This window comes from Cryptomeria japonica, chromosome 11 (genome assembly GCF_030272615.1).
Source record: "Cryptomeria japonica chromosome 11, Sugi_1.0, whole genome shotgun sequence".
NCBI lineage: Eukaryota > Viridiplantae > Streptophyta > Pinopsida > Cupressales > Cupressaceae > Cryptomeria > Cryptomeria japonica.
The window spans coordinates 407,054,100-407,126,188 of NC_081415.1; the positions used below are offsets into that span (position 1 = coordinate 407,054,100).

A 72,089-nucleotide genomic window follows, 5' to 3' on the forward strand; every position below is an offset into this window, starting at 1 on the left:
CGAACACACGAAAAGGTCAAAAACCCAAAAGACAAATTAGAACAGCCAATTGTAAAATTCTGGAAGAAAATGCAAATTCCAAATGGAAAATAGGAAATTAAATTAAAAAATGTTAAATTTACTAGAAAATGTGAAATCCTACATGAAAATGTGAAATTATATTGAAAGATGCGAAAATCTGCAAGAAGGTGCAGAATTATGCTTCGACAAGCTACCTAGGACATCAAGTTCGACCAAAATAAAGTATGAGAGGCCAAATTGGGGACCAAAATTTTTTAGAACTCTTTTAGGGCATCCCAAAAAAAAAAACACATCAACCAAAAAGATACCTAAGAGAATTTGGGTAAAATTTACCCAAGAACACTCCCAAATTGCATCAATTTCCTAACACACAAGCAAATACACCAATCAAACACTCATAGAAATAAAACATGATCACATCATGATAAAAAAAAAATTCCCTAATGCATCATACACGTCCATAGAATATGAAAATTGAAGAGAAAATATGAATGGAGGGAGAGCCTACCTCTAAATGGAGGAATCACTCAAATTCAAACTGCAATTCCTGCACTCCAATGCTCACAAGATTCTAACAAAAACAAAGCCTTCACAATCCAATTCAAAAAATTCCACACCCACAAAACCTCCCTAAAATCATTCAATCTCCACAATCACCATAAAGCCATGAAGAGGATTTTTTAGACCAAAATAAGAAAAATACATTGTACGAAAAATGGGCTCGATTTTCAAATTATAAGCTCTCTTTTGGAAAGGGGAATACTAAAGAAATCTAAATACCAAATTAAAATTTAAAACCAAAAATATCCTAAAAGCCACACATATAAAATCGTTCATCAAAATTAATTTAAATTTATATATAACATTTTACACATTATGATATTATATTGCAACTATAATGCTAAATATCATTGTATGAATATTTAAGTGACAACATCATGCAACTGACAACTAATGCACATACAATATTTACTCTCACATTATGCAGGGGTAATGGGTCATTACCTCAATGGTAACCCAAAGGTACAATTGCATGAGTTACAAGATCTAACCGAATGGTGTAATTACTTGAGTTAGGGGATGAATTATTCTAATTAGGAATGATGGCTTAAGCTAGGAAACATGTTTGACCTTATGAAATTTCTTGTAACCACTATCAAGGAATGTGGGCACACTCAGACCTATGAAGCCAGGTGGAGTCAATGCCATATAACTGCATCAACCAACACATACAAACACTTGTGCATATATATACATATAATATAATATAATTGAAACATCATAAATCATTCGCTAATTAGGGCCACATAGAAACCATGGTTAGTAGCATCAAATCTCATCTAAACATTACATGATCAAAGAATCATCAAGTAATCACATAACACTAATAAAACCAAAATAACCTCATATGATAATCTAGACATCATCATATAACATCATGTCACATCATCAAAGAGTCATCATGCATATATGATCATCACTGAAACTACAAGTATAACCTACTATCCACATCAACAATGAAATCATTGAACAAAGAATATAACTGTAAGCAAGATGCACCTCATGGGTGCCAATATAAAAAAATAACATACACACAGTCATGGGATAAAGCATAAACAAAGTCTAGCTCATATCAAAATAATCAAATACCATAATACAAATGTGAGAGGCGTCACACAAGAAGATTCAACTTTTGCAGTTTTTCTTCCAGATAAAATCGTATTATAAGTAAAAAATATCACACTTGAGCAATAACAAGTTTAATCCCTTTGAGTCCATGGATTCATTGAAGAATGTTGAAGAATGTTTCAACTTAAATAAATGAATATTTCAACCAAAATAGTCTCAATTTTGATGGAAAAACAAGTGATTACAGATGTCTAGATTTATTTTCAACTAGCAAACAAGCTGATTTGTTACCTATCTTGGAAGGAATAGTCTACAACATCATTGAAGATCATCTTGCAAAGCTATGTGTCATGGATTTTGGGACAACAGATTTAAATACAATTGTGATTATCGTGCAAGGGTTCTAATATTGAAAGCAAAGAATAATTGAACAAGCTTCCTAGATTTTATTATAGTGGTGCAACAAGGACATGGTAGAGAAAGCAATTTTCTAGAGAGTTTATTGCATTCTTGCAGAAGATTGTCATGATTTTAGCAAGAATAGTAAAGGAGGTTAATTTTGAAGATGTAATGCAACATAGTACATCGAACGAGACTCACAAACCTCCTAGATTCATTTGGGATCCTGGAGCCACATTGATCAATCAAGGAATGAACAATTGGTTGAGATTGAATTGCCTAAGTAATTTTGGGAAGGGGACTTGTACTAGCCCTTTTTTGGTCAATTCCAACATTCTTTAAAAGTTCCAATGATTCTTGGAGAGAGTCAATTTTATCAAAACAGTTTTCTAACAATAACAGAGCGTCCAAGAGTTAAGATATATATAACAATTTCTTTCAAGTGTAGATCCCACTTTCAAGTAGCATTCCATACTTCTTGGAGATTTCTAACATCCTTGGAGAGCACCAACTTTCCTAATACCTTGGGATATGTGGATAAAAGTAATTAATAAATTGTTTAAAATGTCTTAAGATGAATTTATATTATAAAGACAACTCATGTTTGTTTATTTATTTATTTTAAAGAAGAGAATCTTGTGCCATAAAGTGTTTTTAGAAGAGGACCAAAAATGTTAGCACTATGCATAGGATACTGTGTGAGCTTGAATTTCATCCTTAGAATGTTACCTGCAATAAGTTAGTTTCACAAAATACAATGGAAATGCACACAGGAAATCCAAAATCCACCAATGAAACTACATGAAATACATATTAAAATAAAATATTATTTTACCTTCATGACTTATGTCTCATTGTGTCCTAACTCCATTGTTCCTGGTTGCAGATGTTGTGCTGTCAGACAATGCACTGCTGGCTTCCAAGATGGCATACGAAGAATGGACTGATAACTTGTAGTTAATTGATAGTACTTGTTGAAATCGAGCTGGAGTAAATTGTTCCTCTGGAACCCCTTGATTTAATGCCAGAGAATTTCCTGTAGCTATCCAATAGTATTCATCTTCTCCCGGTAATAGATAAACCATTTGTTCTTCGTTCGATCCCTTAGATAGCCTATAGAATGGACTTTGTAAAGAGTCGTAATGACCAAGTGTTGCATAAATAGATAATGATCCAATAAGCCCAACATTTATTCCTTCGGATGTCATAATCGGACAAATACGTCCATAATGACTAGGATGAATATCCCGTGTACGAAAAGTAGACGTTTGACTTGTCAATCTTCTAGGGCCCAAAGAGCTCACTTTTTGACTATGAACTATTTTTGCCAATGGATTAGTTTGATCCAAAAATTGTGATAAAGGGTGTAAACCAAAAAAATCTTGAAAAGTTTCCGGTAATGGAATTAACGTTTCCAATTTATTAGTTATTCTCTTTTTAGGATTGGTTGATGCAGATAATATAGTTTTTTCAATTGCTTCTCTAAAATCAATTAGGGCGAATCGTAACTGCTCTTGTAATAAATCTTCTACAGAATGAATATATCGATTTTGTAGGTGATCTATATCATCGGGTGTACCCGTTCCAAATCGCACTTTGATGAGGTAATCCACAACAACCAATACATCATGCGGTAATGAAAAAATTTCATTCTTGGGTATATCAAGACTTAGTTTTTTATTCAGATTTCATCGACCATTCTTTCCTAATGCACATTTCATTCGAAAAAATGCTCTTACTTTTTCATAAGTAAGCTCATTTTCCCAGGTCGAGACAAGTTGATAGGCTCCTATTTTCTGCGTTTGTTTTAGTTTAATATTGAATTTGAAATAGAGAAATTATTTCAATAATTTCTCTATTTCTCTTTTTTTAAGAGGTAAAAATCATACTTAATCATACTTATAAAAACATTGTTAAGTTAAGTTTCACTATTTATTATTCTTTTTTTTAGTTTTTATTAATGAATGAAAACTTCACATAATAAACAAGTTTTCATTCATTAATAAAGAAGGAAGAAAAAAACACACACAAATAAGGTCTCAAAAAAGGCAAGCGAGCAAGAGGATTTCTTTTGCTTTTGGCAGGCATCCCCTACTACTAGGGAGGCCTACTGGGCTATTAGCTCAGTGGTAGAGCGTGCCTTTGATAATTACGTCATTGTGCCTGGGCTGTGAAGGCTATCAGCCACATGGATAGTTCAATGTGCTCATCAACGCTTGACCCGGAGATGTGGATCATCCAAGGCACATTAGCATGCCGTAGTCCTTCTGTTCGAACCAGGGTTTGAAACTGACTTTCTTATCAGAAGGATAGATGGGGTGATTAAGGTGAGATCGAATGTAGATTTAATACAATCATTATTTTCATATCCAGATTTATTTATCCATATCTTTGGACCCATATGTTATAGATCACTTTTATAATTGAAAAGAACTTTGAATTGATAAATTATTAATGAATCTTTAATAAATTATATCTCTAGATGAGATTTGCCCATAGAGAAAAGATTTTTTTTCATTAACAATCCATAGAAAGTATTCTTTGTTTTATTTTAAACATATTTTTTTATAATGACAATGCAATAAGAGAAGCTAATTCGCTCGAATAGTATGAAAAATGGATTTATCCTGTCTGGATAAATTTCATATTCTTGACGATTTCACAGTATAGTAATCGAGACATTTTCATTCTCCAAAACATCCTGTAATCTTTAACCGATTTTGTGCTTCGATATAATTGCTTGGAGCAAGCGCTATAGCTTATTTCCAATACTCAGCAGCTTGATCAAACCAAGCTTTTGCAATTTCAGGATCTCCCTGTTGAATGGCTTGTTCTCCTCAGTTGGGATAGATCAACTTCTAAAAGTTTTCTTCCCTTAGAATTGTACTTGAGAGTTTCCTACCTCATACGGCTCAATCAACTATTCTTTAGTCCTTTACCCAAACTTCCAAAATAGAAGAAATACGTTCAGGTTAACCGAAAGAACATAATGGGTCAATGACATGAGTTTCAAACTTCACTTTTGATAAATGATCAGGTTTTCTCCTTTCTCCCACCCTAAAAAAGATGAAGTATTAGAAATAAAGAGATCTACTTCAGATTAGATCAGATAAAAATCTTTTTAAGAGGTAACTATCTATGTTCTGTATAGAAATTTTGAAGAATACTTTCCTACCAGGAAAGTACTTCACGTCTTTAGGATCCGATGCTACACCGCTGCTCAATAGCCTAGTAAATCAACCCTATTACATAAATTGAATCCTTTTTTTGGCCCATGAGCAGATTTGATCGTATCAGCCTGAACTTTCAATAATTGATCTTTATGGTGCTTTTTCCATCAATTGAATTGATTTTATTTTATCCATGGACTATCCAGGCTATATTTACTGATTCATATTTGGGCTCTTATGAGGGATATTCTTTTGACTATAGTTGATAAAAAACCGTTGTTTTGGAAAATGCTTATGTAGAAAGCCTCTTTTTTTTTGTTTTCCATAGTTCTAAACGAATTCATTCTATAGTACAGATAGCTGCACGTAATGACAGATCAAGGCCATATTATTAAGAGCTTGTGGTAAAGACGGGTTTCGTTCTAATGCCTAGAAATAATATTCCAAAGCCTTAGTATGTTCCCCATTACTCGTGTGGATAAGACCTATATTATATAATATATAACTTCGGTCATAGGGGTCAATTTTCGATCACATGGCTTCATAATAATTTTGTAAAGCTTCTGCATATTCCCCTTCGGATTGAGCTGGGTAAGCTACTTATGCTGCTGTTGCAATCCAAAAAAAAATGCCTATACTAAGATCCATTAAAATAATATGGCGACCAAAGGGAATTACTAAATAGCCTAAAAAAATAGGTATGACCACTACCACTGGTCCAATACTAAATAACCAAATATCCCCCCTAGATGGAATAATATCCTCTTTTAGCAGTTGTTTTATTCCATCCGTCAAGGCTTGAATAATTCCCAAAGGACCGACATATTCAGGTCCAATGTGTTGTTGTATTCCTGCAGATATTTTTCTTTCGAGCCATACAATAACTAATAATCCTATTGTAATTCCCAATAGAAGGATAATTATGTCGATTAGAATCCATATAAGACTAGAAATTTCTCTTGAAAATCCCAATCGAGAAAATAAATTGATAGCTTGTTCTTCGAGATTTGCTATATTAATAACCATTTTAATGATCAACCTCTCCCATAATGATATCGGCTAATTTCATCCTTTTAACCAGTTGAGGAGGGATTTGCAAATTAATAAAACCAGGTGGTCGAATTTTCCATCTCCAAGGAAAAATATTATCATCTCCTATAAAAAAAATTCCTAGTTCCCCCTTGGGAGCTTCTACTCTCACGTAATGTTCTTGTTTTGATAACTCAAAAATAGGGGAAGGTTTTTTACTGATAAATCGAGATTTGAAATCGTTCCATTGTGAATCTTTTCCCTTATTTAAATGTCAAACCTCTAAATTCTCATAGGGACCTCCTGGAATTACTTCTAGGGCCTGTCTAATTATTTTTATTATCGTTAATAGAACTCAACCAACTGGGTAACCATAAGCTTTTGCCAGCATTGAATGCTGGATCATTTGCTGAAGATAAGACTACATCAAAACCATATAAGGTCTTACCATGAGAAGATTGTATCCATTGAGCAAATATGGGTTCAATCAAGATTTGCTTTTATGGAGTACCAAAAGCGAGCATAACATCGTTATGAACATAAAGTCCCAAGGTGTGAAAACCTAGGAATAAACTAACCCAACTCAAATGAGAGATTATGGCTTCCTTATGCTCCAACATTCTTGCCTATACATTATCCTTATTCTGTTCTGGATTATAATCTCTAATGAGAAATATAGCTCCATGAGCAAATGCCCCTGTCATAATGAATCCGGCAATGTATTGATGATGAGTATACAATGCAGCTTGGGTAGTAAAATCTTGTGCTATGAATGCATAGGCAGGTAAAAAATACACGTGTTGAGCTACCAAGGAAGTAACAACTCCCAAAGAAGCTAGAGAAAGACCTAATTGAAAGTGAAGAGAATTATTGATTGTGTTGTAAAGACCCTTATGCCCGCGTCCTAATAAGCCTTTTGGAGGAGCATGTGCTTCTAAAATATCTCTTATACTGTGTCCAATCCCAAAGTTGGTTTGATACATATGACCAACAATGAAAAACACAAATGCAATAGCTAAATGATGATGCGCAATATCAGTTAGCCACAAACTTTGTGTTTGTGGGTGAAATCCCTCGAGAAGAGTTAGAATAGCAATTCCCGCCCCTTTAGTAGTACCAAATAAATGACTACTGGAATCAGGATTTTGAGCATAAAGATTCCACTGACCTGTAAAAAGTGGTTCCAACCCTTTGGGATGCGGTAATACATCTAAAAAATTATCCCATCTTATGTGTTCGCCTCTTGATTCAAGAATAGCGACATGAACTAAATGCCCCGTCCAAGCCAAAGAACTGACTCCGAAAAGCCTTGACAAATGATGATTGAGATGAGATTCAACATTTTTAAACCATGAAACACTTGGTTTCCATTGAGGTTGTAGATGCAACCAACCCGCTATTAAAAAGAGAGCAGAAAGAAATAGCAAGAAAAGAGCTCTAGTATAAAGATCTTCATTAGTGCGTAAGCCAATTGTATACCACCACTGATAAACACCGGAATAAGCAATATTGATTGGATCGGGGGCACCTCCTTGGGTAAAGGCTTCTACAGCCGGTTGACCAAAATGAGGATCCCAAATTGCATGAGCAATAGGTCTTACATGTAAGGGGTCATGGACCCATGCTTCGAAATTGCCTTGCCAAGCTACGTGGAACAAATTACCAGAGGTCCACAGAAAGATTATAGCTAACTGACCAAAGTGAGAAGCAAAAATCTTTTGATAAAGACGCTCTTCGGTAATATCATCATGACTCTGAGCAATACCCAAAGGCTCCCCTGGAGCATAATTCTTAAGAGATGGGGGAGACAATGATAGAGAGAATAGCAGCTTCCCCGCAGTTGCAGGGGGGTGATAATGAAGCACCTGCGGGATTACCGTCGATCGATATGGAGGTTCCTTCCCTGTCCCCGTCTACAGTAGACTTTGTCAGAGTGATGGTTGGAGCAATAGTGAGCTTAGAGATATTCTAGAGCTCTTTAAGGCTCTCGAGAGACATTGGGCTGACCTTTATGGGTCGAGTACAACTACCTCTTCTCACTGTCCACTACATCTCGTCTCATCGCTAACCACACTTACAAATGGTACTCGATCAAATGGTCTCAACCAATTCGATAGACTCTCTAGACTAAAGCTAACCTACAAGGAAGTTACATCAACTTTCTCACCTACTGATTGAATGGATATCCATCCATGCTTGTTCAATTGGTAGAACCCCTATTCCCATCCAATGGTTCTCCACCCTCCTCTGCCGATTGAAACAAAACTTTCTTCTTTATTTAATAGATTATATACTTGTTACTCGACTCACCCCTCGGTGGAAACTTTGGAAGATGAATGGGATAGGAGAGGCCATATGCAAAGCTAAATGATTATGCTAAAATGATAATACTATATGATTATATTGCTAAAATGATATTTGCTATTTGCTTCAAAAACTCACGGATGCATAAGATTGGCTTGAAGACTATTTTTTTGAAGACTAACTTCCTCAACTGAAGCTCTTGATTTTATAGACCTTGAGAGGATTAGATGATGTGGCTTAGATCAATGGTCTTGATTAGATCTGCAATTTTGAATGGTTATGAGCAAAGGTGAAGGTTGAGAGAAAGGGGGAAGGAGAAGACAAGTGTCACTCATCTCACCTTGACTGGGTTGCTGACTGAAGGAATCTAGGGATGGTTGGAGGAAATTTAGGCATGGTAGGACAATTGGACTCAAGTCCTTCCCAAGATGTAGGGGGTGTTGGAGAGAATATAGGAAATGGTTATGAAACGTGTGTACGTACGCAATTTCATTAATTTTGGAGGTTGAAGATAAATCATGAATTAATATTTAAGGAATATTAATTTCTTTAGCCACATGTTTGATGAGTTGGCAAAGGGAAGATGAAGTGGAGATGGAGGGTGAGTTGGAAAAGGGATTAAATAATTTTGAGAATTATTTAATATTTGAGACTATAGGATAGGAGAATAATATTAAATATTGGATATTTAATTGTTTGGAGAAGATAATTAAATATTAGATATTTAATTAACTTGGTTAGATGAATTATTAAATATTAGATATTTAATTAATTCGAAAGAATAGGATAACGAATTAATTAATAAAATATTAATTAATAGAAAGATATGAAAATGAATTAAATTAATTAAGCTTTTTGAATTAACTATTTAATAGAAGAATAAATATTAAATAAATATAAAATATTTATTTAATTGCTCATAGCCAATTTTTAGGTGTATACATTTTTCCCCTCTTTGAAATAATGTCGAGACAACATTGTTTCAAAGATTAAATCAAGTCTTGATAATGCGCCTGATAGAGATTGAAAATCCCGTTTGTGTGCCCCCTCAGGAGATTGATCATGAAATTGTCAAAAATTTTAGTTTGAATGATTAATCTTGTGATAATGTGATAAAAAATTTAGTCAATTAAATTCATTTGTAAAAAACAAATTAAATTGCCCCATTGTTGAAATTAATTACTCTTGAAATAGTAAATATAAAATTAACCAAGGCTAATTTTAACTTCATTGTTATCCTTGTCAGCTTTTGGTACAATACTTGAAACCCATTCTGGATAAGCAACTGGTCTTATGAATCCCACTTCCAATAGTTTCTTGAGCTTAATTTTTACAAGGAGAGCAATATGTGGGTGCATCTTTCTTAGCTTCTGCTTAATAGGTTTTGCTTTTAAATCCACATTAAGATGATGCATGATAAGATCTGGGTTAAGCCCTGACATATCTGCATAAGACCAAGCAAAATTTATTTGTCGTTGCTTAAATAATTCCATGTATTCTTTCCTCTCTTTTTCTGATAATGAGGCAGAAAAATGAAGTATTTTAGGATCCTTTGATGTATCAATGTTTACTGCTTCTGTTGGTTCTATCAGGATAACAGATCTTTCTTGAAAATATGCAGGAAAAATGTCAAAACTTTCCATCTTCTGACGCCTCAAGGAGGTTTTCATCATCAGATACGCCCTTTATTTTCTCTTTTGATTGATCTAATGTTGCCATGAAATGGTTTTCAATAATAGGTCTCTTTCCTTGTTTTATTTCACTTTTGCGACTGAAAAGTTTGGCATTCTCCTGACTATGAAAAACATTACTTGATTCTGTAGTAGAAGATATCTTAGGTGGGATGGGTTCAATAGCGTTAAGGTACACAACTAAGTCATGATCATTGGAAAAGACATTTAGTTTGGGGTTGTCTAAATTATCCCAATCAATTAGTTCAGGATGAAGAAGGGGTAAATCATAATCACTATCATCATTAGGTGTTTCAATATTCATGACATAATGATCATAATTTAGCATAGATTAGATGTTTTTGATGATTGTCTTTCTCAAGCGTTTCTGAATTAGTCTCAACAAGATTAATATTAGCATTTTGTAGTTCACACTCAAGTGGTTCTTCAATTGACGTTTGTCTCTTAAATGAATGGATTATACCAACACACACGTCTTTGGTACTACAATTTTCTTCTTGATTGACTTCATTTGCATTTTGGAGTTGATAGACTTGTGTACATGATAAAGAGGATTCTTTTAATAGATTTTGTCTCCTTTCAAACTTAGCTTCTTCTGGACTAATAGTTAATCCAACTTGACTATCTCTTATTTCTTCTATGGTTCTTGCATATCTAATCCTTGTTTGCGCTTCTTGTGGCATTATGTCGCTATTTTTGTCATTTGCTTTTCTTTTTGTCCATACACCTCTTTTCTCTGAATTCTGAGTTTCTCTTGTCTTCTTTCTAATTTTATCTTTTGTTCTGCAATAAACAAGTCTTCTTTTGTGATAGCTGCTTGATCTTCATTGTGTTCTTTGCTTGATGTAGTGGATAAGGTATCTGGACTCCATTCATATTCATTGGAATCTATTTCTAAATCCTCATCTAAGATTACTCCACTATACCATACTGGAATGTCATGTGGTGCAAAAAGTTCCTTGATTTCTGTCATTTCTATTTTTATTGCCTCTGGAATATCTTGTTCAGATTTTGCCTTTGTTTGTATTTTCAGAACTTGTTGACAAGATTTTTCTTCACCTTTGATAGTAGTCTCTTCTTCTTTCTTTTCATGATCTTCTTTCTTCTTTTGCTTATTGGCTACTATTTTGGCCGCTTGATGTAGCTTTTCTTGCCAATTGTCTCCTTTAGAAACTGATTTCTTTCTCCATTTTTGTTGTTGAGTATTGTGTTTCTTTTGATTAGACTTCAGGTATCCCAAACTAGATTTATCTTCTGTGGATTGTGAGTGTGGACAAATAGGTTTTGAAATACCTTGATGTTGCTTACCAATTGGTCCTTTTCCTTCATATCCCATCTTTTGCATGATTTCATATCCTTTGCCATATTGTTTTATGGGAATATTGACTTCTGCTACTGTTGCTATAGTTTTATCTTCATCTTTGTATAACCAACCAAGAATGTCCTTGTCTTCATTTTCTTCTTCAAGGGTTCTATCACTAACAAAGGTTCCTTTAAATATATGTTTTGATTTGCTTGATGTCTGTGACTAAATATCTGCAGGTTTTCTATATGACTTAGGGGAAAGTGGAAATTTATTCAAAGAATACTTTCCCATTCCTTCATCATTTAACTTGAGCTTTTCTTCAAAAGTTTCCCATAACTTTGCTTGAATTTCTTTAGTAGGATATACTAATTCTCTATTATGTGGAACTCTTGTATCTTGTGTTGGCTTCAAATTATTGCAATATTGACTAGAATCTGCAATTATAGTGATCTCTTGCCCTTCGTGAGGAAATTTCACACATTGATGATATGTAGAAGGAACTACTTGTATCTTGTGAATCCAGGGTCTTCCCAAAAGAATGTTGTAGGAGAGATTAAAGTCTAAAAATTGACACAATTTATCCTTTACCATGGGTCCTGTGTTTATTGGTAGCACAACAGTTCCTTTAGAAGAACGTTCTGCTTCATCGTAAGCCTTGATGGTTATTTTCTTTTTTGAGTCCACTGCATTCTCTGAATATCCCAAAGCTTTTATCAAACTTAATGCACAAATATTTAAGCCAACTCCTCCATCTATGAGTACACGTTTGACACGAGTTTTATTAATGGAGACTTCAACATACAAAGGAGCATTGTGAGGATGTTGTAAAGATGCGTCATCATTTTCAGAAAATGATAAGCAATGAGGGGCTATACGATGTCCTACCATGTTTTGGAACTGATCTATATCCAAATCTTTTGAAACCATTGTTTCCACTAAAGCTTTCTCCAAAATCTCCTTATGCATAGGTAAAATCTTGAGAAGTTCCAAAATTGATATTTGAGCGGGTATTCGTTGTAATTGCTCTACTAAATTGTATTGTTGTGATGTGGATGTTGAGTCTTTTGCTATACCTAGAAAGGTAACCTTTGCTTTGCTTCTTGTGATAATGTTGATTGGTTCTGAAGATTGATTTTCGTTAATAATGATCACATTTACTACATCATCGTATGTATAAGTGTAATTTACTTTGGTTTTTCCTTTGTCATTTTCCAATTGGGATGATTCACCTTTATCATAGTTTGGAAGTGGAGTTTTAAAAGCCAAGTGTGAATCATTCATCTTATGGCTATCCACCGTGATGGTTCCATTATCAATTAGATCTTGGATAATGTGTTTCAATCTTTGGCAATCATTTGTTAGGTGTCCTTTATTCTGATGATAATTGCAAAAATGATTGTCATTCCACCAATTTGGCTTGACTGGTGGTTCATAAATTCTTGCTTCGGGTAAAACAATCAATTTATTAGCAAGCAAAGTTTTTAGAGCTGATTCTAAAGATTCTCCAATATTTGTGAATTTTCTCTGAGGATTAGAGAAAAAGGATTTGTCTTTATTGTTTTCTAGATTGTTATTTCTTGGGATTTGACTTGATAGATTGAAAATTGGTTGTTGTTGTTTCACAGTATTGTTATCATCATTTCCTTCATTGCTGACATTCCTATTCTTTGACCAAAAATTGGGTTTGTCATTGTTGTTGTTGTTGTTGTTATTGCTGTATGAATTATTGTAAAGATTTAGTTCTCCTTTCTTTACCATTGCATTCTCTATTTTCAGACCATTTTCAATCATTTTGGCAAAAGAGGGAGGACATTGCATCCTTAGTCGATAACTCATTTCACTAATAAGATTATCAATGAATATGTCCATTTTTTCTTGATCAGGTACATCCCAAGGATACCTATTAAACATGCATTTCCATCTTTGTAAAAAGATCATAAAGGATTCTCCATTCTTTTGTTTAACATTGCAAAGATCTAGCATTGTTATTTCATTCCTTATATTGTAGGAATATTGTGAAATAAACCTATTCAAAAGTTCTTCAAAGGATTTGATTCCAGGTGGTAATCTTGAAAACCACTCCATTTATTGTCCATTTAAACTCCTAGGAAAAAGATGCATAAGGTAAGTTTCCACGTGAGCAAATTCCATGCTCATAGTACAAAACTCCCTAATGTGATCTTGAGGATCAGATTTTCCATCGTATTTGTCATATTTAGGGATCTCACAATGTTGTGGAAATGGCATCATATTCAAATTTTTATCAAAAGGATATGGGCATATATCTTGTAATGAATATTTCTTGGAGCTTGTCCCATTTTGCATGTCTTGTATTTGTTGAGTAAGGTTTGATAAGGGATTATCTGCATAGTCTCTCCTTATTTCGTCATGAGTCTTTTTGTCACTACACTCTTTTCTTTTATCATACCTTTCTTTCCTTGTTTCTTTGTTGTTCATATCTTTGTTATTTTTCTCATCTATGTTTTGGGTGTTACTTGTCTCCACGTCTTGTTTTAAGCTTTCTATGTTAAAGTCTTGTGGTAGTTTAGCTCCAGATTTTTTCAACATCAAGAGATATTTTTCTTTTTGTTTTGCCAACAATTTTTCCATTAGCCTATCAAATTTGAAATCTTGTTCAAGGTCTCTAGTAGTGCTATTGACTACTTCTTCTTCAACAGTGGTAAATCCAAAGGTGGCATCTTCTTCCTCCATTTGTTGTTGTTTTCTAAGCTATTCGTATTGGGCTCTAGTCCAAACTGGCATGTGATTATTTCAAAGTTGTCAAAAGTTCCCAAGGACAAGGTCAATAGGTGATTATTGGTTTAGGAAGATATGCTTTATTGATCTTACCACTATTGTTTGTTCATTGGGATAAAGCATCTCTTTATTGAAAAGCATGTCTTTGTAGAGTTGCACTGTCAAATTTTGTACTGCAGCCACATAAGTAGTGATGAAAAATGGTGTAGGAATGTCCTATGTTTCAACAAGATCTTGCGATTGATATACAAGAATCTTATTCTCTTCTGAGTAGCTTTGTAACTGGGCTTTCTTTTCTTAAGGTGATACTTAAAAGTCATATAAGCATTTGACAGTTTACAAGTTTGATTCCAATGTTGGTGCAATTTTGGTTTTGATGTAACCTAAGTTCAAAATAGGAAAGATATATCCAAGATTAGGAACCTAGTGTAGATTGATCAAGCTTCGTGATAGAGGATTTGATTATCCCGATGAGAGACTTGACAAGGATGTTGATTTTTGAACTTAAGATGTTTGAATCAATAGCTTGTTGAATGTTGATGTTTATAGAACCTTTTGGGAATAACCTATAGGATTAGCAACCTAGTTGTTTGAGCTATTTTGAAAATACGTGATGGTTTAGAGACAAACCTACTTCAAGAATTATTTTGATATTTTGATGTTTTGATACTTTGATTTTGAGTTGGTGTTTCAAGTGTTGGAATGCTTTTTGTTTTATCCTTTTGATCACACTTTTCAGAAATTTGTTGATTTTTGATCTCTTGTAGATGATAATTTTCTTCAATTTTTGACCATTTGGAATATGTTACAGACATAGAAGACACAATTTTTTATAAATGAAAAGAACAAGCAAGTACAAATCCTTATGGCAGGCTGAGACAATAGTTGTTGAATCTCACATGGTGTTTCCCCTGAGGCTACGCTATTCAAAGTGGATATTTAGATGTTTAACCCCACTGGCTCCACCCTCGACACTCACTTCTTCGGGGTAGCCAAGCACCAGTTTCCATGAAATCTCCTCATGGCAAACTTTATATCTCTACTAGGAACCGTATGTGTGTGAGTCGCTTCAGAGGTCCGACCTCCTATGCCAACAACTAGAAGGTTTTTTGGCAACTAGTACAAATAGTTTTTAGTAAAGGCTTCTGGTCATGTGGCCATACATGCAACACTTTCAGCTTTGTAAATACAGAAGGTTCCCAGCCTATAGAGGTTACGCTCCATAAGGTTTATGGGGAAACATAGTGTCGGTATGAACTTATGAGCACATGTTGTTTGAACTTTCGTCACAAACACTATTTATTTATAGTGGATTGGAAGGACTCAGTATTAGCCCATTTCCACTTTAGGTCGTTCCCCTCTCACTGCCCCCCTCATGGCAGCTCGGGAAGGTGGGCCCTTTAAAGGATTTAATTGCTTGAAAGTAAAGAAAGCGTAAAAGAGTGGGTTTGGCTTTTTGATCACCCAATTAAGGGGAGAGCATATACCTACCACTTTCGAGACACAGAATACAAGTGTTCTTTTTAACTTTCCATAGTAATGTGATCTATCCTCTACTTGGAGATGTTGCTCCAACAAGCATGGTGTTTATTTTAGCCCCATATAGAAAATGATTTTCTAAACTAGGAATTGGAAATCCTAGTCAACAAAATGAAAATTGTTGCAAAAAGTAACTTGCTTTGTAAGAATAGACAAGTTGATTGTTCTTTTTAACTTGCAAAATATAAGATTGATTGTGCTTTTTACCTTTGCAAGAAAATAAAAGATTGTTGTTCTTTTTAGAGCCCAAAATTTGAGGTGTGAATCCTAACTTTGCAAGAAAGTAAATGTTTGATTTGTTGTTCTTTTTACCTTGCAAATGTGATTATTTTTAGAGCCCAAAAACAAGTGAGGTACTTTTTAGAACACCAAATTTGAAAAATGAAGTTCTTTTTACCCAAAAGGAAATATGAATTCTTTTTAACCAACTTTGAAAAGCTAGAAAAGAAATCACTAAATCCTAAGTTAACTCCTCCAAATCTGCAAGAAACTGTTAGAAACCTGCAAAAAAAAAAAAGAAGTTAGTGAAAATCCAAAACCTTAGGTGGGCTTCTACAAGCCTAAAGCTATCTGTCAAAAGCGCTAACCTGCGTTACAAAAGCGCTACCCTATGATGCAAAAGTGCTGATTTTCAAACAAAAGCGCTAACCTACATGACATATGCGCTAACCTATGATGCAAAAGCATTGATTTTCAGACAAAAGCGCTAACCTACATGACATATGCGCTAACCTATGATGTAAAGGTGCTGATTTTTAGACAAAAGCGCTAACCTACATGACATATGTGCTAACCAATGATGCAAAAGTGCTAACCTATGATGCAAAAGCACTGTCAAAATTCACACATGTGTGAATCTGCATTACAAAATATGTTAATTTAATTTTTGCAAGATTTTTAAAGATATATGCGAGGTCCAGCCCCACGGTGGGCGCCAAAATGTGTGAGCTTGAATTTCATCCTTAGAATGTTACCTGCAATAAGTTAGTTTCACAAAATACAATGGAAATGCATACAGGAAATCCAAAATCCACCAATGAAACTACATGAAATACATATAAAAATAAAATATTATTTTACCTTCATGACTTATGTCTCATTGTGTCCCAACTCCACTGTTCCTGGTTGCAGATGGTGTGCTCTCAGACAATGAACTGTTGGCTTCCAAGATGGCATATGAAGAATGGATTGATAACTTGTAGTTAACTAATAGTATGATATGCAAAGCTACATGATTATGCTAAAATGATAATACTATATGATTATATTTCTAAAATGATATTTTCTATTTGCTTCAAAAACTCACGGATGCATAAGATTGGCTTGAAGACTATTTTTTTGAAGACTAACTTCCTCAACTGAAGCTCTTGATTTTATAGACCTTGAGAGGATTAGATGATGTGGCTTAGATCAACAATCTTGATTAGATCTACAATTTTGAATGGCTATGAGAAAAGGTGAAGGTTGAGAGAAAGGGGGAAGGAGAAGACAAGTGTCACTCATCTCACCTTGACTGGGTTGCTGACTGAAGGAATCTAGGAATGGTTGGAGGAAATTTAAGCATGGTAGGACAAGTGGACTCAAGTCCTTCCCAAGATGTAGGGGGTGTTGGAGAGAATATAGGAAATGGTTATGAAATGTGTGTACGTACACAATTTCATTAATTTTGGAGGTTGAAGATAAATCATGAATTAATATTTAAGGAATATTAATTTCTTTAGCCACATGTTTGATGAGTTGGCAAAGGGAAGATGAAGTGGAGATGGAGAGTGAGTTGGAAAAGGGATTAAATAATTTTGAGAATTATTTAATATTTGAGACTATAGGATAGGAGAATAATATTAAATATTGGATATTTAATTGTTTGGAGAAGATAATTAAATATTAGATATTTAATTAACTTGGATAGAGGAATAATTAAATATTAGATATTTAATTAATTTAGAGGAATAAGATAATTAAATATTAGATATTTAATTAATTTGGAAGAATAGGATAATGAATTAATTAATAAAATATTAATTAATAGAAAGATATGAAAATGAATTAAATTAATTAATCTTTTCAAATTAACTATTTAATAGAAGAATAAATATTAAATAAATATAAAATATTTATTTAATTGCTCATAGCCAATTTTTAGGTGTATACAGATACAAGTAACTTAAAAATGTTATTATTTAAAAGTAAAATTGAAATAAAGGATTAAAAAGATATATTTAATTAAAAGTGCTCGAAAAATCATTTTATTTTTTTAGAAAAGAAGGATTAGATTGGATATTATTTTGTTATTTCCTCTAAATGAAAACATGAATTCTTCTCATTTAACAAAATCCCTCTTAGAATAACAATTTCAAGGACAAAAACCCTCCTAGTTAGAAAGAGTGTTTTTATCCATAAGTCACCTATATGCTATAAAGATTTCAAGTTTTGTAGACAGAAACCCTCAACATCAATTGAAGAAATTTTTGTTTAGAGATTATCTTTGAGTTGAAAGTGAATTTTTTTTACTTTGTGTTGCAAGTGAAGATTTTATAGTTTGTTGCTAAAGATGAATAGTTTTGATGTTAATATTATAGATTTGTTTGTTTGAAATTCCAATGGATTCTAGGGAGATTGTGAAGTGATTGGAGGAGATTATGCAATAGGTTGAAAAATACAAGTTAATCAGGCCTTTCCTACAAGCCCTAACATTTGAGAGTCATTTTAATTGAGGGTTTAACATATTATATTTGTTCTTCCTTGTCTCACTTTCATTGATTGCCTGAGGTTTTAGACGATTGTGTGGCTTCTATTTGAGCCATACCACATGCTAGAAGGGTTGTACCATTGAGAGGGGTGTGGTAGATAGGAAATGAAGGGTTCCATTTTTTGAGCTTATTCATTTTTATTTGAAGGCCCATGGGGCATGTTTCATGAAATCAAGCATTAGCAAGGTGAAATTTTGATATATTTTATAAGGGGGAGGTGGGAGTGGGGGTACCGATAGTCAAATAACCTTGCTTCAAAACTGCAACAATATATTTAGTCTTGTTTAGTCTGATTTATATATCGTCTAAGTGTTTGGGGTTGATTTTGGAGTGTTTCTTGGTGTATTTTTTTATCATAATGCATTGTGGTAGATTATGTCTTGCATGTAGGGTTGTTATTTCTGTGATGTAAGAAATTAGGTAAAACATCAAAGCAATAGATTAGCCAACCATGAAGACTAAAATGCAATGAAAATACTCCTAACACATTCAACGAAGGCATGAAGACAAGATTCTAAAACTGAAATGCAAACCATTTGAAATTATGGAATCTCCTTCATTGTTCCTCCCTTGTTCTTCTTTCTCCTTGAAATCGTTATTTATGGATATCACCTACAAGTGCAAATATAATTGAAAGCAAATTGGATGACAAGATGATAGCAATTTGGATAGCGTAAGGATACTAGAAGCGTGGTTGTTAAAAATGAGCAATGAGAGCTCAATTTATAGAAAAATTGGGATTGATTGGATGGCTAAGATTGACAAGATTTTTGGTTAGAAGGATGAACCTAATTGAGTGCACGACAGAGCTGCCATTCAGGGAAGGATGAAAATAGAAGAAATAAATTAGGAAGATATTATGAGAATAAATAATAAATCTTTAATGACCTCATAAATACCAAATTAGCAATTTGAAAATATCAGGAAGATTTTAATAATTAAAAATTATTAAAAATCTTCATTTGAAAAGATAAATAGAAGAATTAAAAAATAAATAAAATATCCTCTTATGAGAGGATAAATAGAGATAATTAATAAATGAGATTTATTAATTATCTCCTCACAAAAAACAAATTTTTGAAGATGCATACTTCATTTTTTAATTTAAAAATTAAAATCAATGAGATTTCTAAAAAGATTGATTTCTGAAAATCAAGGAAAGATATTAGTTTCCAAATTCAAAATTTAGGAAGATTTAATAATTAAAAATGATTAAATATCTCCATATAAGAGGATAAAACTGAACAATAATTTTTTTTAAAAGAAAAGCAGGAAATATCCTCACATGAGAAGATAAATAGAGATAATTCACAAAAATCAGATAAAGATGAATCAATAGATAAAATATATTAATTATTTTTATTTTGGAGGAAGATAAATATGATAATTAATAAAAATGATTTATTAATTTATTGCTTATATTGATGATTTAGTTAATTAAATAAAATGAAATTATTTAATTAATGGACAAAGGAGACAAATAAAAAAATTATTTAATTAATTTATTTAGGATTGAGAAGAATTGTTAGTGAAAGGGAATTTAATTAATTAATTAAACCTAAGAGGCCAAATTAGTCAGAATAACATTGAGAAACCTTAATTTGGTCAAATTAAGTCAAATTAGGTCAAATTGGATCAAATTGGATCAAATTGGACAAAAATGGGAAGAATTGGGAGAATTAGGTCAGTAAAGATACGTTAAAAATAAGACACAGGTGTTGACCATTTTTTAGTGTGTACATTTTCCCCCTCTTTGAGACAATGCGATTTTGAGCATTGTTTCAAAGAGAAATTGGGAAAAAAAAATCATGCCCTAGCAAACCGGGATGGAGGTAGGATGCCCCCTCAAGAGATTGTTTTTGTATGAAAGAAATGAATGATCTCTTGAAAGAAGAGAAGAATGTTAGGTGAAAGAGAAAAATTAAGGAAATAGAAAAATGGGTAGTAAGAAGTGAAGATTGTTAATTGATTGTAGAAAAGGGGTGATTGATATCAAATGAATAAATTATCGATTGATCAAATAGCATAGATAGCATGATAATGATTGATTTGATGAATAGATAAAATGATTGATGGTATAGAAGAAATGTTAGCCAAAAGAAATGCAAGTGAGAAGTAAAGAATAATTAGTGTGATGAAATCTTGTTGTCAGAAATGCAAAATGTAGGTGAGAGCCTTTATTTGATATGGTAAAATGGATGCGGTGCACCATGGCATTGAAAGCCAGGGCGATAATGAAGTCCCTTTTGCATAAAACAAACATGTTGCAGACAAGGAATGGTTCAACCATCCTAAGACATTGTGTGTGTCAAAGGTCGAGGTATGTATAACAACTACAATATGAACGTGCCAACATAGACACCCAAGACATAGTTGCTCTAGAATGTTATGAAACACCCCACAAACAAAAAGACAAAAACAAAAAGGACCATGAGCCATCCCAACCACTCTAAATCACTCAGTGACATCATCGAGCAACATAGGAACATGATTGAAGATAAATCAGTGGAAAATAAGATTCACAAATCCAAACAAGTCAAACATCATTCTAATCTTGTTGCCAAAATTGATAATGTTGTGCTTGGATGATAGGACGATAATAATGTTTGGTTTCAGGGAATGTAGTACCCTGTTTAAGATAGGAACAGTCTGGTTTCAAGTACACCACACCTTGTATAAGACCCATGATAATGTTGACAAGGACCAATGATATTGATGTTGATTGATTGATAAGACACATTGACCAGTTTGAATGCTTGGTTGATTGAAAAATTCATCTATTAATGCGTGATTTTGTTAAGCACAATGTTGTAATGTGTAATCTATCTAATGTCTGCTCAATTGTCTTTCTATGTACAAAAAGAGCCAATTTATTGGTGGAATGAAAATGATTGTTTTTTGGATTTTAATGTTTTTAAATTTTTAGGGTTTTTGAACTTTTTTATTTTTTTGTGCTTATTTTAGGACATTTTACGATGTTTTTGGATTATTTCGGGATGTTTTATGAATTTTTTTGGATTATTTCATAACATTTTATGAATGTTTTTGGATTATTTCAGGACATTTTTTGAATATTTTTGGATTATTTCAAGATATTTTTTGAATGTTTTTGGAATATTTCAGGACATTTTATGAATGTTTTTTTTATTTTTTTAGGACATTTTTTAATTTTTAGTGGTTTTTTCAGGATTTTATTTTATTTTTATGATTTTCCCTTGGTGTCTAGCAAGGAAAGGAATATGACTAATGGATAAATAAGATTGCTGAAATTTTGGTGGATAGAGGAAGACAAAGGCCATTTATTATGGAGATAGAGTGGATTCAATTTCCAAGGGCTATCACACGATGGGATAAGGGTCTAGATATGACAATGTAAAGCAATGGGATGGAATGAGGGACATGTCAAGAGGTTTTGGAAACCATATTTTGCATTTTACATCCTCAAGTTGAATCAAGATCAAGGGACATAAAAGAGTATGGATTGTGACAAGATATGGATAGGATAAGCAAGATAAAAAAATGGATAAGGGATAGGCTAAGGGATAGTGACAAAATATTGCAATAAGCCAAGGAATATGGATGAAAGGTTGTAGTAAGCTAATAGATAAAGACCAAAAAATGTGATAGACTGAAAGCTGCAAATAGGATGCATGACGATCATGAGGATCCTCAGCCTTGTCAAGATCAAAGGTGGAAAAGAGAATATGGACATGAGGGATAATGGATACAAGGGTAATATAGTAATGAAGGGAAATAGGATATGATAGGATAACATAACTGAAACCTGTCCCCAAGTGTGAAATGCAAGAAGATAAATGATTACATTGTTAGGAACCGAGAAGGACAACTGAGAGGGGGGTGAATCAATTGTGAACCAGTTGTAAATAAATTATAACCCAAAAAAAATTATTCCAACTTGAAACTAAGTGCCGATAAAACAGATTAATAGTTATAGCAATACCGATATAACTTAATGCATGAAAAAGAAAGAGAAACGACATCCACATCACATGACACAAAGATTTTGATGTGGAAACCCTATAAGGAGAAAAACCACAGTGGGATTCCTTACCCACAATCAAATGATACTATTGCAGATAGTAAGTGTATACGAATGGGGTCTGCACATGTAGAAAGGCCAATCCCCTAGAGCTCACTACTCAATCACAAAATAGGAGTCACACTGACTATAGTTGGATGGTTAAATCCAATAACAATGTACTGCTTCAATATAGCATCTGCAATGTTGGATTCAGTACTGGTTTAAGCTCTGACTATGAGTGCCAAACACCTTCATAACCTTTTCTTCAACCTTCAGATAATATCTGTGTGATTCGCACAATTATCTGCTTATTTTTTGCTCTTCAATATTCGCACACACTCATAATATCTGATCTACAATAAGATTTTACAATCATTTATAAAAAACCTAAGACCAAATGTTAAGGTCGACTCACTAAAAATATTACAGTTCAATAAATTACAAATAAGTCTTGATGTGATACAATATGTCGGCTCAGTAAATCTACACATTATCCAATTAATAAACCATTTCCAAAATGTGTTGTGCTAATCTAGAATAGATATCATGTACCGGTCCATAACCTAGACTTATCCGTCGGTAAAGGCAAATATGTGAACTCGATTAGACCAATAAGAAAAACACCAAATCCAAACATCCAATCCATGTCTTTGACATAAACAAATGATCTCCAGGTGATAACAAGTCATCATCAACTTCTAGTGAACAATATAACCTGTCGGTGAACATATACCGATGACTGTGCATAAGCCAATATCCATGCCAAGACCACAATGTACCGGTTCAACAATAAACCAATATAACCAGAGTGCCAAATCAACAATGTAGACCTCTAGAAAGATAAGTGTTGACATCAATGACAAAACCAATGCAACACATGACAAAGTCATCCATAATACCAACAATCTCCCCCTTTGGCATTGATGGCAACACTAGATGGAAAAACATCTAAGTGCCAAAAGCAGAATGCAAAAAACCAACAATCTCCCAAAATATATCAATACAAAGTTCTGTGCCAAAACATAAACCATATAACCAAAAATACATCTCTCCTCAAAGTACAAAGTTTTTCCATAGATATCTCTCCCCCTTTGACATCAAATGCCAATGCATTTAAGAATCAAAACATAACATACAACTAACTACTCCCCTTGAGCAGTAGCTCTCCTTCATCAAAGCCGGAAAAAGATTTCTCTATTAGTCCCTACTGGTTTGATGCCATTCTTCATCATTCAAGTCTCTGCTGATGGGGAAATTACCCCAAGCCGCTCTCTGAGATATTCAAATGTTTCTTTAGGCAAAGACTTTGTAAAAATATCTGTAATTTGCTCTTTAGTATTCACATAAACCAATCTTACTTCATTTGCTTCAACATTCTCTTTCAGAAAAGTGTACTTAATAGAAACATGCTTTGTTTTGGAGTGAAATACTGGATTCTTTGATATATCAATTGCTGCTAAATTATCACAATAAATAATTATCGGTTCTTTGCATTTTACCTTTATATCCTTCAACATTTGCTTGATCCATAATACCTGAGTACAATTAGTTGCTGCTGCAACATATTCTGATTCTGCTGTAGATAATGATGTTCAATTTTTCTTCTTACTAATCCATGAAATTAATCTTCTACCAAGAAAGAATGCACCGCCAGTGGTACTCTTTCTATCATCTACATCTCTTGCCCAATTTGCATCTGTATTTGCACATAACTCAAAATTGTTATTCTTAGGATACCATAAACCAAGATTTGTTGTGCCTTGTAGGTACTGGAAAATCCTTTTAACTATTGATTCATGATTTTATTTAGGAATGCTTTGAAATCTAGAAACAATACACAATGCATTCATTATATCAGGTCTGGTTTGTGTCAAATACAACAATCCTCCAATCATAGATTTGTACCTTGTCAGATTTATAGGAGCTGAATCATCTTTTAATGTCAATATATCTGTTGTAGTCATAGGAGTGCTTACTGGTTTGGAGTTTTCCATACCAAATTTCTTCAAGAGTTCCTTCAAGTATTTTGTTTGACATATGAATATACGTTTATCTGTTTGTGAAATCTGCAAACCTATAAATTTTTTTATCTCTCCAATCATAGACATTTCAAATTCTTCCTACATCTTGTTAGCAAAGTCTTTACATAACTCTTCTTCACCTCCAAAAATGATATCATCCACAAATACTTCAATAACTAAAATATCATCATTGGTAACTTTGTAATACAAATTGTTGTCAGCATTACCTTTTGTGTATCCAAGTTTTAAAAGATATTTATCCAATCTAGCATACCAAGCTCTAGGAGCTTGCTTCAATCCACATAAAGCTTTCCTTAACCTGCAAACCATATCCTTATCATCTGTTAAAGAAAATCCATCAGGCTGTTCAATGTAAATTTTCTCTTCAAGACCTCCATTCAAAAATGCATATTTTACATCCATCTGATAAACTTTATAGTTCTTATGAGCTGCAAATGCGAGAAATAGTCTAACTACTTCAATTTTGGCTATCGGTGCAAAGGTTTCATTATAATCAATTCCTTCTTTTCGTGAATAACCTTTACAAACTAATCTTTCTTTTTTTATGATTACCTCACCATCTTCATTAAGTTTATTTCTAAATACCCATTTAGTTCCAATTACATTTTTGTCTTTAGGCCAGGGAACTAATGTCCAAGTATTATTCTTTTCAATCTGTTCTAATTCATCTTCCATTGCTTTTATCCAATGTTTATCTTGACATGCTTCAACAATTGATGCTGGTTCAACTTGAGAAAGTAAACACACCTCTTCATTTGCCAATCTTCCTCTAGTCATAACACCTTGATTCTTATTTCCAATTATCTGATTCTTTGAATGATTCAATCTTACATACCTGGGTTTATTCTAATTTATATTTATAGGCTGCTATTCTTCAGTCATAGTTGAGTTTTCTAATGATGTCGGTGTGACTGGATCTTCATTTTGTACCAGTGCAATCTGTGCTAGTTCATTTATAATCATTTCTACTGCTGGTTCTATAGATCCTGAATCTCCTCTAAAATGTTCATCTATCTTCACATTAGTACTCTTAATGATTTTCTGCAATCTTTTATTATAACATCTATATGACTTGCTTCTAGTTGAATAACCAAGAAATATTCCTTCATCACTTCTAGGATCAAATTTGCCAATATACTCATCTCTCCTAATATAACATTTGCTTCCAAATATTCTGAAATATTTAAGAGTAGGAGCATGACCAAACCATAGTTCATAAGGGGTCTTACCAGTTTCACTTTTGATGCGAACTCTGTTGAAAGTATAAACTGATGTATTCACTGCTTCTCTCCAATACACATGAGGTAGATTTGCTTCCATCATCATGGTTCTTGCTGCATCCAGAATAGTTCTATTCTTCCTTTCCACAACTCTATTCTGCTAGGGTGTCTGGGATGCTGATAGTTGTCTTTTGATTCCATTCTCCTCACAGAATGCATTAAATTCCCTAGATGTAAATTCTCCTCCTTGATCTGATCTTAAACATTTTATTTTCTTGTTGGTTTCATTCTCTACCATTGCCATGTATATCTTTAATCTTCCAAAAGCTTCTGATTTCTCCCTGAGAAAAGTAACCCAGCACATTCTAGAATAATCATCAATTATTAGCATAAAGGATCTATCACCCTGAAGACTTCTTGTTCCTGCTGGACCACATAAATTAGTATGAATTAAATCAATAATATTATTGGATTTCTTAGAAATGCTCTTAAATGTTGTTCTAACTTTCTTTCCCATTTGAAATTCCTTACATACTAGATTATGAGGTTTCACAATCTTAGGTAAATCCCTTACTCCCTTAGTTGAATTGATCTTTACAATGCAATCAAAATTCACATGATAGAGTCTTTTATGCCATAACCAACTTTCATCAATGTGAGCAATCAAACATGTCTTATCACTGGTATTCAAGTGAAAGATGTTACCTTTAGTCTTATTACCGGTTGCAATCTCCAATCCAATTTTGTTCATGATTTTTTATTTTTCATTCTTGAATTGTAACTGAAATCCTTTTTCCACTAACTGACCAACACTCAAAGTATTATGCTTTAAACCTTCAAAATAATAGACATTGTCAATATTGTTCTTACTGTCCAAAGATATAGTGCCTCTTCCTTTGATTAAACAAGCTTTGTCATCTCCAAATATTTTTAGACCTCCATGAATTTCCTATAATGATAAGAATTTGCTTTTATCACTAGTCATATGATGCAAGCATCCACTATCTATAATCCATTCATCATTTTCTTCAATTTTTGCTACTAATGCCTGCTCTACTGGTTTGACAATAGGTGTTGGTTGATCTTCTTTTATTGCAACAAAAGCCCATCCACTATCTACTGGATCTTCATCTGAATCATCTGTGACACCTTCATCTGCATAGTAACATGACTTATCTCTATTTTTTTGAAATCTGTATCTCTGATATTCAGGGTTAGGCTTATATGTTTTTTTTGCTTCCTCCCCTAGTCTTGCATGTCTATCAAGACACATAGAAGCCATATGACCAACTTTATTGCAATTAAAACATTTGAAAGGTGCTTTACCTTCATACTTACTTCCAGCTGGACCTTTAGGCATCTTCCTTGCGATTAGTGCTTCAAGTTCTTAATTTTCTCTTCTCATATCTTCAAGTTCTTTTGCATAAAGTTCTTTCCAATTAGTTTTGTCAAATGATGATGATGATGATGCTGATGATGATGCTTTGAAAGCTATATCAGTTTTGACTGTAGCAACATGACCAAACTCTTCAAGCTCAAATGCAGAAAGTTTTCCAACCAAAGTATCTCTAGAAACTGATGTATTAGGCATTGTTCTCAACTCATTAATAATAGTCACTTTCATTTTGTAAGCTGGTGGCAAATCTCTTAAAACTTTAGAAACAATTTCATCTTAACTTAAAGATCCTCCACAACATTGTATTCCTAAAACAATTTCATTAACTCTTTCCATAAATGCAGAAATTCTTTCATCTTCTTCCATTTTTAAATTTTCATACCTGACTCGGCAACATTCCAATTTTGCAATTTTGATAGTGGTATCGCCTTCATTCAATGTTTCTAGTTTATCCTAAATAGCTTTAGCAGTAGATCGGTCTGATAAACCCATGATTTGTTGATCTGATAATGAGCTCAGAAGTGCTTCTCATGCTTTGCAATCATTCTCTGAGTCTTTAGCCAATGTCAGAGGACGAGGGATATTCAAAGTAGGACCAACATAACCATTCTTTGTAACATCCCATGTATCTCTTCCAATGTAGTTTAGATGTGTTTCCATTCTGTTCTTCCATATACCATAGTTAGTTCCATCAAGTTTAGGATTGTCCTTCCTGAAAATATTTGCTTCCATAGGATCTCCTCAAGCTGTTAGGCTTCTGCAAAAAGAGGACTTAGCTCTGATACCAATTGTTAGGAACCAGGAAGGACAAATGAGAGGAGGGGGTGAATCAGTTGTGAACCAGTTGTCAATAAATTATAACCCAAAACAAATTATTCCAACTTGAAACTAAGTGTCGGTAAAACAAATTAATAGTTATAGCAGTACCGGTATAACTTAATGCATGAAACAGAAAGAGAAACAACATCCACAACACATGACACATATATTTTGATGTGGAAAACCTATAAGGGGAAAAATCATGATGGGAAACCTTACCCACAATCAGATGATACTACTGTAGATAGTAAGTGTATAAAAATGGGGTCTGCACATGCAGAAAGGCCAACTGCCTAGAGCTCACTGCTCAATCACAAAATAGGAGTCACACTGACTATAGTTGGATGGTTAAATCCAATAACAATGTACTGCTTAAATATAGCATCTGCAATGCTGGATTTAGTACTGGTTTAAGCTCTGACTATGAGTGCCAAACACCTTCATAACCTTTCTTTCAACCTTCAGATAATATCTGCATGATTTGCACAAGGATCTGTTTATTTTCGCTCTTCACTATTCACACACACTCATAATATATGATCTTTAATAAGATCTTACAATCATTTATACAAAACCTAATACCAAATGTTAAGGTCTACTCACTAAAGATATTATTGTTAAATTAATTACAAATAAGTCTTGATGCGATACAATATGTCGGCTCAATAAATTTACACATTATCTAATTAATAAACCATTTCCAAAACGTGTCGTGCTGATCTGGAATAGATATCATGTACCGGTCCATAACCTAGACTTATCTGCCAGTAAAGGAAAATATGTGAACTCAACATAACCAAATCAAAACATCCAATCCATGCCTTTGACATAACCAAATGATCTCCAGGTGATAACAAGTCATCATCAACTTCTGGTGAACAATATAACCTGCCGGTGAACATATACCAGTGACTGTGCATAAGCCAATATCCATGCCAGGACCACAATGTGTGGGTTCAACAATAAACCAATATAACAAGAGTGCCAAATCAACAATGTAGACCTCCAGAAAGATAAGTGTTGACATCAATGACAAAACCAATGCAACACATGACAAAGTCATCCATAATACCAACATACACATGATGCCTGTTTGCTAAGTTTTCATCTGTTAGTGTAGGTTTTTTATTTTCCTTATGTTAGGGGGTATTTATTTTTCCTACACATATTTTATTAAGCTTTTTTATGTTATTAGGAGTGGTTCATATGAGGACACGTGGCGAAATACTTCAGCTACATGTGTAACTCTTCACCTCACATGGGTAGTTGAGTTACACACCCCATTTTGGCTTGTTGTACCACCTCTCAGAACCATTTTTTTTCATTTCCTAAGTGGGTTATGGGGTAGTTGGGTCTCTCACCCTCTTTCAGCTTTATGTGCCAACTTTCTCAACTCCTTTCTTGTATTCATGTAAGGAAGTTATGAAACATGTTTTTGCATTTACCAAGAAGGTAAAACCTCCCACTTTTTATGGAGGTGGGAGTTAATGCACCTCTTGATTGTATATGATTCTATTTTTCTATATAATAAGCATTATACTCTCACCTTCACTAGTTCAGTGATAGCTCGGTGAGAGTCTTCTCCAAATTATCTTTTGTATCTATTTTTTCTCTCATATCATATTTATCTTCATTCAGCTATTTTGATCTTTGATTATCTGTTGCTTGGAGTTGCATGTGATTTATGACTGACATCAGATCCTAGCTCAGTTCTCACTTCTCGTAGAATCTAACATGGCATCAAAGTCGTGTTGTCTAGTATAGCTCATTGTTTTTTTGATTTATTTGAGAGATTTGAGACTATTAGATAGATAATATTTTCCTTAAAAACCAAGTATGCTCTTCTCCTATGTTCTTGTGTGACCTAGAGAATCGGAACAGTTTAAAGAAAATAACTTCTAATTATATCTGGTTTTATATGTATGTGTTCTTGTGAGATCTGGGTGATTGTAATTTTTTGTTAATATTGGAAGCTTATTCAACATTTCTAGAGTGTCCAGAAGGCTTGAGAAAGTCAAAACTAAATTTTATTTCATTATAATTAGAGTTTGGAGGACACAGTAAAAAAAACTAGAATGATTTTTTTTACTGGAGTTGTTTTCATTTTGGCTTCAAAATTCCAGCTTCTTGTCATTTGCAGGAAAAAATATTTCTGGGCTTTCTTCCCAACATTGAAAAACTTCTAAGTTTTTGATGGTGTTCCCAGAAAACTAATAGTTTTTGCAAAAAAGAAGTTTTAAAAGAGTGTGAGCCATTTTTCCAGCAGGCAAATTCAACAACCTCTCTTAAAAGTTGCATAACTTTTGCCTTAGGTGTTGGATTTTTGCAAACGAATACTTGACAGAAAGATGGAAATGAGCCCTTTACATTCTTGAAGGTCTCATTGAAATATTCTACCTTTTTTCATTAGATATTGTAGGTTGAATCGGCTTCTTTTTTTTCTTGATAAGGTCATATCTTTCACCTTACAACTCTGTTTTTCAAAAATAAATAGTTGTTGGAAAGGTATTGAGATGCATTGAGAATCTATAAGGATAATTTTTTCAGATTTTGTATCAAATTTATTTTTATTGAAAATTTCTATTTTTGGCCATTGGAGCCTTAAAAGCATTGTAAAATAATCAAAAGCCTTGTAAATGCACTAATTATAAAGTTCCAACCTTGTAATGTTTGGGGGGGGGGGGGGGGGGGTGATTTGTGAGACTAGTGGAAAGGGGGGTGCCTCTTGTGTCTTCTTCTTTGCACTCTTTTTGAATCTTTGTAATATTCATTTCTGCTATCATGGATGCATCTACAGTTCTTCTTTTAACACCATATAATTATTTTGAATGGAAGTCTAAGATGATAATATATTTGAAAAGACATGGATATCATCATGTTACAATGGGACTTGAAACTGAACCTCAAGATGCTATAGAAAAGATAAAATGGTTTAATAAATGCGATGAAGCTTTTGGTACTCTGTATGCCAGTCTCTCCTGACCTTCTTTTTCACATTTAATCTGCCACTACACCAAATTCAGTGTGGACCACTTTGGAAAATCTCTTTGGTAATCAGGATGAGCTAAGAGGTCATTAGTTGGAGAATTAACTCATAGGGTTGAATCCAACCAATTTTGACACTATACAAGACTTCTTCTCAAAACTTAAGTCTGTAAGATTGCAGTTGGAATAGTGTGGAACTAAGAAAGATGATAAGAAACTAATCTTGAGTATTCTTTCTAAGATTGGTCCTAACTATTCAGTGTTTGTTTCTACATTCTATGCTACAAAATGTGCCCTAAGTACTGTTGAATATTGTTGCTACTAGGATATGTTGTTGTCATTAATGTCAACATATTCCTGTGTTCTGATCCAGTGATTGCAGAGAGTTGATCTAGGTTGTTTATCTATTTGGGATGCTAAATCAACTAGAGATACTTCATTCTTTATTGATTTCAGTGATTTGGAAGTTTACTTTATCATATCATTTGATCCAATTTGAAGTTTGGTTTTTCTATGTTCAGTGGTTGGCAGAGTTTGGTATTTGATCTGTTGTGCTCCGATATGATTTGATCTTTGGTTGAAGATTTGGGAAAGTGTTTTGGATGTTCATGTGTATCTTCATTTCAGATGGTTTGTTGATTTGGTGCTTCGCAAGTTATCTTTCTAGTCCGAATTGTTGTTGTTAAGTGTTCTTGAGTGTTAACGTGTTGATCGATGGAGATTTGCTTAAGTGGTGTTTGTGCAACTATTGTGGATGGTTCTAACATGCTTGTTGGTGTTTCCTGATCATGTCCTATTTGTTTTAGTGGTTCGCATTGATCATTGTGCACATTCTTGAAGATCTTTTTGGTCTGGTGATAATCTTCATATTATGCGGTATTTTTGGTAGTGTAGCATGTTGTGGCTAATCGTGGCAAGATTTCCGGTGGTGTTGCATGTTAGAGGATTTTATTTGGGTCCATGCTATGCCATCTATGACATTGTATTGGTCGGTTGGTTTATTTATGTATCATGTGATGTAATTTTGTAATTAGGTGATGAGAGTTTGAGCCGACCTTGTAGTCAAGGTTGATTGTTTTTTATAAATTGGTGTTAGAATCATGTAATTCATGTATAGTGGTTGTGTCTGTATTATCAAAGAGTGGTGTATTTGTGCATAAGCTAATTTATCCTTCGGTATGGTGTATTGAGAAGAGATTGTTGCAAGGCAGACAAATGTGCTTAACCAAAACTATCTTCAAGCATTAGGAGATGCTATCCATTTAGTTCATCTTAACCAAATTGTAGTCCAAATATTATTGTAAGATAGTGAACCTTCCCTGAGGGTGTAGTGAGCTCTAGGCAATGTGCCTGAATGCATGTGTATTCCCCATTGTAATATTTACACATACTACTACAGAGTATCATTTTATTGTGGGTAGTTTCCCACTATGGTTTTTCCCTTAATTGGATTTTCCACATCAAAATCTTGGTGTTATGTGTGTTGTTGTTACTGTGTTTATCTTTATTCTTGCTGCAGTTGATTAGATCTGAGATTGTTCTTAAATAATTTTATCCGGTGAAAACTGATTCACCCCCTCTTAGTTTTCCTTCATTGTTGTTGCCAACAATTGGTATCAGAGCTAGATCCTCCAGAAGAATCTTGACCACTTGAGGAGATTTAGAATGGCAACTTATGTGTTAAAAAAGGAGAGTCTGATATTTGATGGAAATAACTACATTGTATGGAAGGACCAGATGGAAGTTCATTTGAAGTGCCTTGGAGATGATTATTGGAAGATTGCATAGAATACCTATAATGTTCCTTCGAATGGACTGGTTACTGTTGCTGAGATCAAGGATGTTGAACATAAATAAGAGATAAGGAAGCATTGTTGAGTGCCTTGACTAATTTAGAGATGATGAATGTGATGGGTTTGTAGACTGTACATGAGATCTGGGAGAAGTTAGAGACCTTGTATGAAGGAGATAAACATGTTAAAGTTGCTAAATTATAGAGTTTTAAGGGAAAGTATGAGATGCTGAAGATGGGAGAAGATGAGAACATATCTACCTTTATGGCTAAGGTGAATGAACTTGTCCTTGGTATCAGATGTGCCAGTAGAAATCTTGAAGAAGATGAGATTGTTGCTAAGGTGTTGAGATATTTGCCTCCTACTTATAAGCCTAAAGTAACTTCTATTGATGAGATATGAAGTATGACTACTGTGACTAGGGACATGCTAGTTGGTAAGCTTGCTTCTTTTGAGTTGATAGAGTTTGGAGAATGTAAAGTGGAAAATTGGGAACCTTCTAGCCAAATTTTCCACTTTAGAGAAAGGTGGGAACTTTACTAAGGTTCAATTTTCACTTGGGGAGACTTTACGTTCAAAAGAGGGGATGAATCTACTAGATACAATCCCAAAGGATGCAAGGATTGAATACTAAGTAGATTGATTGTGATTGAAATACAATTGACCCTCTTTTGTAAGTTGATTGATTGAAATAAGACAAAGTGCTGAAAATAAAGACAAAGTATGCAAAAATAGTGAGCTACAGGTTTGGGATTCAGTCGTGCACCTGGATCTGAGAAGTTTGAGATGATTCGAAGTTTCTCTATGAAATTCGGCAAAAGTTGCAGGGACCATGTGTCTAGATAGGGGCACCCTCCTATCAGTCCTACGAACTTTCCCCATGTCAAAAATAATTTTTCTATCTCTGTGAATAAAGCTTAATTCCAGAAGTACAATTGCGCACCTATTTCCTGCACAAAGAAAGAAAGGGAAATGTGTTTGAAATAAGGGTTTTTCTATAGATCAAACCTTAGTTTTGGAATTAACCAAGTGGTTGAAATAATGTAAATGAAAGGATTGAAAGTATAAATCCTCCTCTTTGAGGGGATGTTGAATTGACTAAAAATGAAATGCTTATACCTCCTTGTGAAGTTTTGCTTGCCTCCACATGGAATTAGGGTTTCATGAAGTAGAATGTTGATCTCCTCTTCAATGATTGAAATCTTGTCTCTATTGCTACTCCAAAGCTTGAAGGAAGACTGAAAATGCTCAATTAGCCACAAAATCTTCTCAAACCTTGGGTATTATCCACAACTAAGACAAGAAACAACAAATATAACATGTTAAACCTTTAATTAAAATGAATCTCAAAAGGTATAACTTATAGGAAAGGTACAACTAGCCTACGCTTGTATAAGTTATTCCAAATCTCCTTTAATCAATTCTCAATTTCTCCAAAATTTATTGAAAGTTCAAACATATAATACCAAAATATTAAGAATGTCAAAATATGTTGAAAAAAAATTCATCTTTGGTAACAAACTAAAAAATGTTCACTTGTATGACAAAGTGCAAAATATTCACTTAAAACACAAAGAAAAACTTTGTATGAAATCTCTCTAATGGATATTGAGGGTTTTCATCCCCAAAACTCAATATATTCAATGCACAAGTGACTTCTAGATGAAATCACTCTTTCCAATTAGGAGGCTTTTTGTTCATGAAACTTGTATTCCAAGAGGGTTTCCATATTTAAGAAATATGAGAACTCGGGTTCTCACTCAGAGAAAGTAATAAAACAATATCCAATCTAACCCTTCTTCTCTCACAACTCCTTATATAGCATAACCACTTTTAGAGCAACTTTAAGGTAACCAAATTATTTCTCTTTAAAAATACTTTTCTCCTAATATTAAAATAAAGTAACTTTTCAAATTTTTTAGTTAAATATTACTTTTTAATCCTCCATTACAATGTCACTTTTAAATAATAATATTTTAGGTCCCTTGTATCCCATGCCTAGTGCTAATCCTTTTTGGTACTCTTTTAAAAACACTTTATGGTGTAGACCGTCCTTCTTTAGAATAGATAAATAAACAAGCATAAGTTGCTTTTATAATATAAAATCACTTTAAGACATCTAAAATTATTTAATTATTTTTATCCACACATCCCAAGGTCCTAGGAAAGGTGGTTCTCTTCAAAGATGTTGGAAATCTCTAAGTGTGGAATGCTCCTTGAAATTTGGATTTGAACTCGGATAATACCATTGTATTCATCTTGACCCCTAGAACACTTTGTCATTATCAAAAAACTATTTTGATAAATTTGGCATTCTAAGTGTAGCGTCCTAAAATTGTGACACTTGCAATTTCGACTGCATTTCGGTCTTCACGATGGCGACGCAACACGGAACCTGAATGGAGACCCCGAAACTTGCTCATGACACCAAAAACTGCATTTTCTTGCACCTTGGCCTGAACCTCCTTTGCACCCTGCTGTCCCGGGAGGTGGGACCAGAGCGCCCAACGCCCTGGTCCTTCAGGACCAGGGCGCCCAGTGCCCTGGTCCCCCAGGACCATGGCGCCCAGCGCCCTAGTCCCTGGGTCCTATTTTAGGCCCGGTCTCTTTTGGACTTCGGGTCTTTATGTTTGCAAATTGGAAAATTGTCTTTCCTGGTCGGCCTAAGGTCGGGAAAATCAGTCTATCAGCCCTAATTGACAAGTATATAAACTACATTTTTCTCTTTCATTCGATATGATGGAAAAAGCGTGGAAATTATACTCAAGCATTCAAGCATTCAAGCATTCCTTCAAGCAATTGATCATTTCAAGTCTCCATTCAAGGCTAAGTGTTGCATTCAAGACAACGATTCAACCATTGAAGAGGAGATCACTTACTACATACTACTACAACATACAACATACAACATCTATACCTTCGCACATAAGGATACAAACATCCTTACAACAAGGTATTAGTACTTGTTTTACATTACAGACATTTACATTTACAGCATTGCTCATTTCTTGGTTAATTCCAAAACCGGGGTTTGACCTAAAGGCAAACTCCTAATCCCTAACCCCCCAATCGTCTTCGCTTTTCTGTGTGTAGGTTGCAGGTACGCGGCTGAAATTGAAGATCTGGAATCCTTGTGCAGAGACGAACAGATCCCCCTTCGTTTCGCAGATTTTTCGGAGGACCGTGGCGCCGGGCGCCATCGTCCCAACAACTTTTGCTCAAATTTGCAGGACAGCACCGTATCGACATTTTACTGCTAATTCCAGGTCCGCAGCTTCATCCTATATCCCTATCTCAGTTTATAAGCGAATCTTTGTCACTTTCTATGCATTCCTAGCTTAATTCTTCTATCAACATTCTTTACAAAAGAGGGTAGCCTTGCTTTCTTAACCCTTGAAACACATTTAGCATCCAATCTTGCATTGTGTGGGATTGGATCTTGTGGGTTTCAACCCCTCTTTTGAATGTAAAGTCTCTCCCCTAAGTGAAAACCATCAACCCTAGTGAATCTCCCTTCTCTCTCCTTGGAGTTGGAAGAGGGGAGAGCAACTAGGGTTCGATCGCGATTTTCCGCTTTACATTTTGGTGAACCCGACGTGAACATCCTTTCTGATTATTCATAGTTAGATCTGAAAATTGGATTCTTTGATTACATTTCCATGTTTGATCTTTTGCAAAATTTTAGAGGTTAATTGCATAAAAACCCTAATTATTAATTATTAATGCTTGTTTTAGGTCTGCCCTTCTATTACAAATTATCAATTCATATTTGTGCTTTAATTCTGAAAATTAAGTGGTTAAGTGTCAAAACCCTAATTTTTGAAACCCTCTTGATTCAACCTTTGTCCGACAATTTGACTGATCAAAACATCTTCAAATCAGCTGTAACTTTGGATTCCGCAATAAAATCACAATATCTTTCATCCCTGAAAATTTGGAAAAAAGTTGCGAGGACCGTGTGCACTCCGAGCGCCATCATCCCCGACATTTTTTCCAAAATTTCGGGAGCGAGATCTTACTGTATTTTCTTGCTAAAATCCAGAATTTTGGTTGATTTTATCAATTTTAACACCTTCAAAATTACAGTCAAAGTTGGTCTTGTGATTGCTTGGATTAAGGCTTCTAAACATTCAAAAATCATCGAAATTGAAATTTTGTGTCAAAATTGTGTTCTTACTGTCCTAAATCTGAAAAGTGTGTTTGCATTCATTCGAAATTTCAGTGCTTTATTCAAATTCTTGCAATTTGTGACTTTTGAAATTAAGTGCTTAATTACAACAACTTTGATTTCCGCTTTCAAAATTGAATTTTGCGTGAAATTGAGTCAATTTTTAAATTTCAAAACTTGCATTGCTCTTGACATTCCCTCTAAAATCATAACATTCAAAATTTCAGTTTCCCTCTCTTTTTCAAAATTCAAATTTTTGCATTTTTCGACAATCTTGGTAGGGTTCAATTTCGAGATTGCAACTTTAATTTGGCCTATCTACAGATCGTAAAATCACTCAATTTTTTCAGATTAGCTCTAAAATCATCATAACTTTCATCCCTGCGAATTTTGAAAAAAGTTGTTGGGACCGTGTGCACTCTGAAGCGCCACGGTCCCTGACATTTTTTTTGAAATTTCGGGAGATTGTCCTGATTGTATTTAACAGCTTAAATCCAGAAGATTGGCTGATTTTACTGAAAATTGCTACCTCTAAATTCAAAACTTTCTCTCTCTCTCTAGTGCATGAGTTTTACAACAATAAGCCCTACTTACACTATTCCCGTTAGACGAAGCCGTAGAATTAAGTCTTTCCGAGGTTTAACTACTGAGGAGATGGAACCTAATTTGAATAGCCTTTTTAACGAGGACATGGGTAATTCCTCTAATCCTCCTAATGATGAAGAAGCTCTCCATGAGGTTTCTGAAGAACAACTTTCGAAATTGGATAACCAATTTGATGATTTTCGACAATGGATGTCTCAAGAATACCCTGATAGTCAAGCTCTTCCTTTAATTGAGGGTCTAAAACGTATGCTTCAAAGTGATAAGAATGGAATTGATATTTTGCGTGGTATTGCACACATTGTGGATTCAAATGTGATGCCTATGAAAAGTTGTGCCGAAACCTTAGGTTATACACAACCTCCTACTCAAGACAATCATTCTATTCCTTTGACGACTCCTGTTGCTAGTATACCTACTTTTACATCAAACATAATGACTACTTCAATACAAGACATTCCGCCTATGATCACCAGTCATGGGGGCAATCCCTCTTCTTCAATCAACCCTCTTCCTTCATTTAATCCGACTTCTTCATTCATTCCTTCAATGAGTGTCCCTATTATATCTCCACAAATGAACATGACGCAAGGGGGAAATTCGTTTAACCATTCCATTCCTCCTTGTAGTGTTCCTCCTGTCCAATCATCTCCTATGACTAATTATCATAGAGTCCCACCACCTTACTCTTTACCTTCTTTCAATAACATAACACCTCCATCTCAATCTAACACATCTAATATGAACTCTTCGACTGAAGTGACCATTAACAATCTTGCACAAACTGTCTCTTCTTTACAGCAACAAATTGCCTCTATGAATCAATCTAAGTTTAGTGTGCCCACATTTGATGTTGCGAGCCCACTTTCTCTTGACATTGTTCGAGCTATCCCTCCTAAACATGTTGAAATCCCGCATTTGGAGCTTTATAATGGTAAAGGTGATCCTCTAACACATGTTAAGACTTTTCAAACAATATGTACTGATTTTGCTTATGACCAAAGGTTGCTTGCAAAATTGTTCACTAGAACATTAAGAGACAAAGCCCTACAATGGTATTGCTCGTTGCCTTCTTATTCTATTACTTCTTTTGAACAACTTGCAAATGCTTTCATTCAACAATTTCAAAACAATATAAGTCCTAAAGTTACTTTGATTGATTTAATGCATTGTAAACAAGGTGTTAAAGAAAAAGTGACTGATTTCATTGGTAGATATAAGCATTTGTATGCTCAAATTTCCTTTCCAGTGCCTGACAATGATATTCAAAGAATCTTTATTTCTAATTTACAAAAAGATATTCGAGACAAACTTTTGTTTTCTGAGTTTACTTCTTTCCAACAGTTGTGTGCAACTCTTCACAATTATCAACTGACTGTGAGTCAAATGGAACAATCACATCCTATGGCTCCGAGTGATAAGGGTGATAGCAGTCAACAACCATTTGGGAAGTTTAAACCGAACAGAGATTCCATCAAATTCAATGAAAACATCATCAACAATAATGTGAATGCAGCATCAGGTGTGCCTCCTATTTCTAAATTTTTCAAGAAAGAAAGAAAGTATACTCCTTTGAATGAATCATTGCATAGTATTATGAATAAGTTATTGGAACAAAATGTGCTTACTCTTCCTCTCATAAGACAAATTGATCCTGCAAAGATTACTTCACCTTATTTTGATAACAAAGCTTTTTGTCAATTTCATCGTCAGCCTGGGCATGATACTGAAAAATGTTTTTCTTTAAAGGGTAAAATTCAAGATTTGATTGATAATAATACTATTTCTATTTCTGGAGTGAATGATAAAGGCAATACATCTGTAGCTCCTCCTAACCAAAATCTTCAGATTTTCACTGATCCATTACCTTCTCATACCTCTAATGCAATTGAGGCTAATGATTCCTCTCTCTCATCTGATGGTCTTGTGTCTATGACTCCGAATGTGATTAACTTTGTAGAGCAGCAAGAAAACCCTAAAGAACCTTCCATCACATTTGATTCCAGTGAAACCATTAGGGCACCTGATGGTCCTTTATACATAGTTGCAAAAGTCAAGAATACACCTTGCCGTGGAGTGCTTATTGATCCTTCGTGCATGATTAATGTTATTACTGAAGAATTTCTTTTTACTTTGCAATTGAATCAAGTGATATATGACAAAACAGATGTGATTGTGAAACTATTTGATGCATTTTCTTCTCCTGCAATTGGTTCTATTACATTGCCTATTGAGGTCCATAACAAATCCCTTGATGTGAACTTTTCTATTATTCCTTCATCCGAACAATTTCGTGTGAAGCTTGGCTATCCTTGGCTATCTTCCATGAAAGCTATTGCTTCTCCTATTCATAAGTGTTTGAAATTTCCCCATAATGGTGAAGTTGTTACTGTCAATCATAGTCTCTTTAAACCAGCTGAAAGAACTTCTAGCGTTCCTATTGATTACTTTTGGCCTAAACAATTCCAATCTCTTCCTCCGCGAAGTGATCATATTTTCAAATCTTATCAAAAGTGGAAAATAGATATGATCCTATCTCTAAGTGAACCTAGAACACCTAAACTTGATATTCCTATCATTCTTGAGAAGGAAGTTCTTCCTTTGAAAGATAAAACTAATGTCTTTCCTCAAGAAGATTCCCAACCCGTTCCCATGGATGTGATTATGTCTATGCCTAATAAACCTTCTAAGAGTAGACCTATACCTCCTCATCATGATGGAATTGGTCTTCTCCCTAAACCAAATATTCCTCCTTTGTATGGAGCAGTCCCTCCTCCTTCTTTTTATAGAGAGAAGAGACCTTCTTCTTCTCCTATTATCCAGCCTAAGAGACCACAACCTAAACACCCAAGTGATAAGGATGAGAAAATTCTTCCTCCTCAATATTCTCCACTTCCTACTAAGACTAGACGAAATCGTTCTGCACGTGAACGCCGACGAAAGCGTCGTCTTAGAGCTCAAGCAGCTGCTTCTCAAACTTTGCAATCTCCAAAAACACCTTCAACAAGCATTATTCCATTTTCTCCAAAATCTCCAAAACATAAGATGCATGATGGTCTTGATCCTGTGCGAATTAAAGATCCTATTTTTATAAATCTTGATGATGATATAGATGAAAATGTTATTCATGATGAAAATGTTACTTCTCTTGCTTCTGATAGTGAATATGAACTTGTTGATATTGATAACCATTTATCTAATGAATTTTCTAAAGCACTTATCCTAGCTCCTAGACAAGAACAACGTGGCTTGGAACATGAACATAGCCCTTGTTTGGATCTTGTGATAGCTCCATCTGCTGTGTTGGATGTTCCTCCTCTAGCGTGTTCCCTGCCTTCCCGAAACATTGATCAGCAAGATCGGGGGGTAGATGACGTGCTAGACTGGTTACATTAGCATAGCAGATTCTCTCCTCCTCTCTTGTGTTACTTCTTCTATATGTTATTCTCATTCTTCTATTTTTTGTCCTTAGTGTTGTCTACTTGAGGATGATGCAAAGCATTGAGATCTCTTGTGGTCTCTCTCATGTTGACTCAAAAGACACATGTGTTCCCTTCTTCTAGGTGACCTTCCTTGATTGGGGAATGAAGAACAATTATGCACACATACATATGATATACATGAATTATCATACAACATACTGACCCCGAGGAAAGCGAAGTCACCTCGTGCTTTGTGTTTTGTGTCTATTATCCTTGGGTTTATCTCACACTTGGGGGCTAAATCCTTGCGATAACGTGCTCCTTTCCCTTTTTCATTTTCTTATATGTATCACTACCTTAAAGCAATCACCCCCGGTGAGGCATGTGCGATCGCTTTAACGTAGGGGGGCATACATCCCGTTCATATCTTTTCAAGATACTTGAAAATTTCTTGACAAATTAAAAATTTTTGATATCTTTCTTGCATGACTCATAGTGAGGGAACCTTACTACTGACAGTCATGGTTCTCCCTCGTGATCTTCCCTTTTACTTTGTCAATCAAAGTCGTAAGATCCTTAGTCCACTGGGGGCTTGGTGTGTCTTGCCTCCTTGACGTGGTGAAAGTCTTTCAATATTGTTTCCTTGTACTTTACCGGAAGTAGAGCATACATACTCCCGCTAAAGTGGGGGCTAAATGTAGTGTCCTAAAATTGTGACACTTGCAATTTTGACTGCATTTCGGTCTTCACGATGGCGACGCAACACAAAACCTGAATGGAGACCCCGAAACTTGCTCATGACACCAAAAACTGCATTTTCTTGCACCCTGGCCTGAACCTCCTTTGCACCCTGCTGTCCCGGGAGGTGGGACCAGAGCGCCCAACGCCCTGGTCCCTGGGTCCTATTTTGGGCCCGGTCTCTTTTGGACTTCGGGTCTTTATGTTTGCAAATTGGAAAATTGTCTTTCCTCGTCGGCCTAAGGTCAGGAAAATCAGTCTATCAACCCTAATTGACAAGTATATAAACTACATTTTCCTCTTTCATTCGATATGATGGAAAAAGCGTGGAAATTATACTCAAGCATTCAAGCATTCAAGCATTCCTTCAAGCAATTGATCATTTCAAGTCTCCATTCAAGGCTAAGTGTTGCATTCAAGACAAGGATTCAACCATTGAAGAGGAGATCACTTACTACATACTACTACAACATACAACATACAACATCTATACCTTCGCACATAAGGATACAAACATCCTTACAACAAGGTATTAGTACTTGTTTTACATTACAGACATTTACATTTACAGCATTGCTCATTTCTTGGTTAATTCCAAAACCGGGGTTTGACCTAAAGGCAAACCCCTAATCCCTAACCCCCCAATCATCTTCGCTTTTCTGTGTGTAGGTTGCAGGTACACGGCTGAAATTGAAGATCTGGAATCCTTGTGCAGAGACGAACAGATCCCCCTTCGTTTCGCAGATTTTTCGGAGGACCGTGGCGCCAGGTGCCATCGTCCCGACAACTTTTGCTCAAATTTGCAGGACAACACCGTATCGACATTTTACTGCTAATTCCAGGTCCACAGCTTCATCCTATATCCCTATCTCAGTTTATAAGTGAATCTTTGTCACTTTCTATGCATTCCTAGCTTAATTCTTCTATCAACATTCTTTACAAAAGAGGGTAGCCTTGCTTTCTTAACCCTTGAAACACATTTAGCATCCAATCTTGCATTGTGTGGGATTGGATCTTGTGGGTTTCAACCCCTCTTTTGAATGTAAAGTCTCTCCCCTAAGTGAAAACCATCAACCCTAGTGAATCTCCCTTCTCTCTCCTTGGAGTTGGAAGAGGGGAGAGCAACTAGGGTTCGATCGCGATTTTCCGCTTTACACTAAGAATCTTGGAACATTCTAAAAATATTGAATGGACAAAAAAATAGACATTGAATCAAAAAACTATTTTGATAAATTTGGCACTCTAAGAATCTTGGAACATTCTAAGAATATTGAATGGACAAAAAAATAGACATTACAATAGATAAGGATACTTAACTTTATAAATCACTTTGGTAATCTAGTAAAGAAAAAATATCTTTTGGATGTATTCCTTGTCTTAGATTTTGAAAATTTTTTCATCTTTTTCTTATTTGAATTCATCGTTCTATGTTGTTTTTGTAGGCATGGATCTATCTAATAAGGGATGGACATGTGTGTATCTGATAAGGTATGGATTTGATTTGGCTAGCTACACAATTTTTCTTTCTTGTTCATTACATTCCCTAATTTGTACTTTGAGATTTCTAGATTGGAAGGGTTGTGTTATCCAAAGTAAAACCCTTGATAGGATGGCCTTTATGGTCATGGAAGTGATCAAGGAGAAAAATCTTCAAGCATGCAAGTTCCCTAGAACGATTATGCAAATTTTTAATTCTTTGAGTGCACTAATCAGAGTGTTTAGATAATCAATAATGCTTATGGATAATAAATGAATGTAATTGAATTCCTCTAAATATAAGGACATGGCAGTAAATCAAATAAATGCATGTTTATTTTGCTCAGCACAACTAATAAGATGGACAAGTATTAACCAAATTTGAATTTTGAAATTTTAGAATTCAAATTCACATAGTTGAGCTCAATCTTGCATCTATGATATTTACTTGAGATAAGATAATGGTAAGGACTGTATAGGGTATTAATTTTTGAGCTAGAAGATTGCAATGAATATGAACTATATAGAAAAGTGTGTAGATATTAATAAAATAAGGTTGAATGCATGGAAATGTGGATATGTGGTTTTTGTCAATGTATAATTACACTAAGACATTTTCTTAACATAGACACAAAACTAAATAGACATCCATATGTTTATACAAGTTTAACCATTATATAACAATAAGAGAAATTTTTAGACATTTTTTAAATGATAAAAATATTTATTCAATTTTTTATATTTTAAACTAACTATTGTTAACTTTTAATTGCAGGGCAGCACTCATTAGATTATTTCTACTTTGTTGGGATTGATTTTGATAAGAAATCTCCTATATGGTGGTTGATAAAAAGTATAAGTTAAAAATCTTATATGTAACACCTCAACCCAACTACTAAAAAATAAAATAGTTTTTTTTCTTTCTATATACTAATTAAAGGCTAGATACATATCTTATGTAGTTTATTATGTATCTTTAACATTTTGAACTGTACTTTATTTTGATTGGCACATCACTTAAGTGACCAAGTAACCAAACATTTGTTAAAAGATTTAGAAACTGAGATAACTTTCATTTCCTTGACTTGTATACTTAGAGTAGTGTACAAGACCTCTAGTTGTTTCTGTTGGCAATATGTTGGATTTGGTTAAGTGTTGTCATTGATGTCAACACTGTATCTCGGTTGAAGACTATCCCAGTTAGTCTTGGTGATCTTCTTAGTTTTGGCTGTGATTCTGATCCGGTATGATCAGACCTCTGGAATCGGTTTTGGATGATTATTCTAATGGCTACATGCTTACTATATTTTGGTGGTTTCATGACTTGCTTATCACTTTTGGTATTTCTAGTTATTGGTTGGTTTATGCCTTTACCAGCTAGCTTTTGGCTTCATCGACTTCTGGCGTTCTCAGTTAGCTTTACTAGTTTTGGTGACTTGGTCAGTGGATTTTGGGTCTGGATTATGGAATCAATTTCTATCATGCTGTTGATGCTTATTGATCATATCCTGATAACTTGGTGACTTTGCATTAGATGGCATGCTATTATGGTGGTCCTATTTGGATCCGGTTAAACTTTCATTGAGGGTTTCTAACGACAAGTGAAGCGTGTTGGATCTTGGTCTTAACGGAATCCCCGACAGATATAATTGTTTGGCTACTTGATTTAGGTCCATGCTATGTAATGCAAATCATAATATTGGTCTGGTGGTATCATGTGATGTAATTTTTGTAATTATGTGTTTATGGGTTTAGGGTTTAGCCGACCTTGTCAATAAGGTTGATGATCTGTATTTATAGGTGACTTATTCATGTAGTTTGGATATGGATAGATCGATGGTTATGGTTGGTTAAATCTGCATTATCAAAGAAAGAATTTAGTGCGAATAAAGTCATATAATTCAGGTGAAGGTTAGAAAGGTTTTGTATTGCAGAGAAGACATCAGTGCTTAATCAAAACTGTATCAGGCATTAGTAGATGCTACTTTCACAGTTCATTATTTTTTGGATTGTTGTCCGATGTTTTTGTAAGTCAGTGAGACTTCTCTTTATGATGAGAAATGTATTGGCATATTGTTGGCATAACTGATGAAGACAATAATTATGATATTATTGGTATATGGAGATAATTATGAGATGAGAAGATGACCGGTAAAGTTATTGTTGGTATAACTTGTAAAGTTGATAGAGATTGTTGGCTAGATGATGATGATATATTTGTAAGTTGTTTGATGAATTTATTTGTGTTGTCACTGATGGAAACCATGTTTGTTGAGTCATCTAAGACATCGAGGCCTATCGGTATAGCCCAACCGGTAGAGGAATGTGTTAGACAACAAAAATGCTAAGTGAGAGTAAACCGGTTTACAACAAGGTAAGCAGGAACAATGCGATGATCAAGACACTAGTATAGACGATTGGTGAAGAGTTAGACATTGTAGTTTTACAGGAGTGTTGAAGACAAGAACATGCATCTATGTTCCACACCTCATCAATAGATTTGATGTATTGAGCAAGTTATGATTGATTGTCATAAACTCTATGAAGAAGAATGCATACTGGTAATAGATCTTTTGACTGGTAATGATTTATGGTTTGGCGGTGGATCTTATCATGTTCATAACTTAGTGATGACATGTTAGAATCCATGTGTAATGATAATATTTCATTTAAGTGCGTACAAGGATCAGATTTCTTGTGAAACAATGAAGTACTTAGTAGAATTTGACAAGGGTTTGATTCTTATCAAATCGATGTGCGGTGATGTATGATGATCATTCAATGGTGGAAATTGTCTAGAAATTTGCTGTAAATGATTTGTAATGATCTATAATGATCGAAAATGTAAATTCAATATATTTTGAATGTAGTTAGGGTTATGTAACTGACCTAGTTGAAAATTGTATTTAGGTCGAGTTGGAGAAGAGATTTTGTGTCGGTGATTTGAGAAGAAGAGTGTGCCAAACTAGATTGAAGTGCCTGCATGTGTGTAGTAGAGCTGAGCTAAAAATGATCTATACCAGCAAGCAAGGAAGTGTTGTAATCAGATCATTTGCCTTGTTGTTCCCCAATAGTTACAATAGTTTGAAATCCCTTAAATGGGTAGAGCCTAACAGGTCTTATTTGTAAAATCCCTTCACCGGGTGGCTCATTAGTTTGAGTTTAAAATCCTCTAACAAGGTTACTCCTAATAGGGTAGAGCTCCTAATAGGGCTAAGGTAAAATCCCTTAACCGGGTGACTCCTAATAGGGTCTTCTCTTAACTGGGCATATTGTAAAGCTCCTAACCGGGCTAGGCCTTTAACCATGTGCATTCCAAAAGAGTGCAAATAATTTGTGGGTGATAATTCCCACCATGGTTTTTCCCATTTGGGTTTCCACATGAAAATTTGTGGTCATGTGGTGATGCATTATTGATATGTGGATTTAATATCTTTACTTTATTTTCATGTTAATGAAAACTTAAGTGAATGGTTTGATAAAACAATTTAAAGGATTGTTTGAGTAGTTACTAGTACTATTTTTGAAGTATTATTAGAGTTGTTTTACTACTGATTCACGCCCCCTCTTAGTAGTAACCATATCCCTCATAATAATACAGTGCACTCTAGGCTATTGGATTTTCTGCATGTGCAAACCCCTTTGTAATTATTCACAATACTACTATAGAGTATTCATCTGATTGTGGGTAGGGTTTCCCACCATGGTTTTTCCCTTTCCGGGTTTTCCACATCAAAATATTGGTGTTATGTGTGTTGTGCTTTCATGCTATATTATTCATTGGGTTGTGCTTTGGTTTAAGGTTTGTAATTAAATTAACTATTGTTATTGTTAGTAAATTGATTCACCCCCCCTCTCAATTTACTGTTGGTATCAGTGCATTCCAACAATTGGTATCAGAGCAAGGTCCTCTCTGCAAAATCTTAACTGCTTGAGGAGATTTGATGGAAACTACATATAGTTTCACATTCAATCCTTACCAGAAGGAGAGTCCCAAATTTGATGGTACAAATTACAAATTATGGAAGGAGCAAAAGAAGATTCATCTCAGATGTCTTGGAGTTGAAGTTTGGGAGATAGTGGAGAAAGGTTATACACCTCATGATCCTAATTCTGGAACACCGACACCCACTGATGAACAAAAGAGAGCTGAAAATGATGTAAGAGAAAAAGAAGCATTGTTGAGTGCCCTATCTAATGAAAATCTATTGAATGTCATAGAGTTGGAGAATGCTAAGCTGATTTGGACAAAGCTTGAAATTATTTATGAAGGTGACCAGGCTGTGAAGATTGCTAAACTTGAAGGTTTTCGGGTAAGATATGAAACTTTAAAGATGGAAGAAGATGAGAAGATAAGTTCTTTCATTGATAGAGTCAATGAGATTGTCATGGGTATCAAATGTTGTGGCAGATCTGTTAGTGAAGATGAGATAGTGTCAAAAGTTCTAAGAGTTCTACCTCCATCTTACAAAATGAAGGCTACTGCTATCAATGAACTCTAGACAATGTTAAGTACCCCTATGACTAGAGATACACTACTTGGGAAATTGACTGCTTTTGAACTTGAAGAACTTGGAGATCAGAGTGCTGCTAAAAATGAGACTGCATTTAAAGCATTTGCTTCTGGTAAATAGAAGAAATATTGGAAAGAGATGTATGCTAAGGATATGGAGGAAATTGAGAAAGAAGAAAGAGAGCTTGAAGAGCTAGACGCCCCAATTGCTAGAAGAATTCCTAAAGGACCAGCTGGAAATATGTATGAAGGCAAAGTCTCTTTTAAATGTTTTTCATGCAATAAGATTGGTCATTTTGCATCTAGATGTCCTGAAAGAGCTGCTAGTTATCATGAAAGATTTGTGAGGAATTATAAGCCTAATCTTGAATATCAGAGTAGACCTAGATTTAGAAGGAATAATGATAAATCATGTTATTATGCTGGTGATAATGATGGTATTTCTGATGATGGTGATGATGATGATGATGAAACTGTGAGTGGATCCAGTAATGGTGCCGCATCCGACAAAGATTGGGTCTTTATTGGTATCAAGGATGATTCTCCAGAATTTGTCATTGAACCAACACATAATGAGGAAAAGGCCTTGGCTGCTAAAGTTGAAGAAAATGATGAATAGATTATAGACAGTGGATGCTCACATCACATGACTGGTGACAAAAGAAAGTTCTTATCACTACAAGAATTTGATCGTGGATTGGTTAGATTTGGAGACAACAAGGCATGTAGGATCAAAGACAAAGGAACAATATCATTGGATGATAAGACTAATACTGATAATGTTTATTATGTTGAAGGCTTAAAGCATAATCTTTTAAGTGTAGGTCAGATGGTGGATACATGATTTCATTTGCAAAACAAGGATGGAAAATGCAAGATCATTAATAAATCTAGATTGGGGATTGCTTCCGAAACTCAGACTAATGGAAATATCTTTCATTTGAACTCTGATGAGAAGGCTTGCTTGATTGCTCAGATTGATGAAATTTGGTTATGGCATAAGAGGACGTGTCATGTTAATTTTGATTACATTGTAAAGATCAGTTCAATACCAGTTGCTAGAGATTTGCCCAAGATTGTTAAATCTCATAATCCGGTATGTAGAGAATGTCAAATGGGTAAGCAAGTTAGAACTTCTTTTAGAAGTGTACATGATAAATCTAATGAAATTCTTGATCTTATTCATACTAATTTGTGTGGACCGGCAGGGACTAAAAGTTTTCAAGGTGAGATATTTTATGTTACTTATTGATGACTATTCTAGAATGATGTGGGTAGCATTTTTGAAAGAGAAATATGAAGCTTTTGAGAAATTCAAAATATTTAAGGCTATGGTTGAGACTGAGACAAGATTGAAGATAAAGTTCTTAAGATCAGATCATGATGGTGAGTTTACATCCAATGAGTTCAACAAATTTTGTGAAAGGAATGGTATTAGGAGATAACTTTATGCATCTAGGACCCCACATCAGAACGAATTGGTGGAAAGAAAAAAAAACAATTTTGGATGTTGCAAGGACTATGATGACTGAAGTTAAATTACTTGATATCTATTGGAGAGAGGCTATCAATACTGCTATATACACTTTCAACAGAGTACACATAAAAGGTGATAGCGGTAAGAATCCTTATGAATTATAGTTTGGTCATACTCCTACTACCAGATATTTTAGAATTTATGGAAGAAAATGTTACATTAGAAGAGATGATGCATTAGGAAAATTTGATCCTAGAAGTGACGAAGGAATATTTTTGGGTTATTCTACTAAGAGCAAAGCATATAGATGTTATAACAAAAGATTGAATAGGATATTGGAAAGCATAAATGTCAAGGTGGATGAGAATGGCAGTAATCAGATCAGAGCATATGATTATGGACCAAAAGATGAATTTGTCAGACTTGAACTGGTAATGCAAGAATCAATTCACAACACTAAACCAGTGACATCGGTAGCATTAGAAAATTTAACAGTGATAGTGGAACAACATAATGAGCCAGCAAATAAAGAAAATTCAAAGACTCCAAGGTATGTAAAGCTAAATCATTCTGAAGATAAAATTATTGGAGATAAAAGGAAAGGTGTGATGACTAGGAGAAGGTTAGCTGCTGAAGAGGCATGTTTAATTTCTCAAATTGAACTGGAGTCTTTTATTGAAGCAAGTAAGGATGAAAATTGGATAAAATCAATGGAAGAGGAATTAGATCAGATTGAAAAGAATAAGACATGGGAACTTGTACCTAGACCTAAAGAAAAGAACATTATTGGAACTAAATGGGTTTTCAGGAACAAATTGAATGAGGAAGGCCAAGTTGTAAGGAACAAGGCTAGATTGGTTTGTAAAGGTTATTCATAGGAAGAAGGAATTGATTATGGGGAAACTTATGCCTCGGTTGCTAGAATTGAAGCGGTAAGAATTTTTCTTGCTAATGTTGCACACAAGAACTATAAAGTATATCAGATGGATGTTAAATGTGCATTTCTAATTGGAGATCTTGAAGCAGAAGTTTATATTGAACAACCTAATGGATTTTATTTATCGAAAGACAAGGACATGGTTTGCAAATTGAAGAAAGCTTTATATGGATTAAAACAGGCCCCTAGAGCATAGTATGCTAGATTGGATAAGTATCTTTCAAAGCTTGGTTTTAGTAAAAGTAGTGATGATAGTAACTTATATTACAAGATTGAACATGATGACATATTTATTATTGAAGTCTTTGTGGATGATATCATTTTTGGAGGAGAAGAAGGTCTATGCATGAAATTTTCTAATGATATTAAGAGTGAATTTGAAATGTCTATGATTGGTGAGATGAAATTTTCCTCAGGTTTGGAGATTACTCAGATTGATAAAGGTATTTTTATTTGTCAAACTAAGTATGTGAAGGATTTACTTAATAAATTTGGACTTGAGAATTCTAAACTTGTCGGTACTCCTATGATAACTGGTTGCAAATTGTCAAAGGATGATGAATCACCTAAAGTGAACCCAAGCAAATTCAAATCAATGATTGGCGGTGTTTTGTACCTAACTCAAACGAGACCTGATATAATGAATGTTGTTTGTATTGCTTCTAGATTTTAGGCAGATCCTACAGAAACTCATGATATTGCTGTCAAGAGGATATTAAGATATTTGGTAGGTACAACCGACTTTGGGTTATGGTATCCAAAGAATGATGACTTCACATTATGTTCATATACAAATTCTAATTGGGCAGGGAATGTGGATGATCAAAAGAGCACTACTAGCGGTGCATTCTTTCTTGGGAAGAAGTTGGTTTTGTGGCTTAGTACTAAACAATCATGCACTTCATTGTCTATAGCTGAAGCATAATATGTTGCAGCTGCTACCAATTGTACTAAGATTTTATGGATAAAACAAATGTTAAAGGATATAAGGGTAAGTTATGATGAGCCCATTGTTATTCACTATGATAATATCACTACTATTGATATGTCAAATAATCTGGTATTTCATTCCAAATCAAAACACATTTCTATAAGGTATATTTTCTTGAAGGAAAAGGTTGACGCAAAGGAAGTCAGATTGGTTTATGTGCCTACTAAGGAATAGATTGTAGATATTCTAACAAAACCATTGCCTAAAGGCACTTTTGAATATCTCAGAGATCAGTTGGGGGTTACCAACCCTCTAGATGAGACTTAGAGATGCAAATATGCATCAATCCAGTGAGCTTATCAAACATACTTTTCTGATCCGGGTTGATTAAGATGGTGCTACTACTCAGGGGGAGTAGCTAGTTGTTTGGTTCAGTACTCTTGGTATAGTATCTATCCTTTTTCATTGATGTGAAAGGGGGAGAAGGTATTCATGTGAAATTTGCTATATCTTTTGATGGTTTTGGAGATTGTTGGAATTCCTTGGCACTTGAATGTTTTCCACATTCAGTGTTGCCATTAATGCCAAAGGGGGAGATTGTTGGCAATATGTTGGATTTGGTTAAGTGTTGTCATTGATGTCAACTTTGTATCCTAGTTGGATCTATCCTGATTAGTCTTGGTGATCTTCTTGGTTTTGGCTGTGATTCTGATCCGGTATGATCAGACCTCTGGAATCGGTTTTGGATGCTTATTCTAATGGTTACATGCTTACTATATTCTGGTGGTTTTCTGACTTGGTTATCTCTTTTGGTATTTTTGATTACCGGTTGGTTTATGCCTTTACCAGCTATCTTTTGGCTTCACCGGCTTCTAGCGTTCTTGGTTAGCTTTACTGGTATGTTGTTTTGGTGACTTGGTCAGTGGATTTTGGGTCCAACTTATAGAATCATTTTCTATCATGTTGTTGATGCTTCTTGATCATATCCTAAGCATTTGGTGACTTTGCATTGGATGGTGTGCTATTATGGTGGTCCTATTTGGATCTGGTTAAACTTTCACTGAGGGTTTCTACCGGCAAGTGAAGCATGTTGGATCTTGGTCTTAGCAGAATCCCCAATGGATATAATTGTTTGGTTACTTTATTTAGGTCCATTCTATGTAATGTAAATCATAATATTGGTCCAATGGTAGCACATGATGTAATTTTTATAATTATGGGTTTATGGGTTTAGGGTTTAGCCGACCTTGTCAATAAGATTGATGATCTGTATTTATAGGTGACTTATTCATGTATTTTGTATATGGATAGATCAATGGTTATGGTTGGTTAAGTCTACATTATCAGAGAAGAATTAAGTGCAAATAAAGTCATATCATTTAGGTGAAGGTTGGAAAGGTTTTGTATTGCAGAGTAGACATCAATGCTTAAGTGGAACTGTATCAGGCATTAGTAGATGCTACTTTCACATTTCATTGTTTTCCGGATTGTAGTTCGATGTTTTTGTAAGTCAGTGAGACTTCCCTTTGTAATGAGCAGTGCATTCTAGGTTGTTGGCCTTTCTGCATGTGCAAACCCCTTTGTAATTATTCACAATACTACTGCAGAGTATTCATCTGATTGTGGGTAGGGTTTCCCACCATTGTTTTTCCCTTTCCGGGTTTTCCATGTCAAAATATTGGTGTTATGTGTGTTGTGCTTTCATTTTATATTCTTCATTGGGTTGTGCTCCGGTTTAAGGTTTATAATTGAATTAAAAGTTGTTATTGTTAGTAAACTAATTCATCCGCCCCTCTTAGTTTACTGACGGTATTAGTGTATTCCAACAATAATTTTGTCTAGCTTAAACAAGGAATTATGTGTAAGATGACACTTATAAGTATCTTCCAAGATCTTTAAGTCTCGATATATGTGAGAGTCCTTATTAAATAAATTTAAACTTGATATAATAACTAATAATGATAAAATTAAATTTGAGCTCCATTTCAGATTTAGAGCTTAAAATTTGATTTTGAACCTACAAATGTTTTAATTTGAGTTTAATGTGCTTAAAATAGATCTAGTATGTCCTTTTTGGGGCTTTCTAAGATTGTGAGGTCTAGTGGATAGGTAGTGGTGCTGTATCACTCAACTATGCATTACCTCTATCTATTTGCCAATGAAGAATAGAGATGGGAAAGTATGAGCAATATTGGGTGGGAGGGTATATAATTCAATGGATTGATCAAAACTATTTCCATGGATAGCACCTAGTGAACTCAGAATCCTTTATGGATAATAATAGTGGTGCCAATTAGTTTCCCATTCAATTCACTTGAAAAATAGATTTCCAACGTCAAGGTGGGTGGAGAATAAATTCCACATGGACAACACATTTATTGATTTGTGTAGCTAGCTTTCAAGTCTTGGAACATTGAATGCAAATTCCTAACAATATGAGGAATACATAGGTTGTAGTTAATAAGGAAAGAAATATAAAATATTATAATAAAATATTTTTAATTAATTTTATCAGATTTCTACAATTTATTAGTTTATCAAGTAATTGTTTATAGATTTGTTTGTATATCTTTTTTGCATCAATATTTCGAATCACATTTTGTGATCCATCATCAAGATGTAAGAGAGTGTCAAGAGACGTAAGAATGTAAATTTTTAATGTCTACAAGACCAAAGATATCTGTAAGATAGTGGAATTTGTAATATTTTGCTTTATGAAGTTGTGATCTATCTTTCCATTGAATGAAATTGCTGCCAAATTATTTGTGTATTTGACCTAGATTCCATTATAAGCTTTACATTCCAAACTAATGAGTTTTTTATTTTATTTCCACTACCCTAGTTGTTCAAAAGACAAAATCTCTCTTCCCAAACCTCGTTTGGCCTTTTCCATCTACTCGTTTCACAATAAAAATGACATAAGTTAATCCTTAACTTAGTTATGAGAATCTTTGCTATTCAAGGGGTATTTTCCCCTAAATAAGCCTTTTGTTGAAGATTGAAAGGAGGGTTAAACTCCTCATTGTAACTATTTGTCTTTCTCCCTAATGCATTTTCCAACATAGACTTCTAAAACTATCTACAACAAAGACCTTTGTTTATTTTCTATTATATTAGGACATACATTCAAGTGAATGCACTATTTTCTTATTCACCTAAGAAAATAAGAAAATGCATTTAATATGAACTATATGTGTTTCTAGTCACTCACTCACTCACTCACACACACACATGTTGACCATATCAATGCATTTAATAGGAACTATATGTGTTTCAACTAGAATAATCCAAGGGACCAAAATTTTAGATTTGAATTTGTTTGTGATCATGCATTTTTTGGATTCTCTTTATTCACTTCCACTTGTTTGAAGTGTTGTTATCCCATTTTCACACCTGCGAAGAACCATCAAAATTAATAATATCCTAAGTATTCTTTCAATCCCATAACTCTACCTCTCTACACATATTTTGAAGGGCAAAAATTGCTCTCCAACTTCCCAAAATTATCTTCCTTTTGCAAATTTTGTAGCTAAGCTTCTTGTCTAAGTGAATCCCAAGGTATTTATAGTATATGACTTTTTCTAGACTATTTCCTTCAAACTAAAGTGAAACATTTTTTTTTGGGTATTAGAGAAGTTCATGATGTTGGTCTAGCTAGTTTCGATTTGCATACCTACTTCTTTGCAAAAGTGTTCTTGCAACCTTTTAGTAGACCTAGCAATAAAAATAAGATTGTTAGCATATAATAGAAGCCTAACAATATATTCTATTAGAAGAACACCATCCCACATTGAAAATTCAACCATTCTTCAAGTTTGTCAATTTATAAGCTAAAAAGGATAGGGAATAAGACACATCCTTTCTTAACTCCAACGCCACTCCTAAAACTTTGTAAAATCCTTGCTTGAGCTCTAATTTTTACTTTAACCTCATAAAATCTATAAATAACCACTCTAAATTGTACTAGGATACCAAGATCCTTCATTCTGCACCATAACATATAGTTAGAAATTGTGATAAAAGCCTTCTTCAAACCAACAAAACATTAACATTTTTCATTTTTCTCATTCCATAATTTTTGATAATATGTCTCAAAATGATTCCATGAGCCATTCTTGAATTCTTGAATTTAAAATTGAATTATCCTTTTAAAATTTCCTTCTTTCCACTTACTAATTGTATGCTCACACATTTCCAAACAACTTTACAAATGAAAGATATCATATTTTGAAATGAAACCTTTAAATGTTATGACAACTCTTGCTTAGGACACTCTCTCTGGCTTAAGTACTATATTGTAGGAAAAGACTAATTGTTATAAGCTCACATTATACATTGCAACATCTCGATCTCCCATATATGTATAGGATTGAAATCCAATTTGTGGGGAAGTGGGATGGGTGAGGGAAATGACCTAGGCATGCCTCATCGGGTCTCTTGGAAATTCAGTTAGTTATTTCATAGTCAATTTTAGATCCACCAATTTTCAAAGCAACTTAAGATGTTTTAAAAATGGAATCATGCTTTGAGGTGATTTCACAACATGCAAAGAATACCTCTAGGATTTCAGTTTTTAGGAATCTTTTCACTATAATATTATTATAACTGATTCCATCATTTGACATACACTTCAACAACTCCAGACTTATAGATTGTACATTCAACATAATAATATAAATAATTAGGTGATAGACTATTTTGGGTAGGAATCTCTCATTAGATTTGTGTCTCACATCAATGATTTTTATACTACCTATTGTCAAAAAATTGTAATGTCATGCGAGACTCAAATGTTAGAATAAATTCAATTACAATAGGTAGTGATTTTTGCTTGTTATTGTATTAGTTAATTCAATTCTATAGTTTTCATTAATATAATATAATATAAATAATTAACATTACCATTAAGGACGAGGTGGTGACTCGTTCAGCCAGGCTGGAGATGACGCACACTTTGCTGTGCTGGCATTTCACTTAGGCTTGCAAAGCCATGCTGAAGTAAGATTGGATTGGAAATGTGTTGGCTATTGTTGGTATCTGCTAGCTCTTAATGCCTCGTAACCAGGAAATCATTACTAAAAGTGACTTCTTATTTTCCCATGCGCCCAACCTCATTTCTCATTTATTGACGCTGCGCTCACACATTTCCCATTTTCTCTTCCTGGCTTGCTTCTCAAAGGGTCTCTGCAACTTCATCTATTTTATGACTAAGGAAGCTTTATTGGTGAACAAAATCGGGGGTGATATAGTGAGATATGAACCAAACAATCTAGATGATTTTAAAAATGACCCTCTCATCTGGAATTTCTGTGTTGAAGGTGGAATTGCTGAATTTTCGGATTGCCTGAAGGGCCATGATGAGCAGCTCTCGACTGCTTTCGCCTCCTCCTGATCTGGAAGATGAGTCTCAGTTGGTAGAATTACCTTTGATGTCTTTGAGGAGACCATTGTCCAAGCTATGAAGCTGACCCTGGATTGTCGTCGCTGGAAGTGTACAAGCCATATTGCAAACAATGAAGGTTTGAAATGGTTTTTCCGCAACCATGAGGAACTTGTCAAGATGCAAGGTGGGTTTTCTCGGGAGGAGCTCAAGTACCTGTGGAACATGATCTGCCTCATGATCATGAAATACTTCACTCTCAAAGGCAGTCATAAGGTATTCTACTACTACCATTTGCCCCTCCTTAATCACTTCCACAATAATGATTTGCTTTGCCTGCCGTTTTATTTACTGCACTCCTTAGAGAGATTTGTTGAGGACACTATGGACCCTAAGCATGGGGATAAGCCTCCTTTCCTCCTCCACTGGAGTCTTATTTACAAGTTGTATAAATTCCATGAGGCTCTCTGCCCCCCTAGGAATCTTTCTCTCTCTCAGCCCCCAATGTCGACTCCCCTGAAACTTGCGGCCTTGTCTCTGGCTTTCCCTAGATTATTCCAATATCCCTAGGAGGGATTTACCATGACCAACATGTCCCTCCCTTCCTATGCCTCGGTTGTTTCTCTTTCGGCGGTCTCCCCAGTGCTTCTCGCTCCCTATCCAAGGGAAAAAGAAAACCCCCCACTAAATGCAAACGCATTATCTATGATGACAATTATTCAGCTGAGGACACTGAGAATAAAAACCCTTCCCCAGACTCAGAGGTTAAAAGGAGATCCTCCAGACTTTCTTCCAAAGGCCGCAAGAAGAAGACCCCGGTTATTGAGAATCTGGACTTTGAGGAGGACCCCATTGGGGACAAGAAGGAGGAGGGCCCTCAAACTAAGGGGGCCCCTGATGGGGATGCTGATAATGTTAATATGACTATGGACCCCATAGTCCTGACCACTATTGGTGCTGTTGACATGACTACTCCTAAAAGGAAATCCCAGGAACTCATTGACAATAAATATACGACCCCTATGAACATGGACACTGAGGGTCTTATGAGTGTGGAAATCCCTAACAACAATGCTCTAGATCTTGGGAATTTGGATAAGGATTTAAAATTGGCCGAATAGGTGATGCATTCTATCCCTTTGATGCACCTGGTTAAGGATACTGACAACCCCATTGCTGATGGTGAGCCCAAAGAGACTACGGAAATTAGTGATGACTTGGCTACTGAGAACTCCCAAGAGGCCCCTACTCTGCAGCAAATGGAAAAGCTGAGCATGGATGTGCTGGACATCACGCAGAGAATTGAAAACCTCGATCCTATTCTTGATCTGCGGTCTATTAAGGATGAGGTCAAACAACTCAAGAATAAGATGGAGACTTGGGAAGCCCAAATGGTGGGCTTGAACAAATTCCATTTGTAGATGTTACACAGCTCTACACTCACCCTCTCTCTATTGAGGGAACACTATGCTGACAATGAGGAGGACAAACAGGAGGCTAGGGACCTCCAAAATTTCCTGTCTACCGAATGGAGCAGTACCATGGAGGCCACTAGGGTGTGCAAGGCATCCCTGTAGTTTGTTTTTTATGCTGTTGTTTTTTATTGTTAAAAAGACTTGGTTCCTTTTTTATGGTTGGTGTTGTTAATTGCTATTATAGTGCTTTTTTGCACTATGATTGATAGTTCTGCTATGTAAAGGGTCAGTGCCCTTGTTCTCATTGCTTTTTTAATCAAAAACATTACCATTAAGGACACAAGAATCTATACATTGCCAATCAATATATTTTATGTGCTAAGAAAAGGAAACGTGTTAAGAACACAATAGTTGCCACACTTGTTCTTCCACCCAGAGGCATTGCTCAGATCAAGAATATTAATATTAAAATAATGTTGTTTAGGAATTGGCCACAATAGTAGACATTTTTTGAAGAGTTTAAATTTGTCCAAAACATTGAGAGCTGGCAAAGATTTGGAAGGTGTGTCATTTGGCGTAATGGAATTCAACATTCTAAATTTTTTATTCTACTTTTATTGTCATTTTGTAATGTGAGCTTGTAAAATCACTTAAAGAGGTTAGGAAATAGAAATAAGAATAGGGAGTTGGCCATGCCAAAGGAAATGGTCCCTTTCACTACCATGAATATTGCAGTTGCTCCTAGAGGGATTTAATCACAGATCTAAAGATTAAAAAATAGAGGGTTAGCATATTAGAAAGGAGATATAGTTTGAGAAATAAATTTGAAAATGAAATGTATCAAGCTAGGAATGAAAGTGTGCGAGAAAAAGAATTTAGGGTTAGTATGTGTTCTAATTGGGAGAAAGCATATCATCACCTAAATTATTTTAAATCCAATGCCTCGCATTCCTCAAGGTAGATCCTATTCAAGTCTTGGGCCATAAATGTATTATTGTCCTTAAATTTAGTATTTTTATGCAAGTGATCAGAATAAAGTTTTGAAGATAAAATCAAATTGCTAATACAAAATATATTTAGTAGTGTCTTAAAAACAAAAAACTAGATCACTCATCCTCATAGAGTAAATTATGGAAATACATTGTATAAAGCTTAAATTTTTTAGAAGTGTTTCTGACCAACTCTTTGTTAGGATTAATGATAGTCCCAAAGATACTAAGAGGAGGGGGGTGAATAAGTATCTAACCGGTTTGTAGAATATTTAACCTTATTAAGTATTTTGCATTCCAAAATAGTGTAGTGATAAATAAGAATTAATGCAGTAAATAGGAACAATAAAGACAACATAACACACCATAACACAAGATGTTTAACAAGGAAACTCGGTGTGGGAAAAACATTGGTGGGATTTGTGGCCCACAATATTCACTCACTGGCCAATGAATAAATATTACTTACAATGAGGGGCCTGCACATGCAGGAAGGCCAACTGCCTAGAGCTCACTGCTCAATTTACAAGATAAAAGTCTCACTGACTTACAAAATGGATAATGAAAATCCAATACAATGTACTTCTTCAAATCAACATCAACTATGCTAGGTTCAGTACCAGTTTAAGCTCATACTATAATCAAAAAACTTCGCTGTCAACTTATATCTCCTTATACATAATTCGCAACTAAACTCTTACAAAATGACCTATAAGATCTCATACATATATATGAGTCCTTTACAATATGCCTTGTCAGATTTACAAAAGATAATTACATTACATACAATAAACAAAAGTTTATTCCCCGTCGGCTAGAGTGTCGGTATGCATTGTAGCTGCTGCCGGTGTATGTAGATATCTAGCCAGTGTCGGTGCCTACTGGTGGCTCTACTAGATGAATGCCAGGTGGCTACCAGAATATTGCCATCAATGACAACACCATCATTTCTCATTAGAGTGTAGAATGCCAACAATCTCCCCTTTTGGCATTGATGGCAACACTCATGTGAAAAATCCAAAAACTATTTCCAAAAAGTGAAGTCCAAAAATTTGCTAAAAAGATGTGCTCCCCTTGAGCAAATGATCTCCTCTGAATGACCATTTTTCTCTGTTGACTACTCCCCCTTTGACATCAATGACAAAGGCTATCAAAAATTGTCAAACGAGTGCAAAAATTCACCTTAAGGTTTGTAACCAATTGGTTATAATCTGAAATATATCTGCCAAAACCAAGTTTAAACTCTGCATGAATTTGTTGTTGTCATTCATGGTTGCCTTAGTTCATTGGATCGTGCTGGTGAGATGATGCATATGCTCCTCTAGTGATCTTTTTCCTTGAATTAATGCCTTAGATATCTCATTTCTCAGAGAGATAAGATTATCCAACTTAGGATTAAGTTTATACTTAAGCTCTCTGGCATTTCCTTTGATCCTTGCTTTTTCCTTCTCAAATTTCTCCAACTTTTCCTCAAAACCTGCTATTTCTTGCTCAATAACTGATATAGGTTTGGATGAACCAATTATGTTATCAGTTATATCATCTATCTCCTTCTGTACTTTGCTTATTTCTTTTTCAATGTCCCGTGTCAACAGATGTGGCTTGCATGTTTCTCTGTACAGTTCCTTATATTCCAAAATTGTTGTATTCAGTGCTGGTAAAAGTGTGTTAATATGTTTAGTGCACTTCTTTATTGTATCCTCAAAGAATTTTTCCTTTTCTTTTTCCATTTTATCTTTGAATGTATCCTCATTCACCTTATCAACTGTTATTACATTTCCAGCAATAAATTTAGACAATGTGTCCAACTATCCTAAAGAATCCTTTACATGATCTATATTACATTCTGGTGCAATTATTTTAAGAATAGGTATGGTATCATCAATTGCTTTATAAGCCAATTCATTACAGTCAATTATCTTCTTAATAGAGTCCAGGAGTACCTCTGTCACATTGGTAGGCCTGAATTCACTTAAAGAAGTACCGGATGTCTAGCCAATTGCCTTAATCACTTCAGTGCTTTCAACATTAGTTACCAATTTTCTTGTATCAACCTTCGGTGGATCAGTCTGAGTTTGTGTTTCAACCTATAATGGTTTGGGTTTCTCAATGATTACCGGTTTCCCTGCCTCAATGTGTACTTGTGCCTCTGTCAGTTTCTCTATTGGTTTCTCTGTGTTCTCAGTTGCTGGTATCTTTGTCTCTATAGGTTTCTCAGTGCCAATATCTATACTACCAGTATTCATTCCACAATCCAAAGGTTTCTTTGTTTGTGTCTCAACCTCAACATTCTTTGTCAGTTGCTCATTAATGTAAAATGGTAATCAAGAGAGATTTTAGAGATATGAGATAATAATATGAAAATTCAATTATAGGGCCTAGGTAGAGGAGGAGAACTCTAAAACAGTAACACAAGCTAAAGAGGATTACAAGAAACAATGTTTAAAATTTTTATCTTGTAGAGAATGCACATCCCATGAAATAAGTCACAAGCCAGATTTTGCTTGTGTACTGGCTTCCTAACATTTACAAAAAACATGCAACTTTGAGCTATCTCTAAAGATCAAGGGCTACAATTTCTTATAAGAAACAATTTTATAAATTAGTTGTATAGTGGTGGAATTTTATGAAAATGTAGTGAAATATAGAATGATCCACTCAAAGCTAAAAGAAATGAGATCTTACCACTACTACAATAACATCAATCATGAAGATTAACTCCATGTTAACACAAGTCTTAAGAGATTGGTTTGATTCAATATGAACAAAGCTCATTAAAGTTTAATTTTTTACATAATTTATATTAACACTTTCATTAGAGTTAGGTTTTTTAGACCATGTACTTGAACATAGTTAAAAAGATGTCATTTTTTCACACATATAAGAAGGTACAATAGTTACATTATAGTAGATAATGATGAACAACTTGAAAAATAAGTGCTACCATGTAGAGGCCAATTAATATTGCTCACAACCAACATATGAACACAATAAGCTCTTGTAAATGGAGCTCTTGGACCTGTTATTGATATCGTTTACAATCCTAGCTCCAAACCACCAAACATTTCAATGTACATTATAGCAAGGATCAATAATTACAATGGGCCACCATGGAACTAAGACAAACCAAAGCTATACCAATAACAATTGTATCGCTAGGCAATCATAAAAAAAATCACTCACCATGGCATTGGCTATTACCACACACAAATCCCAAGGTCTAACACTTAAAAAAGAAACAATCAATATTGGAAAAATAGAAAGACGGGGATTGACATTTACAACTATATTCTCAAATCATTACTATTGGCAAGAGACATTGTTCCGGTGAAGATCGATGCATGATTGATGCTTAGGAGTTGTCATTGATGGCAACCCAATTCATAAATCACATCTGGTGTACATAGATTTGATTTATCGGAAGTCATATTGTTCATAAGGCATAAGTATGGAAGGTGGAATACAGTAATCGTTGGAACATAAGTAAAGTGTCCACATCTTGATCTTGGTGGTGTAACTTTAGTTGCGGTGATAAAGGAAGATGATTCAAGGTTCGAGGCAACTTATTTTGTGATCCCGGTATCCGGTGTTGATTAATGAGCAAGATTGAAGGTTTGGTATCTGATAATTCAATTAGAACAGAGCTATTTTGGTGTAATGTGTGTTACAGAATTGTTGGGTTGATTTCGGTGATTGGTTTCATGTTTGAGGTGATTGGGCCGACTTGTATGAATCTTGTTATAATTTTGTTTGGGTCCACATATGGATTTGTGGGTGGATTGAGCTAACTTAAGGTTACACATTTCATGTTGCGTGTTGTGTAGTTTTTGGAAGCCGACATGGTAAATGATTCATTTTGTTGGTATGGATATATAAGATCGGCATGGTTAAGCATTTTGATATATGAGATGAGTGTAAGAAGTATTTATGAGCAAATTTACCAAGGTTAGTGAATGTTATTGAAGGTTTTTGTGCTCCAATGTAAGACAATGTAGGAAAACATAGCAGATAGACATAACAGTTGCAAAATTTAATCAAAGCCTAACTGGAACTGCTTTTTGGCATATATAGATGCTATACCTCAGTTCATTCATTATTGTAGTTAGTTTTAATATCCTGTAAGGCAGTGAGCCTTCCTCTAGGTTGTAGCCCTTTTGTATTTGAGTAGTAAGCTCTAGGCAATGTGCCTGAATGCAAGTGCATTCCCCTTATGTAATATTATCATACTTCTATCCATAGTATAATAATATTGTGGGTTCAAATCCCACCATGGTTTTTCCCTTTCCGGTTTTCCACATAAAAATATTAGTGTTATGGTTATCTGATTGATTGCTTTATGTTTTTTGCACTTAACTTTCATTCTTATGCATCTGGTGGTTTAAGAATCAACTTCATAAGTTTGTAAATTGCAAAAAACTGATTCACCCCCCTCTTAGTGTTCATTGATTCCAATAATTGGTATTAGAGATTAGTTCCTCAGAAGAAGCCTAACAACTTGATGAAGATTCAAAAGATTGAAACAATGGACTCTTTTCGCAAAAGAAGCTTACTGTGGCACTTGAAGATCTTGATGCAGCTATGAAAGAGAAGAGTAGCTTGGGGAGAAATGTGGAAGCAGCTGAAAATTTCATTCAATCTCTGAAGGAACAAGTGAGCACATCAAGAGAGAAGAGAAAGGAACTGATGGATAAACTAAAGAAGAAAGAAGAACAAAGCATTGACAATCAAGTCCTACAAGACAAGACAAATGAATGTGAGAAGCTTGCTAGAGAGAATGCAGTCCTGAAGAATGAGATGCAATCCATTGTGAGAAGCCGACTAAGGAGATTGAAGATGGGAAGAAGAATGAATAAAATTTGACTCAGTCATTGAAGGTTAGATCTAATGAATGTTGCAAGTTGAACTATGAGAATGATTAGTTGAAGCTTGAATTGGTGCAATGTAAGAATGATGGACACAAACTTGAAAGGTAGATCATAATTCTGAGAGATGAACTTTCTATTGCTAATGAGTACAAATAAAAATTCAAAGCTAGCTCAGCTCGGTTAGATGAGATGCTAGAAAGTCAAAGACATGGGAAAGACATGCGAGGACTTGGATATGAGAAGGGAGAATCCTCTAGTTCTGGACAAAACAATCATTAGAAGATCAAGAAACCTTTGGTAAGACAACCTAATGCCTATACATTCAATGGTAAATGTTTTGTTTGTGGAAAATTTGGTCATATGGCAAGTCAATGCAAAAATAAGATGAATAATGGTCCTACCTTTATCGGTCAATGTTTCATATGCAACAACTTTGGTCATAAGTCAAACATGTGCAGAATAGTGATGAATAATTTTCAAAACAAGAGATGCCATGCTTGTGGAATGTTTGGACACATTTCTAACCAATGCAGGATGAGACCAAATCAAATGAACTTCAGGCCTATGCAAAGAAATGTTGTCTTCTATGCATGCAACAGATCCGATCATATTGCAAAATATTGCAAAAGAAAAAATGTAAGTGAGAATGATCTAGTAGACAAGAATAGATCAGATGAAAAGGGTAAAGAAAAGGTTGAATAATTCAGAGAAACATAAGAAGATGTGGGTTAAGAAGGAAAATTCAAATGTTCAGAATGGCTCCGCTCTTGATTCTGGTGTTGGAACCTCATCCAGTAATTAAGACCAAATGCCTTAGGTGGAAGCTTTTTATGCAGATTCTTAAAACCCCCTTTCGGAGATCTGTAACTGGTCAAGGATGGTTGCAGATGATGGAGATTAGCTATGCAGTTGACATCCAAAAGATTTCATTCCTATCTAAGTATCCGGTGATGAATTCTTGTGAAGAAGGGTAACCAGAAAACCTCTTTGAGTTGTGCATTTATTACAACTTAAAGTTAGGTTTTCGGTGGATAAAAAGGAATTTCAATCATTCATTTTTCATATTGCAAATGAAGAGAAGAGCACAAGAGCAAGGTGAACCAGATTGAGTAGTGACAATAAAGCTTGTAGAGATCAATCAACAATTTGTAGCATTTGGTTGAATTTGAGAAGGTATTTATTTGCACTCGAACTATTTTTCATACCCTAATTTCAAAATGGCATCTGCATTTGGTGTTGTGACTCCATTTGTGGTTGAGATTACTGAGAGAGCAAGGTCTATATTCAAGTGACATCCATTCAAACCCATTGAAGATGATCTAGAAGGTGCCTTTTTCTTTGTCTCGTATGTCGTATTGCACAATGAAGATATTAGGGCATATATCCATTGTAACATCGAGGAGCTTGGAAATGTGGACATGCTATCACTTAACACCAAACATATGATGGATGAAATGGAGAATCTGAAGCCCGAATTTAAGTCATTGGAGGATAAGGGTTTTATCCAATTTGTTCATTTCTTGGTGTTTGATGAACCCGAATGGGTAAGATACATCCCGAGTCGAATCCATGATGAGTTTGTATGGCTGGACTGACCTTACAAGATAACAAAGCAATCCATTCAAGTGGTAACTTGTTTAAATGCAACTGGTGAGATCCTCAGTCCGAGGAAAGTTTAGAACACTACAGTGACAACCATTACCGGATCCTAGTATGACAACCGGTCGATGATAATCAATGATATCATAGAGCATGATATAAGGTTTGCCTCAATGGTAATGAGATATAAGGTGTATTAATCCAGTAGACATAATTCAATATCCAACACTGCTATATTTGTAGCTTATCAAATGCTTAAGGAAGATAAAAGGTATGATCTATGTGGAGTAGTTCTTAGTGAGCTAATGAGAAACCTAAAGAAGATAAAACAAGATAAGAAACATGTATTCAAATTTGGTTCAATTTTTAGCACTTTATTTCTTGAATGAAATCCCCAGAATAGGAAAGGTTCAATGGGATTATGATAAAATGGTGGTAGTCCAAATCAAGGAAGGTTTGTAGGGATTGGGTGATACCGTGGGTCAGAAATCTACTTTGTGGGGATATTTTAAATCATTTCAAGCAATGATGCAAAGTAGAGAAAGGATTCCAAAAGATATTGTTGAAAAATATGAACACACAATATGCTTTATGGTTGACAAGGATCAATGCCATATGGAGGCAGTTAAGCCTAGAACTATTTGGATCATGCCCATGGGGTATGAGGTGGATGCAAATACACTTGATGCATATTCTCAACTCCTATTGATTCAACTGGTAGATGAAAAAGAGGAAAGGTTTGGTACATATAAAGAGAAAGATCTTGACTTGCACAAGAAATTTATTGAGCTGACAAGAAAGAGGAAAGTCAGAAAAGAAGTTTAGGAGCTAGCTGAACAAATGGGTATATCTAAGGAAGCTATGCAAAAATATACTAAAGGAGGAGGACATGTCAAAGCCTAAAAAGCCAAAACTAGTTTCCACTCCTTTGAAGCAATCTAAGCCAAAGTAGTCCCAGTCTACACCTACCTTCGGTGTTCAAAAGATAATTCCTCCATCCAAGCCTTAGGCCAAGTCATCTGGTGGAATTGAGAAGAGGAAGAAGGAGAAGTCTCAAAGAGAGTATGTTGTAGCCACTACTCAGGATGTTGAAACAAAATTTGATGAAGAAGTGAAAGAGGTAAAGAAGACAACCACTTATGCAAGAGGAGTAAGGAAGCCTCAATCCGATGGTGCCTAGCCGTCAAAGAAGCCAAGAGATGAAGTTGAGCCATCTAGTAGATCCAGAGCAAGGAATAAACACAAGTTAGAATTGGATGAGCTCTAAAATTTGGTAAAGTTGAAGGTACATGTGATGTTGTGCCCCCAATGAATTTGAAAGAAATAATTGATGAAGAGCTTAAGGATGGTAATTTGAAGAATGTGCCTATATACTGTGAAAATTTTGATGATAAAGATCAAAGAGCTATAGAGGAAGCATTGGTTCAGTACATGGATACTTATAGTAAATAATTAATAGAATTGTCATCCATGATACCCAAAAGCCTGTATGACATTTTGGATGCAAGGAGGCATACAACAAGTTTAGAGGATGAAAGGATAAAGGAGTATGTATTAGTAAACTTATCCTCTGTCATTTCTAAAACTAAGGTTGTTAGATTGTTAAATATTGCCAAGGAGAGATTCTGAAGAAAGAAGAGGGTCAATAAACTTATTCTCGACAAAATAGATGAGGCGACTAAAGAGACAAAAGTAATTTTGAGACAGTTTTTGATAGATTAGAGGTATGATGTGAATTTGGTGCATGATGACACTCAACCGGGAGAAAAATCACATGACACATATGTTCTAGAAGTGCATGCAACTATTCCTAATAATAAGAAAGATCAAACATCTGAGAAGGCCATTTTCACCAGGCAACCACATGAACAAACTATAGTAGAAAATAATCCCGATAATGCTAATGTTGATAACTTTGGTGAAGCTATACAAGACCCTCCAGTGATAGGAGTTTTTTTAGAGAAGAAAAATGAGGAGACAGTTGATAGAGAAAAGGGAGAAGATGTTGTAGAGAAAGGTAAAGATGATGGTAAATATACAAGTGCAGAGGTAGTAGAGAAGGAGAAAGGAGAGGAGAAGGAAGATCACACTCTGGTGATAGTGGCAAGAGACACTATAGTTGATAAAGGAAAATAGATTGCTACTAATTTAGATGACTTTGGTCAAGGGCCTATTGATCTGAGCTCTTTATCTCTGATTCAAGCACTAAAGTTAGCAACTCTTGCACAATCTAAATCCAGTGAGGACTTACTTAAGTCCCATATCGCATATAAATAATTAATAACATTGGAAGGAGATGTATCAGAGAAATTTCTTCCATCTTTCAAACTAGACACATTTGATAACCTCTCTGGCAAGCTTAAGAGTATGCTTAATGTTGTAGAATCTCATTTTGAGTCTTTGGAAAAGGCAGTAGATGTTAGAGTTTTGAATCAGTTTAATGTCATGAGATTGAAAACATTTTTGAAGATGATTGAGGATGATAGAGTGTCTAGTAACTACTATGAAGGGTATAGAAGATGCATTAGATGAAGGTGGTCAAATATAAAAGTCATGTATAAATTTGTCTAAGTTTACTATAGACATTGATAAGAAAATTAGAGAATCTCAAGCCCATCTTGCTAGCATATCTCTGCCTTATGCACCCCAATCAGTTTCGGCTAGCAATTTTAAACCACAAGTTTTGAGAATATTGGATAAGATTAAGATTCTAAACTAGGAGGACATAATTTTGGGTAGAGTGCCAAAAGTGAGGAGTCTTATCCCTCCCTTGATAGATTCTGTGATGGGAAGTATGCAAGATCCTAAGGATGCTCTGAATAAGAGTGTTCTAATAGGCAGAAGAGGAGCAAAGATGCATTCCTTTCTCTTCAGTGGGATGATGAACATTTTGGAGAGTTTGAAGAAGGCATAGACTAATTGCTTGTTGTCTCTTAGGATAATTTTTGCATATATTTTCAAGTTTTTATGAGCAATTGAACATATTCCTATATATAGGTTTTGGTGGATTCCTACCTTTGGAATTGATGTCAAAGGGGGAGAGAGCTGAGTGAAAAATGGTGTAAATTCTCAAGGGGAGCTTGTAGATTCTTGGTGAGTTTGGAATTTTGGAATTTTATAGTGTTGAGTGTATAGTTCATTTTTCACAGTGTTTCCATCAATGCTAAAAGGGAAGATTATTGGCAAGAGACACTATTCTAGTGAAGATTGATGCATTATTTATGCTTAGGAGTTGTCATTGATGGAAACCCAATTCAGAAATCACATCTAGTGTACATAGATTTGATTTACCAAAAGTCATATTGTTCAAAAGGCATAAGTTTGGAAGGTGGAATACAGTAGCTAGTGGAACATGAGTACAATGTGCACATCTTGATCTTGGTGGTGTAAATTTGGTTGCAGTGATAAAGGTAGATGATTCAAGGATCAAGGTAACTTATTTTGTGTTCCCGATATCCGGTGTTGATTAATGAGCAAGATTGAAGGTTCGGTATCCGGTAATTCAGTTAGAACAAAGCTATTTTGGTGTAATGTGTGTTGCAAAATTGTTGGGTTGATTTTGGTGATTGGTTTCATGATCGAGGTGATTGGGCCGACTTGTATGAAGCTTGTTATCATTCTATTTGGGTCCGCATATGGATTTGTGGGCAGATTGATCTAACTTAAGGTTACACATTTCATGTTGCGTGTTATGCGGTTTTTGGAAGCCGACATGGTAAATGATTCATTTTGTTGGTATGGATATATAAGATTGGTGTGGTTAAGAATTTTGATAAATGAGATGAGTGTAAGAAGTATTTTTGAGCAAATTTGTGAAGGTAAGCGAATGTTATTGAAGGTTTTTGTGCTCTGATGTAAGACAATGCAGGAAAGCATAGCAGAGAGACAAAATAGTTGTAAAAGTTAATCAGAGCCTAACTGGAACTTCTTTTTGGCATATATAGATTCCATACCTCAGTTCATTTATTATTATAATAAGTTTTAATTGTTCAGATCCAAGAACACTAAGAGGGGGGGTGAATTAGTGTTCTGCCGGTAGGATATGATTTTACCCTTTTATAACATACACATATAAACCGGTAAATGAAGAAACATATAAATTGAAGCAAATAAATCATCCACATAAATGAACACCATAACACACAAAATTTATACATGGAAAACCTCAAAGAGGAAAAACCACGGTGGGATTTGTGATCCACAATATCAGTTCACTAGCCATATGAAAGGATATTACATAAAATGGGAGCCTGCACATGCAGGAAGACACACTGCCTAGAGCATATTGCTCATCACAAAAAGAGTCTCACTGACTACAAGCTTCTGCTGAAACAAAATAGTAATAATGAACTCACAAAACATATATGCTATGCCAAAAAGAGTTTAGGTTATAGTTTTGCTCTGTACCGGTTCATAAACCCTAAACACTTCTACCGGTATCTTCTTCCCTCCAAGAATTATTTCCAAGCTATCTACAAAATGCCACATGATATAACCTTTGCATACAAAGTGATCTACATACATATACTTCACATTACACAGTTCTTCTATTATTTTCCTTTGTCACTTTTTCAAAATGACCTAGCAGACTGACCTATATACTTGTACAAACCCTGTATATATTTGTACATTGTTTCAAACAATTCTCAATAGGAATCAATTTTCCTTCAATTTTCTTCTTCTGTGTTTCAATAAGTTGATCAAAAGCAGCTCTCTTAGCCACAATAAATCTCTCAAGTGTATGTCGGTCTGAAATTTTCTACAAAGATTGAAAGTTGTTAGATGTATGCTTAGTTAATGCCTTAAGCTTGCCAGAAGGGCTTGCTTCATTTTCAATCTTACAATCAGGAATTAGTCTGTGCAAAACTATGATTGAGTGATCTATTATTCCTTTATCTGTCAATCCCTCCTTTATTAGTTTCTGAGTAGCCATCATCATTAACTCAGTGGGACTCATCTCAGTGATTGATTTCTTCTCAACTTGAGAAGTGTCAATTGCCAAAACCTTTGCCAGGGAATCAATATTAACTGCCGGTATAGTCTCAGTTTCTTTTACCTTATCCTCCTTAGCACCGGTGGCTTCGCCACTTGGTGCAGTATCTATTACTATCAGTGGAGTATTATCCATAATATTGTCAGTAACCTGTACATTGCCTTGTTCAAAAGTTGTTTCTGCCGACATTGACTTTACACTCTCCTTTATTACGAGTGGTGTCTGTATACTTATAGTTACTACTGGTTTATTCAAAATTGGAGCTGAACTATCCAAAATACCTTTCCCTTTAGATCTGTCCGGGATGGTGGAAGTTGTTGCTTTTACAAATTCTTCATGGGAGGTGAGAAAATCAAGATTCTTTTGGAAGAATTTGGTCCAACCATCTTTGGTCTCATTTACTACCTCATTTACCCTGCCCATCATTAGGCTTATTTGTTGGGATTTACTACTAAAAACTGTTATGTTTGCAACATCAATGCATCATTTCATTTTCTCATTGTTTATTGAACCACACATACCCAAAAGTTCTACTTCCTTAATTTCTCTATCCCTCTTGACTGCATCAAGTTTTCTAGCATCTAATTTATTGTACAATGATAGAGGAATTTCCTTCAAAATATCTACTAAGGCTTTCTTATATATATCCATGTATAGAAAAATTGCCTCTTCAATATCATTTTGCTCATTATCCTCTAAATCTTCATAATAAATGGATACATTTTTCATCATTCCATCCTTGGTTATTTCATTAGTCAATTCAGCATAGGTCATTGTAGCCTTACAAGATTCAGTATCATCATCACTCTTCTTCTTCTTGCTGTCAGTAGCCAAAGTGGATGTGATTAGTTTCCTCTTCTAAATAGGTTTCCTTGCCGGAGGTGGTGGTGCAGTAGGTTTTGTCACTTTTCTCACAAGCTTCCTCCTTGGCCCCACCTTCTTCTCCTCTACCAGAGGCTGGTCAAATTTCTTTCTTTGTACCCTTTTGAATGCTAGAGGTTCATTATCCTCTGGATCAGAGTCAGAGGTGAAATAAGAAATGAAAATTTCAAGATTCTTTGCCTCAGGAGCACTAACCATTGTCGGTTCCTTTGCCGGTTTGGATCCAAAACCCTGTCGAGTGTCTATCTTATGGATTACATCTTGTATATATGTAGACATCTTATCTATTATCTTCTCTCTTCTTTTCTTGTAAAAGCCAATCTTGACTTGAAGAGCCTTTTCTTCAGCAGTACCAAAGTGTTCTGTCTTATCATCCAATGGAGCTTCAAGAAACATTTTTGCATAAAGTTCAAAAATGCTATCATCGACTTCATATCCAAGCTCAGTGATCCATATGGTCCTAGGTTCTACTTCCTCCATAAGAGTTTCATCATTTTTCATCATAAAACAGATATCAGTGGATCACTTCTCCACAATATGCTTTGATATTCTTTCCCTCTGTCTCATATTTTCTTGAAATGTTTTAAAATAGCCCCAGAGATTTTCATCACTACTGGTACCAAGACCGGTGATTACTTCCTTGATTTTCATACCCATTGGTATGTCATGTGCCCAACTCTTCTTCCCTAGACTGGGTAGCTCATTCATGAAGTAAAGCATTAAACAAACAATGAGATTTCTGAACCTAAAAGTTCCTTTCTTAACACTCTTAATCTTTCCAAGATTCAACATTAGTTCACTTCTCATCC

At 34.8% G+C, this 72,089-nt stretch overlaps 1 pseudogene; it reads right to left on the bottom strand.

Moving 5' to 3' along the window:
* Positions 1–6,574: 6,574 nt before the first annotated feature.
* On the bottom strand, positions 6,575–56,605 carry LOC131860225 (photosystem I P700 chlorophyll a apoprotein A2-like; annotated as a pseudogene).
* Between the last annotated feature and the right edge of the window lie 15,484 nt (positions 56,606–72,089).